This window comes from Hemitrygon akajei, chromosome 11 (genome assembly GCF_048418815.1).
Source record: "Hemitrygon akajei chromosome 11, sHemAka1.3, whole genome shotgun sequence".
NCBI classification, from domain to species: domain Eukaryota; kingdom Metazoa; phylum Chordata; class Chondrichthyes; order Myliobatiformes; family Dasyatidae; genus Hemitrygon; species Hemitrygon akajei.
This window is the reverse complement of record NC_133134.1, coordinates 133878436-133950524: the sequence shown is the minus strand read 5'-3', so window position 1 is coordinate 133950524 and position 72089 is coordinate 133878436.

Below are 72089 nucleotides of genomic sequence, written 5' to 3'. Positions count from 1 at the left end.
CTGGCAAGCAAGTGTCAACATCAATAAAAAGGAAATATTACTTGGAAATTATCCCCTGTCGTCAGCTCAAACCATGATGACACTCACAATAATGACATATATTTCAGAGTTAGAGCATAATGAATTTATAAGCTTTAATGTACATATATTGGTTTCTTAATGGCTCATTCAATCAATTGCTTCAATATGATAATCATTTATTTCACTTCTGGCTTTGTCTCGGCCTGAAACGTTGACTTGTTCCATTGTTGCTGCCTGTCCTGCTTTGAATTTCTAGCATTTGCAGATTTTCTCATGTTTATGTGTAGAACAGATCCTGAAATCGAAAAGCGGAGTGGTCCTGGTAGGATGCATGCTACATTAGAGAGTTAGTTATTGGCATATTCATGTTTCATGAAAGTATTTTCTATGCATAACTAATGATTGACAGCAGATTGAGAGAATGACAATTGGTTGGGATTCAGTTTGTCTTGCTTTATGTGGCCAGGTTATACTTAATGAAGTTTCTAGTTTGTCAGTAGATTTGTATAGTATCGTAACTGTACAATAGCAGCTAATTCATTTACAATATAAACCAGGAATGTTGTTGGGCTGATAGCCTTTGTTGTATATTGTATACACAACCATTTTTTAATGTTATGCAAAGAAAACTACCGTAAATGAGTTGAAGACTCAGTTAGGTGATCGTCAGGAAGATAGTTGAGGTAAACTACCCACTTGGAACTTCTGAATGAAGACCTGCCTTGCTTTTGGACTTATCTATTAGGATGAACTGATGTTGAGGATATGAATATTTCTGGAGGCTCCTCCTACTGATTATTATTGAATCGCACTTTATATGTCACAAACAGATGATGAATCACTTCACAGCCATGATCAATGCCATTGATAGGGCAATTGCTTAGTTCTATCCGAAACACACACTGCATCACTAGTTTATCATCGATGAAGTTCTGTGAATTATGGTATTGTAAAACTGCACACAATATGGAAAACAATGGTTCAGTAAGCAAACATGCTGGTGAAAATAATATTAATCATAGAAAAAATACATTTGATTAATTCTATACAAAGGAATTATGATGACTATCTTGGAACTAGCACTTAATGAATAATTTACTGTGATTAATAAATATAAGTGAGCAAGTCTTCTAAAGACATTCCAAGTCACCAGTATAATATTCACCAAATCATGATTCTTCCACCTCAGGGTAAACCATGGAAGAACGTAATTATTACATCTGTAGTAATTTTATTAGCATTCACCTAGGAGCCATAACAATGAGATTATAGGAGAACTGATATTATAATGTTCCCAATAATGCTTCAGATTAAAAATGATATAAGGACGTTTTCTTTATGGAAAAATGTCCCAAAATGCTTCGTAAGAGTGTTAGTAAAATATATTTGGTCAAATAGCTGTGTGACTGGCACAATACCAATACTGATTTGCAGATGTAATTGCTCATAGATTTTGCAGTAGTGCTTACTTAGAATTTAGCAATAAAATCAATTATAGAGACAGCTGGGAAGGAATAAGTATGTTTTCCATTTCTGATGGCAATGAGTTCTGTCTCTGAGTAGTTACTGCACTGGGATAATTGTTTCCATAGAGATAATACCAAAGATTACAGCTATGTGAATTGTATCATGTTGCATTTCTCTATCTAATAACCATCATAAATTAAACAGTGACTTCCTTTTTCCATTGCTATGTGAATTGGTATCCAACAAGTGGCACCTCGGGAATCTTCAGCAACACACACACACAAAACTCAATAGGCCAGGCAGCATCTATGGGAAAGAGTAAACAGTCAATGTTTTGGGCTGAAACTCTTCATCAGGACTGGAGAAAGAGATGGGAAGTCAGAGTCAGAAGGTGAAGGGAGGAGAGGAAGTACAAGGTGGTAGGTGATAGGCAAAACTGGGAGAGATGGAGGGTGGGGTTAAAGAGTTGAGAATTTGATTGGTGAAAGAGATACAGGGCTGGAAAAGGAGGAATCTGACCATGGAAGAGAGGGAAGGCAAAGGAGCACCAGAATGAAGTGATGGGTAGGTAAGGAGATAAGGATAGAGAAAGAAACAGGAATGGGGAATGGTGAAGGGGGGGGGGGGCAATAACAAGACTTTTGAGAAATCCATGTTCATGCCATCAGGTTGGAGTCAACCCAGACAGGATATAAGGTATTGCTCCGCCAACCTGAGTGTGAGTGTATGGCCTCATCACAGCAGTAGAGAAGGCCATGGAAATCCATACCTATTTTGATCCTTGGGTTGCATTAATAATGATAAGCAAGGTGCCATGGGCTTTCATAAACATAAACCTGCATATTTCAGGTCAACGTGAAGAGAACCTGCACCTCTTGAAACAACATGCAACTTGTTAATAAAAGCAGACCTATTCCTCAACACCTTCAGATGAATGCAAGTTTTGCAACGTCTCGCCGTTACTGTAATGTGAGAAATGGGGCAGTCGATTTTCATGTAGTGAAGCCACAATAAATTGTGAATTGTGTAGCTTGTTATATCAGAAAAAAGGTTTTGTGCATGTTCAACATCAAGATGACCATTTTTTTGTCAAACAGTGAGAACATATGAAAGTTATTTTACTGGCAAATGTCAAAATTGTGTTCTGAATGTAAATATAAATGATCTACATGATTCTCCAAAGGACATTTTCATTTTGATGTGGTATCCTCCAAAAAAAACCTTCTGCATCTAGCAGAACTTTTAAATATGCTCCAAAATACAAAGGCGGGATGGGAAATCATGGAAAATTTCCTGGTATGTACAGTGCAAAGTGCAAAATTGGAAGTAAATTTTATTATCAGAGTACATACAGAATATATCAGCATGAACAACCCTGAGATTTATTTCTCTGTGGGTATACTCTGTAAATGTCACAATGTGGAGGGGCTAGGGTGCTGGAGGAGGACCCAAATGCAGGACAGACATGTTTTGTAAGGTTAACTAAATAGAGTTTATTACTATTTACAAGGAGAACCCTGACGCAAGGATAGAACAGAGAGAAATCAAAGAGAGCAAAGAGGAAGTGGGAATAGGCTTAATGGACGAGGACTCAGGCCTGGAACTAGGCTGGGACTCAGTATCTGGGGGCTAGGACTTGGAGCTCAGGGATCAGAGCCAGGACTCAGAACACCAGAGCCAGGACTTGATACTTGGAACACCAGAGCCAGGATTTGAGCACAGGAACACATAACACAGAGCCAGGACCCCTCCTTGGGGCCAGGACATAGGGCCGGGACTCATACACGGAACACAAATGACAGTACACTCGAGTAGCAGCAAACGGCCTGCCTACCAAACTAGATACGAGACTACACAACAATGGACAGTACTTCAGGGAGCACGAAACGCAGAAACAAATATCATTGTGATGATTGTATGCTGTAGTATCAATTGTTTGGTGACAATAAAGTATAATGGTAATGGTAATGGTACTATAACTGGGCCCAAGTTTGCTCCAAGCAGCAGGAGCCCTTGACTCACCCTGGTGGGTTAAGCTTGCTGGACCCGCTCTGGCAGGGGAAGGTGGCTTGCTGACACTTGCTTCGGGAGGAGACTTGGCTTGCTCCGGCAAGAAACTTAGTTGGCTCCGGCTAGTTGACTTTGGCTCGCACTAGCTTCGGTGGCTACAGTGACTCCGTTAATGCTCCATAACGCTCTCACGCTGAACGGCTGAAGCCGGAGACTTATAATCTGCCGGTTCAGTCGAGAGTAAATTGCCTTTAATCACCAAGCCCGAGGGACACAGGAAAACAAGGAATTAATGGGAAGCAAGGAGTCAACAATCCGGATCGTAACACAAACTAGGTAAACTTAAAGGGAACCCAATCCGGACCATGACAGTAAGTCTATAGAATAGTACCTATAACAGGATCAATGAAAGATCAAGTAGAGTGTAGAAGACAACAGACTGTGCAAATGCAAACATAAATAATGAACAATAAATAATGAGAACATGAAATAAGAAGATAAGAGTCCTTAAAGTGAGAACATTTTTTGCGAGAACATCTCAATCGATGGGCAAGTGAGTGTAGTTATCCCCTTTTGTTCGAGATCCTGATGGTTGTAGGGTAGCAATTGTTCCTGAACCACGTGGTATGAGTCTTGAGGCTCTTGTACCTTCTACCTGTCACAGTCCGGTCCGTGGATTCCTCATTCCAGTTATTTCCTTTTCCCCGTGTTCCGATGGGCACCTTGATTAAGGCACCTGATCTTCATTTTGTACTGGCAACATAAAAGGGTCTGGGCTACAGCGGTGATTGCTGGACCGTCATCAGAAGTTTGTCAACGATAACCAGTCACCAGTAGCCAGTCATCTCACCACAGCCTCTGCATCTATGCTCATTCCGGGACCACAGAGAATCGTAGACTCTAGTTGCTTCGGTGCCTGTGGCTGCTTAGCGAATTCAGTCGTTTTCGTGTCCAGCTGAGTTGCCGGCAGTTTTTGCTGTTGCTCCGAGTAAGGTACAAATTCTGTCATTTTCGTGGCCGGCTTGAGACTTGCTGGCTGTTTGCTGCCACTCCGAGCAAAAATATGAATGGACTGTTGTTGTGTGGTTTTGTCTCCTCGTTGTCCAAGTCCTTCAGGCTGAGTGGGTCCGGCCGTTTGCCGCTACTCCGAGGTGGGTATTCTGTCTCCTCGTTGTCCAAGTCCTTCCAGCTGAGTAGGCCCGGCCGTTTGCCGCTACTCCGAGGTGGGTATTCTGTCTCCTCATTATCCAAGTCCTTCCAGCTGAGTAGGTCCAGCCGTTTGCCGCTACTCCGAGGTGGGTATTCTGTCTCCTCATTATCCAAGTCCTTCCAGCTGAGTGGGTCCGGCCGTTTGCCACTACTCCAAGTTGGGTATTCTGTCTCCTCGTTGTCCAAGTCCTTCCAGCTGAGTAGGCCCGGCCGTTTGCCGCTACTCCGAGGTGGGCATTCTGTCTCCTCATTATCCAAGTCCTTCCAGCTGAGTAGGCCCGGCCATTTGCCGCTACTCCGAGGTGGGCATTCTGTCTCCTCATTATCCAAGTCCTTCCAGCTGAGTAGGTCCGGCCGTTTGCCGCTACTCCAAGGTGGGTATTCTGTCTCCTCGTTGTCCAAGTCCTTCCAGCTGAGTGGGTCCGGCCATTTGCCGCTACTCTGAGGTGGGTATTCTGTCTCCTCATTATCCAAGTCCTTCCAGCTGAGTAGGCCCGGCCGTTTGCCACTACTCTGAGGTGGGTATTCTGTCTCCTCATTATCCAAGTCCTTCCAGCTGAGTAGGTCCGGCCGTTTGCCGCTACTCCGAGGTGGGTATTCTGTCTCTTCGTGGTCCAAGTCCTTCCAGCTGAGTAGGTCCGGTCTAAATCGAAGCAGAAGGCGGAGAGGGAAGAGGTAAAAAAAAGCTCAGAGAGAAGCTGTTTTTTTTAACTGATCGGGGCAAAGAGGCTAGACTGCGCAGGCGCGTGATGTAGCGCGCCAAAGGTTTAAAAGAAAGACCGCCATATACAGCGGCCATCAGCGTAGCGGCCATCGTCGGAGTGGACTGAGGCAGAGTGGGTCGGCTTTGGCTCAATCAGGCTTTGGCGAGAACAGGCAGAAGCGAGATTTGAACGGGGCATGACTGCGCAAGCACGTGAAAGTCGGCCTCTGAGATCAGCGGGGGAATTTTTAAAAGCGAGCAGAGGCTGAGTACGAGCTTCACTCCAGGTGAGGTAAGGCTGGGTAAGCTCCTTTAATTAATCTAATTAGCTTAGGAGTAGGTAATGGAGGCAGCAGTTAGGGCAGTTGAATGCTCCGTTTGCAGAATGTGGGAAGTCAGGGCGAGCACAGTTGTCCCTGATGACTACACCTGCAAAAGGTGCATCCAGCTGTAGCTCCAGACAAACTGTGTTAGGGAACTGGAGCTGGAGCTGGATGAACTTCGGATCATTCAGGAGGCAGAGGCAGAAATAGACGGGAGTTTCAGGGAGATAGTCACCCCTAAGAGTCAGGAGACAGGTAGTTGCGTGACTGTCAGGAGAGGGAAGGGGAATAGACAGGAAGAGCAGAGCACCCCTGTGGCCGTTCCCATCAATAATAAGTATACTGTTTTGGATACTGTTGGTGGGGACGACCAACCAGGGACAAGTTGCAGTGGTTGGATCTCTGGCACTGAGACTGGACCCTCAGCTCAGAAGGGAAGGAGGGAAAAGAGGAGAGCATTAGTGATAGGGGATTCGATAGTTAGGGGGACAGATAGGAGGTTCTGTGGACGAGATCGAGAATCCGGGATAGTCTGTTGCCTCCCTGGTGCCAGGGTCCGAGATATCTCAGATCAAGTTCTCAGTATTCTCAAGAGGGAGGGTGAGCAGCCAGATGTCGTGGTCCATGTAGGGACCAATGACGTGGGTAGGAAGAGTGAGGAGGTCCTGAAAGGTGAGTTTAGGGAGCTAGGTGCCAAGTTAAAGGGCAGGACCTCCAGGATAGCAATCTCAGGATTGCTACCAGTGCCACGTACAGGTGGGTTTAGAAATAGTAAGATAGTGCAGATCAACACGTGGCTGAAGACATGGTGCAGGAGGGAGGGCTTCAGATTTATAGATAATTGGGCAGTTTACCAGGGAAGGTGGGACCTGTTCCGGCAGGACAGTTTACATCTGAACTGGAGGGGGACAAATACTCTTGCAGGTAGGTTTGCTAGAGAGGCTCCAGTGGATTTAAACTGGATACGAGGGGGGAGGGGAACCAGAGTGTAGGAACAGATGTCTGGGAGAAGGAAGAAAAAGAAGACAGTAAAGTTCTTTGTACTGTTAGAGATAAACAGAGAGGAAGAGGTGGAGAATTTCTTAAATGCATTTATTTTAATGCAAGGAGCATTGTAAGAAAGGTGGATGAGCTTAGAGCATGGATTGATACCTGGAAATATAATGTTGTAGCTATTAGTGAAACATGGTTACAGGAGGGGTGTGATTGGCAAATAAATATTCCTGGATTTTGTTGCTTCAGGTGTGATAGAATCGGAGGGACAAGAGGGGGAGGTTTTGCATTGCTTGTCAGAGAAAATATTACAGCGGTGCTCTGGCAGGATAGATTAGAGGGCTCATCTAGGGAGACTATTTGGGTGGAATTGAGGAATGGGAAAGGTGTAGTAACACTTATAGGGGTGTATTATAGACCACCTAATGGGGAGCGAGAATTAGAGGAGCAAATTTGCAAGGAGATAGCAGATATTTGTAGTAAGCACAGGGTTGTGATTGTGGGAGATTTTAATTTTTCACACAGAGACTGGGAAGCTCATACTGTAAAAGGGATGGATGGTTTAGAGTTTGTAAAATGTGTGCAGGATAGTTTTTTGCAGCAATACATAGAGGTGCTGACTAGAGAAGGGTCAGTGTTGGACCTTCTGTTAGGGAATGAAATAGGTCAGGTGACGGAGGTATGTGTTGGGGAGCACTTTGGGTCCAGTGATCACAATGCCATTAGTTTCAATATAATTATGGAGAATGATAGAACTAGACCCAGGGTTGAGATTTTTGATTGGAGAAAGGCTAACTTTGAGGAGATGCAAAAGGATTTAGAAGGAGTGGATTGGGACAATTTGTTTTATGGGAAGGATGTAATGGAGAAATGGAGGTCATTTAAAGGTGAAATTTTGAGGGTACAGAATCTTTATGTTCCTGTTAGGTTGAAAGGAAAGGTTAAAAGTTTCAGAGAGCCATGGTTTTGAAGGGATATTGGAAACTTGGTTAGGAGAAACAGAGATATCTACAAAGTACAATAAATATAGGCAGCATGGAGTAAATGAGGTGCTCGAGGAATATAAAGAATGTAAGAAGGATCTTAAGAAAGAAATTAGAAAAGCTAAAAGAAGATACGAGGATGCTTTGGCAAGTAAAGTGAAAATAAATCCAAAGGGTTTCTACAGTTATATTAATAGCAAAAGGATAGTGAGGGATAAAATTGGTCCCTTAGAGAATCAAATTGTACAGCTACGTGTGGAGCCGAAAGAGATGGGGGAAAGTTTGAACAATTTCTTTTCTTCGGTATTCACGAAGGAGAAGGATATTGAATTGTGTAAGGTAAGGGAAACAAGTAGGGAAGTTATGGAAACTCTGACGATTAAAGAGGAAGAAGTACTGGTGCTTTTAAGTAATATAAAAGTGGATAAATCTCCGGATCCTGACAGGATATTCCCTAGGACCTTGAGGGAAGTTAGTGTAGAAATAGAAGGGGCTCTGACAGAAATATTTCAAATGTCATTAGAAACGGGATTGGTGCCGGAGGATTGGCGTATTGCTCATGTGGTTCCATTGTTTAAAAAGGGTTCTAAGAGTAAACCTAGCAATTATAGGCCTATCAGTTTGACATCAGTGGTGGGTAAATTAATGGAAAGTATTCTTAGAGATGGTATATATAATTATCTGGATAGACAGGGTCTGATTAGGAATGGTCAGCATGGATTTGTGCGTGGAAGGTCATGTTTGACAAATCTTATTGAATTTTTTGAAGAGGTTACGAGGAAAGTTGACAAGGATAAAGCAGTGGATGTTGTCTATATGGACTTCAGTAGGGCCTTTGACAAGGTTCCGAATGGAAGGTTAGTTAGGAAGCTTCAATCATTGGTTATTAATATTTAAGTAGTAAAATGGATTCAACAGTGGCTGGATGGGAGTTGCCAGAGAGTAGTGGTGGTTAACTGTTTGTCAGGTTAGAGGCCCGTGACTGGTGGTGTGCCTCAGGGATCTGTATTGGGTCCAATGTTGTTTGTCATATATATTAATGATCTGGATGATGGGGTGGTAAATTGGATTAGTAAGTATGCAGATGATACTAAGGTAGGTGGCATTGTGGATAATGAAGTAAGTTTTCAAAGCTTGCAGAGAGATTTAGGCCAGTTAGAAGAGTGGGCTGAACGATGGCAGATGGAGTTTAATGCTGATAAGTGTGAGGTGCTACATTTTGGTAGGAATAATCCAAATAGGACATATATGGTAAATGGTAGGGCATTGAAGAATGCAGTAGAACAGCGTGATCTAGGAATAATGGTGTATAGTTCCCTGAAGGTGGAATCTCATGTGGATAGGGTGGTGAAGAAAGCTTTTGGTATGCTGGCCTTTATAAATCAGGGCATTGAGTATAGGAGTTGGGATGTAATGTTAAAATTGTACAAGGCATTGGTAAGGCCGAATTTGGAGTATTGTGCACAGTTCTGGTCACCGAATTATAGGAAAGATATTAACAAAATATAGAGAGTACGGAGAAGATTTACTAGAATGCTACCTGGGTTTCAGCACCTAAGTTACAGGGAAAGGTTGAACGAGTTAGGCCTTTATTCCTTGGAGCGTGGAAGGTTGAGGGGGGACTTGATAGAGGTATTTAAAATTATGAGGGGGATAGATAGAGTTGATGTGGATAGGCTTTTTCCATTGAGAGTAGGGGAGATTCAAACAAGAGGACATGAGTTGAGAGTTAAGGGGCAAAAGTTTAGGGGTAACACAAGGGGGATTTTATTTACTCAGAGAGGGGTAGCTGTGTGGAATGAGCTTACAATAGAAGTGTTAGAGGTAGGTTCGATATTGTCATTTAAAAATAAATGGATTGGTATATGGACAGGAAAGGAATGGAGGGTTATGGGCTGAGTGCAGGTCGGTGGGATTAGGTGAGAGTAAGCGTTCGGCACAGACTAGAAGGGCCGAGATGGCCCGTTTCTGTACTGTAATTGTTATATGGTTATATTTGCCGCTACTCGGAGTTGGGTATTCTGTCTTTTCTCAGTCCAAGCTCGTGGTCCGAGTTCCGAGTCCAAGTCAAGATCCAAATTCCAAGTCCAAGTCAAGACATGGAATTAAAATGTGTGGCCACTGGGAGATCCTGCTTTTTCTGGCGGACCGAGCGTAGGTGTTTAATTTCACGTCCCATTCCCATTCTGATATGTCTATCCATGGCCTCCTCTATTGTCAAAATGAATCCAAACTCAGGTTGGAGGAACAACACCTTATATACCGGCTGGGTAGCCTCCAACCTGATGGCATGAACATTGACCTCTAACTTCCGTTAATGCCCCTCCTCCCCTTCTTACCCCGTCCCTGACATATTTAGTTGTTTGCCTGTTCTCTATCTCCCTCTGGCGCTCCCCCCCTTTCTTTCTCCTGAGGCCTCCCGTCCCATGATCCTTTCCCTTCTCCAGATCTGTATCACTTTTGCCAATCACCTTTCCAGCTCTTAGCTTCATCCCACCCCCTCCGGTCTTCTCCTATCATTTCACATTTCCCCCTCCCCCCACTACTTTCAAATCTCTTACTATCTTTTCTTTCGGTTAGTCCTGACGAAGGGTCTCGGCCCGAAACGTCAACAGCGCTTCTCCCTATTGATGCTGCCTGGTCTGCTGTGTTCCACCAGCATTTTGTATGTGCTGTTGTTTGAATTTCCAGCATCTGCAGATTTCCTCGTGTTAGGTCTATATGATGTTGGCTTTAAGAGATCTCTATCTTTTTTTGGCAATACTATTGAAATAGCTGTTGAAAAAGATTCTGGAAGTTTATGCGTTCTTTCCGCTTGGTGTATTAACTCCATAAAAGGAGGAATTAGTAAATCTTTAAACTTTTTATAAAATTCGGGCGGAAAACCATCTTCTCCTGGGGATTTATTACTCTGAAGTGATCCTAGAGCTTCTTCGACCTCTTTTAATGTAAAAGGCATATCTAATCCCTTCTGTTCTTCTGAATTCAATTTTGGAAGAGTTATTTGTGATAAAAACCTTTCTATCTCAACATGGATAATCCATATGGATCAAACAGGATTTATCAAAAATAGACAATCGGCTGATAATGTAACTCGGTTACTTAGCATAATTCATTTGGCACAAAAGAGGGAGGAAATAAGTGTGGCAGTTGCCTTAGATGCAGAAAAAGCATTTGATAGATTGGAATGGGATTTTTTTATTTAAGGTATTGGAAAAATATGGATTAGGAGTATCTTTTATAAAATGGAATAAAACCTTAAATACTAATCCCAAAGCTAAAGTAGTGACAAATGGTCAAATTTCAACATCATTTCAGTTAACAAGGTCAACTAGACAAGGCTGTCCATTATCACCTGCTTTATTTGTGTTGGCGATAGAACCATTAGCTGAATTAATTAGAACGGACCCAGATATTATGGGTTTCAGAGTTAACCAGGAGGAATATAAGATTAATTTATTTGCTGACGATGTTTTGCTTTATTTAACAAACCCATTGTATTCGCTACGTAAATTATCTTCTAGATTGGAAGAATATGGGAAAATATCAGGCAACAAAATAAATTGGGATAAAAGTGAAATTCTACCCCTTACTAAAGGAGATTATAGTCAATGTTGACTAATAACTCAATTTAGATGGCCGATAAATTGTATAAAATATTTAGGTATAAGAGTTGATAATGATATAAAGAATTTATATAAATTAAATTATTTACCATTATTGAAAAAAATTCAAGAAGATCTTGATAAATGGATTACATTACCAATAACATTAGTAGGCAGAGTAAATGCTGTAAAAATGAATATATTCCCTAGATTACAATTTTATTCCAAACACTACCAATACAATTACCGCAGAAGTTTTTTCAAGAGTTAAATAAATGTGTGAGGAAGTTCCTTTGGAAAGGCAAGAAGTCAAGAATATCGTTGGAAAAATTGACATGGAAATTTGAGCTAGGAGGGTTACAACTTCCAAACTTTAAGAATTATTATAAAGCAAATCAACTTAGATTTATTGCATCTTTTTTTGATGAAGATAAACCGGCATGGATTAGAATAGAATTAGATAAAATAGGAGAAAATATACCAGAAGATTTTATATATAAGTGGGAATCTAAATGGATACGGGAAAAGAAAGAATCTTCTATATTAAAACATTTGATTGATTTATGGGATAAGATAAATGTTGATGATGAGATAAAGAAATCTTTATTAGCAAAGAGACCTTTAATTCAAAATAAACTTATTCCTTTTACAATGGATAACCAACTTTTATACAATTGGTTTCAAAAAGGGATTAGATATATAGGAGATTGTTTTGAAGGAGGTATATTAATGTCATTTGATCAATTAAGAATAAATACAAAATATCAAACAACACTCTTTTTTGTTATTTCCAATTAAGGGCTTATTTAAAAGATAAATTGGGTCAAACAATGTTATTGCCAAAACCTAATGAAATAGAAACTTCAATTCAAAAAGGAAAAATAAAAAAAATTATTTCTTGTATGTATAGTTTGATTCAAAAACAGGCAATTAAACAAGGAATTCATAAGTCAAGACAAAAATGGGAAACTGATTTGAATATTAAAATTGAAGAAACAAGTTGGTCAAGACTATGTCTTGACAGTATGACAAATACAACAAATGTCCGGTTAAGATTAGTGCAATATAATTTTTTACATCAATTATATATTACACCACAAAAAATAAACAAATTAAACCCAAATTTATCTGATCAATGTTTCCGATATAATCAAGAAATTGGTACTTTTTTACACTCTACTTGATCTTGTTTTAAAATTCAACCTTTTTTGGACAAATTTAAGAGTTTTATTGGAACAAATTATTGGAACACAACTTCCACATAATCCAACATTATTTTTACTAGGCGATATTGAAGGGATAAAACCAAAATCCAAACTGAATAAATATCAGAAAGAATTCATAAAAATTGCATTGGCAGTAGCCAAAAAGGCTATTGCAGTTACTTGGAAATCGGATTCATACTTAAGTATAGATTGTTGGAAGAATTAAATTTTCAGCTGCATTCCACTTGAAAAAATTACTTACAATTTAAGAGGTAAATATGAAATATTTCTGAAAATTTGGCACACTTATTTACAAAAGATAGGATTAAATATATAGGTACTCCGAAGATAAAATTATTGGTTATTTGGGGAAAGAAATAAATATACATATTAAAGCTATTATGAACTCCATGGAGCATGTGGGGATCTTCTGATATCCAGGCATTCTTTCTTTCTTTCTTTCTTTTTTCTTCTCTTTTTTTTCTCTTTCTTCAGGGATATGTTAGGGGGAGGGGTTAAGGGGAGGGGGGAAGGGTTGATAATTTTTTTCCCCTCTGTAACCATTTGAAAATTCAATAAAAAAAATTTATTAAAAAAAGAGAATGTGTGAATTCGTCATGGTATACATCAGAAATTAATGTAATGCCCTTTATTGTGTTCTGTACTGGTTAAACTAAAATATATCAAAAATATACTTTTAAATGTCAAGCTTCAATTTGCATCTATTACAAAAATGTGTTAAATCTGACTAGACCCTGAACCATCATAAACCCATTTTGTTTTCTCAATAAAGACTTCATGCTACTAACTTCAGATTAATATTAGTCACATTTCTGTGTATCTTCAGTGCTTCTATCTGTACCTGTTTTCACATAAATAATTAAAAGCGTCCTACGAGACTACACAAATATACAAAAAAAAGATTAGGAGTAGAACATCGGACCATCCAAACCTACCCCACCATTTAATGTGATCATGGCTGATCTATGGTAGCTTCTTTGTACCGTTTCTACAAGCCCCTCTATTCCTCAATCTATCAAGTATTTATCCACTATCTTTTAAAAACATCTAATGATTCTGCAGAGAAATTGGGTAGAGAAATTGAGAAATACACCACCTTCTGCAAAGAGGAATTTCTACCTTGGTCTGTTTTCAATGACCAGCCATTTATCTTGTTAAATCCTTGTGTTCAACTGCATGCTTCCATGAATGCCTACATTCATCCAAGTTTCCCATACCAGCTATGAATATAAAAGATGTTTTTAACAAAAATAAGAACTTCCCAAGTTTGCCATATTTAGCAATACTTAAGATTTGCTTTGAAATCAGACGTGCTCACGTTGGTCTCAAAAAGCTGCCTGGATTAGAGAGCATCATATGAGGAAAGGTTGAGTGACCTAGGGCTTTCCACTTTGGAGTGAAGGAGGATGAGAGGTGACTTGATAGTGATTTATAAGATGATAAGAGGCATCAATAGAGTAGACAGCCAGCACCTTATTCTCAGGGAGGAAGTGGCTGGAGGGTATTATTGGGGCCTATCTGAAAACCTGTATGGGATGCCTTGGGGCATGGAGAAGTCTAAATCCATGCTTAGAATTGCTTCTGGGCAGATCACAAGCACTCATCATTTTAGCTATTAAGTGATTACTGGTATCATGTTTCTTTTAGGTTAATGTATTCAGTTTTTGTTCAGGACAATGCCTCTATTAGAAAACTAGAGGGCTATGCAGTAGGGAATTTCTAGGCAGCTTCTAGAGTAAGCGTTGAGGTTGGCACAACATTATGGGCTGAAGGGCCTGTAATATGCTGTAGATTTTCTATGTTCTAATACAATTTCCCATCTCTAATTCCCCTTGAGATGGTGACAATGAGCAGTCGTTTGAACCACTGCAGTCCTCTACAAGCGCATTTTTCTTTCCATCTGCATATACACACATCTCGGCATTTGGCAATAAACTCAACTTTGACTTTGGTTTTGAAGGTACTCCCACATAATTCTGCTAGGCAGTGACTTTCAGGACCCGATGATTGGGCCTTGTGTGATGGCTAAGATTTCAGCTACTACTACAGCTGAGGTGGAGGCCACCCAAGCTGAGATTTTTGCTTTCAAAGCTCTGATTACCACTGTTTGAAGAGGCTTCCAGCATGTCATGTTCTCCCAGCCTCATCCTCTGCTCAGCACATCACGGAATACAACATTGCAGAGCCCGCAGTCATTAAGCCTGGAGCAGCCAAGGGAGCTTCCGCCTCAGTGCAGGCACAGAGCAGAGTAAACGTAGCAGAACAGCAAGCAGTACTGACTCAACCCTTGCCTCCAGTCCTGCCCCTCTCTTTGCCGTCCTGAAGAGAATTCTTAGTCTTTTTTAAATCATCAAGTATTCACTAGTCCCTGACCTCCTAAACCCAAAGTATTCTTCCTTCTTTTTCTTGACCAGTACCTCAATATGTTTTGTCAGCCAGCGTTCACTGAACTTGCTAGGTTTACCTTGACCATAACAGGAACATGCTGCTCCTAGACTCTTGATATCATACAGTTAAAATTAAGCCTCCCATTTGCTGTACTTTCCTTTCTCCTTAAACAGCTCACCTAATTTACCAGTGTTGGATATTTTATAATTCCCCCAATATTAGCACTGCCCCAGTTCAATACCCTAATCTGTGGACCTGTCCTATCACAATCTTAAAACAATTAGATTTATGGTCAATAGAATCAAAGTGCTCCTTGACTACCACTTTAGTTACATGCCTGCCTTGTTCCCAGGTTCAGTATTGCACCCTCCTGAGTAGGACCCTCTATATATTGAGTTACTTGGTGTGTTTGATGTAAGTGGACCCGTATGACTCAACAGAAGTATGCTACATGAGGCATGTTCATATTTGCCCACAAATGGAGTTGCAAAGAGCATAGTTATATTACCCAGATGAATTCCTACTGAAATAACTACTATCAAGCACTTCTTGGCAGCCAGTAGAACCCAAATAGAGCTTGAAAGCAAGTTTTGTTGGAGCCATAAATTTATGGTAGATCTCTCTTTAAAAACTGATTTAAAAATCATTGTATCATAACAGGAATTTCCTTAGTATTCAAAAAAATACACACTTCACGATGAGTTCATCATAGGCTATATAAGCCTGGCTTCAATTTAACTTTTCTTTGCAAAGAATATTTCATGAGTTTCATAAGTCATGGTTTTCATAAGACATGATTTTCCTTAGCTGATCTGGAGTTATCCATCAGAAAGCTATCAAAATAAAAAGGCACAGAAATCTGATGGAAGCAAAACTATAATGTGCAGTCTCCTTCCAGAAAGAAAATCAGGAAGCATAAATCATCAACAGCATAGAGTCCTTTTAGGATATGGAGTTGGCTCTTCGTAACGGTGTTGTGGATACAAGATCTTTGGATGGCCAAAACAATATTGTCAGTTTTGCACATTGGAAAGGGATCTGCAGATAACTGCAACCTTATTTTAAAATTTCTGAAGGAGGAAGGGGTTTTGACTTATGTCTATACTCATTTAAAATATTCATTATTATATAATTTGCCAATAAGCATTATGCATACATATCAAAGATAGATCAATTTATTTTGATGTACTCAAGGAAAATGAAAGCAGTAAATCTAAAACAGTGCAAAGCAGAAAATGCTACAACAATAATGAGATTAAATCCAAAAAATGATGAGATTAAGCTTGCTCTGATTATGTAAAGATTAAAAAATGTGACAGCAACATGAAGGTTAAATCATTCTATAATGTGATCAAGATTTTTAAAAAATGTAACAGAATAATCCAGAGGACTCCTGAATTTGAAAACTGTGAATTTTATTTTTCAATGCTGATCAAATACAATAAGTAAACATAATCTAGAGGAACTATTTTTGTTTCTGTACATCAATTCACAATGTAAGTTTATTGACAACTACTGCAACACAATTACTGAATTACATAACTCATAGAGTCATATAAAACAGAAACATGCCCTTCATCCCAACTGGTTCATGCCAACAATGAACCAGGCAAACTCATCCCATTTGCCAGTGTTTGGCCCATAAACTAAACATATACAGCCCATGTCCCTATCTAACTATCTTTTAAAAGTTGTTGTTGTATCTGCATCAACTATTTACTCTGGTTGTTGATTCCACATAGACACCACACGTAAAAACAAAGTTGACCCTCAGATTCCTCTTAAATCTTTTCCCTCTTAAACTTATGTCCTATCATTCTTGACACTGCAAATATGGGAGAAAAGGCTGAGTTCCTTCACCCCTCCTATGACCCTCATGATTTTATACACTTCTATAAGATCACTTTTTATTCTTGTACTGTATGTTCTAAGGAATACTCCTAACCTGTTCAACATTTCCCAATAACTCTCACGGTATGTGCTGACATACAAATGAGGCCAGCTATGGATGAATGGCAGATTCCCATATTGAGACAGAAAAAAGAGCTTATTCATCGGAACTCCAGCTAAACTTTGGTGGCTTGACCGAGCGACACTATGAGACCAATCATTCTTGAAACACACACAGAAGGACCCCACGATATGCACTAATTTGGAGTCCACTTTAAACTGTCACAACCGATCAACAGATGACGCACTAGCCACAGCTTTACGTATCATCCTTTCACATCTGGAGAAAAAGGATGCTTATGTGAGAATGTTCTTCTTGGATTACAGTTCAGCACTCAACACCATAATTCCCTCCAGGCTCAACAAAAAGCTCAGAGACCTCAGCCTTCACCCTGCCTTATGTAGCTGGATCCTGGGCTTCCTGTCAGATCGCTGGCAGGTGGTAAGAGTGGGCTCCCTCGCCTCTGCCCTTCTGACTCTCAACACAGGTGCCCCTCAGGGCTGTGCCCTAAGCTCCCTCCTTTGCTCTCTGAATACCCATGACTGTGTTACTACCCACAGCTCCAAACTACTAATTAAATTTGCTGACGATAATACACTGATTGGCACAATCTCAAATAATAATGAGGCAGCTTACAGAGAAGAAGTTATCACCCTGACAGAGTGGTGTCAAGAACACAACCTCTCCCTCAATGTCGCAAAAACTAAGGAGTTAGTTGTGGACTACAGGAGGAATGGAGTCAGGTAAACCCCTATTGACATCAACAGATCTGGGTTTGAGAGGATGAACAGCATTAAGTTCCTCGGCATAAACATCACCAAGGATCTCACGTGGTCTGCACAACAGTGCCTCTTTCACCTCAGACGGTTGAAGAAGTTTGGCATGGGCATCCACATCATAAGAACTTTTTATAGGGGCAAGGCTGAGAGCATCCTGACTGGCTGCATCACTGCCTGGTATGGAAACTGTACTTCCCTCAATCTCAGGACTCTACAGAGAGTGGTGTGGACAGCCCATCACATCAATTTATACTAACAAATATATTAATTTATTGGCATTGATTACCTCTGTGCATTAAAAACCATTTTCAATTCAAATATGACTACTGGTCCTGAAATTTATTAACTTATACTACAACACTGTTGAGGAATTTGTTAAGTATATTCAGGAAAATTCCCTTGGACAATATACAGAGAACCTTGCTGGGGTAAAGACAAAGCTTGACCTACTCTTGAGTAATAGGGTGTGTCAAGTGACCAAAATGATAGTGGAGAGCACGTTGTGACCAGAGACTTATTTCTTTTAGTTTGAATGTAGTTATGGAAAGGGGAGAACTGGTTCACATAGTTAAGTTCTAAATCGAGACCAGGTGAATTTTGAAAGTATGAGACACATACTTCCAAAAATCAATTGGAGAAAGTTGTTTGCAAGCAATGGGGGCATAGGCAAATGGCAGGCTTGTGAAGGGAAGATAGTGCAAGCTCAGGGTCTGCATGTTCCAGTTAGAGTTGAAGGCACAGCTGGAAGGAGTAGGGAGCCCTCGGTAAGCAGGTAAGTTGAGGCCAGGAGAAAGAAGGAGGCATGGGTCAGGTACAGACAGCTGGGATCAAGTGAATCCCTGGAGCAGTAGAAGGGATATGGAAGTGTACTAACAAAGAAAATCAGTACAGGAAAAAGGTGTGCAGAAGATAACTTTGGCAGAGAATATTAAGAAAAATCCAAATATATTTTTATGTTATTTAGGGGAGAAGAATAATTAGAGAGAGAATAGTGTCCCTCAAATACCAAAGAACATACCTTTGTGTGGAACAGTAAGAGGTAAGCAACATAGTTACTCCTCTTCTAGTTTTACAATGAAGGAAGACATGAAGACTGTGGAACTAGCAAAGGTGATGTGATATTGGGGATAGCCCACATTGCAGTAGAAGACCTATGGAAGTCTTAAGAGGTATGAAGATAGAAAGAACTTCAGGGCCTGACTTCAGTAAAGCTTTTCATAAGATTCCATGTGATGGCTGCTCCAGAAGGTTAGATTGCATGGAATCCACAGAGAGCTGGATTGGATTGGATTGGATAGTGGACTACTTGACAGATAGACCTCAGTATGTGCGGTTGGGAGACTGTAGGTCTGACACAGTGGTCAGCAGCACAGGAGCGCCACAGGGAACCGTACTCTCTCCGGTCCTGTTCACCCTGTACACATCTGACTTCCAATATAACTCGGAGTCCTGCCATGTGCAGAAGTTCGCTGATGACACGGCCATAGTGGGGTGTGTCAGGAATGGACAGGAGGAGGAGTATAGGAAACTGATACAGGACTTTGTGATATGGTGCAACTCAAACTACCTGCGTCTCAATGTCACCAAGACCAAGGAGATGGTGGTGGACTTTAGGAGATCTAGGCCTCATATGGAGCCAGTGATCATTAATGGAGAATGTGTGGAGCAGGTTAAGACCTACAAGTATCTGGGAGTACAGTTGGACGAGAAGCTAGACTGGACTGCCAACACAGATGCCTTGTGCAGGAAGGCACAGAGTCGACTGTACTTCCTTAGAAGGTTGGCGTCATTCAATGTCTGCAGTGAGATGCTGATGATGTTCTATAGGTCAGTTGTTGAGAGCGCCCTCTTCTTTGTGGTGGCGTGTTGGGGAGGAAGCATTAAGAAGAAGGACACCTCACGTCTTAATAAGCTGATAAGGAAGGCGGGCTCTGTCGTGGGCAAAGTACTGGAGAGTTTATCATCGGTAGCTGAGCGAAGGGCGCTGAGTAGGCTACGGTCAATTATGGAAAACCCTGAACATCCTCTACATAGCACCATCCAGAGACAGAGAAGCAGTTTCAGCGACAGGTTACTGTCGATGCAATGCTCCTCAGACAGGATGAAGAGGTCAATACTCCCCAATGCCATTAGGCTTTACAATTCAACTGCCAGGACTTAAGAACTTTTTTTTAAAGCTATTATTAATGCTTTTTGAGTTAGTGATTTAGATGCATATCATATTATTACTGAGTTAAGTATTGTATGTAATGAGTTTTTGCTACAACAAGTGTATGGGACATTGGAAAAAATGTTGAATTTCCCCATGGGGATGAATAAAGTATCTATCTATCTATTTATCTATCTAATTGGATGCACAATTAGCTTGATACTAGAAAGCAAAGGGTGGGGGTAGAAGGTTGTTTCTGTGCCTCTGTGGTCAGTGCTGGGCCTATTGTTTGTCAACTATATCAACAATTATATGGGTAAGAATATAGTAAGTTAGAAAGTTTGCAGATAGTACAGAGAAGTGGAACCAATTGTTTGGAATCAAATGTCCTTTCCTGGTGTCTCAGGGCTGGGTACATCTGCACCCATTCTACCCCCTGCTCCTGGCACTCCTTCTCTACCACTGTCCCACATCCCCTCCCCCTACACTCCACCATAGCCATTCCCAACGTACCTCGCTCCTGCCAGATTTACAATCTCACCCTCTGCTCCATGTTGACAAATACAGTACTATGCAAAAGCCTTATATACGTGCCTATGACTTTTACACAGTTCTGTACATTTTGGAAAGTCATTCTGTGTTTTTCTGCCGAGCATTGTGGGCATGACGTATTGGCACTGGAAAGTGTGGCGACACCTGTGGGGTGCCCACAGCACATCCTTGGGTGTGTTGGCTATTAACACAAATGTTGCATTTCGCAGTATGTTTCAATGTGCATGTGACAGGTAAACTTGAATCTTATATCTTGATTCTTGAGTGTTGTGGAACTTGGTGTACAAATACATGGTTCTCGGAAAGTGAGTCACAGATAGACAGGGTGATGAAGAAAGTTTTTGGCACACACAACATCAAGATTCAGGGCTTGAGTATAAAAGTTGGGAGGTCAATGTGTGGTTGTACCAGTGCTAATAAAGCTGCACTTGGAATATTGTATTCAGTTTTGGTTACCCTGCTATAACTGCCCTGTTGTTAAACTGGAAGGAATTACAAAGATGCTTCTAGAACTTAAAGTCTGAGTTATGTCATGAGCCCTGCCAGCCTTGTATTTGTTAATTGTCGCCTTATCTAGAGTCTTTAAGCATTTGTGCTTTCTGTTTAATTTTGTCAAGTTTATTTTGACTGGCAGTGGCTTTCAGACTTCTGTAATTATTCAACTGAATTTGAATTGACTTTATTACTTACATCCTTCACATACTTGAGGAGTAAAAATCTTTCCGTTATGTCTCTGTCTAAATGTGCAATGTGCAATTTATAGTAATTTATAATAAATAGTGTGTACAACAGGATAGTCAATGTAACACAGAAATACAATTGTATCAGCATGAACTAATCAGTCTGATGATCTGAAGAAGCTGTCGGTGCCATTTTCCGGATGGTAGCAACTGGAACAATCTGTGGTTGGGATGACTCAGGTCCCCAGTGATCCTTCAGGCCCTTTTTACACACCTGTCTCTGTAAATGTCCTGAATAGTGGGAAGATCACATCTACAGATGCGCTGGGCTGTCCACACCACTCTCTGCAGAGTCCTGCAGTTGAGGAAAGTACAGTTCCCATACCAGGCAGTGATGCACCAGTCAGAATGCTCCCAGTTGTGCCCCTGTAGAAATTCCTTGGGATATGCAGGCCCACACTAAACTTCTTCAACCATCTGAGGTGAAAGAGGCACTGCTGTTCTTTTATCACCACACAGCTGGTATGTACAGACCACGCGAGATCCTCGGCAATGTGTATGCGGAGGAACTTAAGCTATTCACCATCTCAACCCTGGATCCATTGATATCGATAGGGGTTAGCCTGGTTCCATTTTCCCTTCCACAACCAACTCCTTAGTTTTTACGACATTGAGGGAGAGGTTGTTTCCTTGACACCACTGTGTCAGGGTGATGAGTTCTTCTCTGTAGGTTGCCTCATTATTATTTCAGATTAGGCCAATCAATGCAGTATCATCGGTAAATTTAATTAGCTGATTGGAGCTGTGGGTGGCAACACAGTCATGGGTATATAGAGAGTAAAGGAGGGAGCTTAGGACACAGTCCTGATGGGTACCTGTGTTGAAGGTCAGAGGGGCAGAGGCGAGGGAGCCCACTCTCACCACCTGCTATTAATCTGACAGAAGTCCAGGATCCAGCTGCACAAGGAAGGGTGAAGGCCGAGGTCTCTGAGCTTCTTGTTAAGCCTGGAGGGAATTATGGTATTGAATGCTGAACTGTAGTCCAAGAAGAGCATTCTCACATAAGCATCCTTCTTCTCCAGATGTGAAAGGATGATATGTAGAACTATGGCTATTGCGTCAACTGTCAATCAGTTTTGCCAGTGGGCGAATTGTAGGGCTATGACTATGTGATTACATGTGCCGTGGTGCTTAGGGGCATGAGGTGAACTTTGACTTAATACAACAGCATAAGAAGAACAATAGACTAACTTTGTCGGTCATGATTTTTTCGCTTCCAAGTGGATGATCAACACTGGAGACCGTGCTAGAAAGTTTGAAATGATTTAATTAAATACTGTCAAAGGATAGAAATAAAGAAAGAGCGGGAACATACAGTAGAATACATTCATAACCTGAGGCTGTTAAAGAGTACTGGGATGTTCTGCAGCTGAAAGAACAGAAATGAAACACCAATGATTGAGAAAGAGTAAGCACCAATTGTTTTATAGGAAAACAATTTGCAATTATATAGTGCCTTTTGTACCTTCTGGATGCTTCATAAACAATAAACAAATTCTAAAGTCTAATCATTAAACTTTCATAAATTAATTCTTTAAATTCTAATAAGAAACAACCATGCCGAAGAATTGAAAAGCCCAATAAGTAGTGGATTCAGCCTAGTCCAACCCAGGGAAAGCCCTCCCTATCATTAAGCATACAGTATCTACAATGTGCACTGACACGTGAGAACAGCATCCATCATCAAGGACTACCACTATCCATGCCATGCTCTCTTCTCACTACTGGCAGCAGGAAGAAGGTACAGGAGCCTTAGGTCTCACACAACCAGGTTCAGGAACAGTTATTTCCCTTCAACTATCCAGCTCCTGAATCGATGTAGGTAACTTCACTTGACATTGAACTGATTTCACCAAACAGGGTTCACTTTCAAGGACTCTACAACCCATGCTTTCAGCATTATTTATTTATTTATTCGTGTCGGGTTTTAATTGATTCTGTTGTATGTGTTCTGTAAGTGACTGCAAGAAAATGAATCTCAAAGTAGTAAGTGGTGACATGCATGCAATTTGAACATAAATTTACTTTTCTTAACCTTGGAGGTAATGCAAGCAAACAGACTAGTCAATTCCTTCAGAATCTTGTGGCAAAGATAGAACTTTATCAGAAAATCAATGACTAAAATTAAACAGGTGCTCATTGTGTCATTTATAAAGCTCACAAAAATGTTTCTGGATATTTTATGCCTAGTGCATGCTAACACATAGAGTCATCTAGATGGTAGAAATAGGCTTTAATGAGATTTAATGATAGTTTCAATGATACTTAAAGGCACCTTGCCAGAGCAGGTCCAAGATCTGGGGTCAACAATTAGTTTCCATCATTCACAATCAACCTGAATTTCCCCAATTTTGTTGCAATGGTAGAAGAAAGACCTTTGAATTATATAAGTGTGAAAAACCTGAAAAATTGCACAGTTGTCTTGGTCTTCTTGCTAAATGTGCATTGGCTTGCTGCACATTGGTGGTTAAATACGATTTTCTCAAATCGGAAGAATTTCTGCACCTATGTTTGAATGTGGTCACTTTCATTGTTGTGTTGGCCAGAGGAGCTATAGTCTACAAATTAGTGAATTTGAATGAATCAAGGATAGTGGAAGTAGGCAGGCCAATTTTCTTTGTTCTTGCCAGGTGCTCGAAGGTCATGAAGGCTGCCATTTTGTGAAGCTACTCTGCATCTTCCTTTTTGTGAACTGAAGTTGCTTGGCTTGATCAGTGTTTTAAAGTAGACACAATGGTGCTCCAGGTAATCTGCTGAACTAAAAATGATTTCCAATTCAGAAGTTATTTGTGAGGTTCTCTTTGATATCATATAACATGCAGGCTTGTGAATGGTGTGGTCAATGGCTGTCCTGTGTGATTCAAGCTGGTTTGACTGCTTTGAACCAGTCAGAATCGAAGAGAACAAGGGCCATAAATTATCAGTTGTCATTTGTGGAAGAAGGGCAATACAAGAGTGCTGGCCTGGACCAGTGCCAAGAAGAAGGTGTTAAAGTTCATTCAGGTGACCCATAGCCAATAACACTGCAATGCAACTTTTTAACTGGTAAGGAATAAATATAAAAGCAGATGCTTCAGGTACGCTGGCAGTGATGACTCTCTGGAGATCCAGCATTGCAGAAATGGAGTATCCCATGGACATGTGGAGATTCACTGCACTGTTATAGAGTAGGAGAGTGGAAGATGCTATCAAATGGGCCTTAGAGATATGGAGACATTAGTTAATGGGAAACACAGAGCCCTACCTATCTGAAATGACCACCAGAACCTTGTATCCATACATCAGACCTGCCAAGTCCAACTATGTCAGGCTTGCAGGACTCTCTTCTTCAAGCAATTCAAGTTCACCACCTCCTACCAGCCCAGCTCCACAAAGACCAAGGTAGATACCCTGTCAAGACAATTTGACCCAGCTGAAATAGAGACCGATCTTCAGCCCATCATTCCATCCTCCCAGATCCTTACCCGGATCACCTGCAACCTTGAGAATCAGATCTATCAGGCTTATAGCAGGAGCCTGCTCTGGCCATCATACCTGACAATAGCTTGTACAGGCTAGCAGCCATGCACTCTGAGGCACTCCAGAAGGCCCACTCCTCACTCCTCTCTGGCCTTCCCCAGATGCTCATTGGACTCTGGATTTTCTAGGACACCAGTTCTGTTGGCCCAACATGATCGCAGATGTTCCTCAGTCTGTTACTGCCTGCCCTTAATGTGGCCAGTCTAATTCCTTCATCTAGATGCCCTCTCGGCTCCCATGGCCCCAATCAATCCATTGACAATCATGGACTTCATCATGGTTTTGCCACCTTCTGATGTGGCCACAGTGATCATGACAGTGGAGGACCAGGTCTCCAAACTGGCCCACTTCATTGCCCTTCTTCCCAAACTTCTGTCAGTTCTGAGATGGAAGAATAGGTTCTCCCACATGCAGTTTGCCTCCATGATTTCCTTCAGGACAATGTGTCGGACTGGGGCCCACAATTCCTCTCACACTTCTGGCGAGCCTTCTGCTCCTGCTTCTGCACCTTTGAGTTTGTCATCTGGCGATCAACCACACACCAACGGTCAGTCAGAGAGAGCTAACCAACAAGTGGATGAACTCATGCAATGTTTCACTGGCTCTGACCCTTCCACATGGAACAAATATCTGCACTGGGCTGAGCTGCCCTGCAATTTTCACACCTCCTCTGCCACAGGTCACCATTTGAAGAGCTTCATGGCTACCAACCCCTATTGTTCCCCGCCAAGAGGCCAATGGTGGAGGCCTCATTCACCAGGGTCCTGGTTAGTTGATGCTGAAATGCTTGGTAGAGGGCACATAGGGCTTTCCTAGCTGTCAACTGCATCTACTGCCCTCAAGCTAACACTCATTCGTAACCAGCCAGACTACTGCCATCCGGGTTCATTCTCAATCTATGCCTCATTGAGGAGTTCCACCAGACCCATCCGGATTGTCCTGAGCCATCGGGTGCTGGCTGTTGGAAGGGGGTTATGTCCTGTCAGACCTGCACAGCTAGGAACCTCCCAGTCTCCAGCCAGCTAACAGGAATCACCCGACACTCATTTGTTACTCAATACCCCCAGCCTATTTAAAACCAAACACGAGGAAATCTGCAGATGTGGAAATTCAAGTAACACACACAAAATGCTGGTGGAACACAGCAGGCCAGGCAGCATTTATAGGAAGAAGTACAGTCGACGTTTCGACTGAGACCCTTCGTCACCCTGCAACCTGATGGCATGAACATTGATTTCTCTAACTTCCGTTAATGTTCCCCTCCCCTTCTTACCCCATCCCTTATTTATTTACTTACTTACTTATTTATTTATTCATTTGTTTGTTTGTTTATTCCCTTTTTTCTCTTTTCTCTGTCTCTTTTTCCTCTCTGTCCCTCTCACAATCACTCCTTGCTTGCTCACCATCTTCCTCTGGTGCTCCACTCCCCCTTTCTTTCTCCCTAGGCCTCCTGTCTTCTCCTATCATTTTAGATCTCCCCTCCCCCTCCCACTTTCAAATCTCTTACTATCTCTTCTTTCAGTTAGTCCTGACGAAGGGTCTCAGCCTGAAACATCAACTGTACTTTTTCCTGTAGATGCTGCCTGGCCTGCTGCGTTCCACCAGCATTTTGTGTGTTGCTTGCTATTTAAAACCAGTTCTTAAACACAGTTCTTTGTTAACTCGTTGATCCAGCCGGCCTCACCAGTTGCTTCTTGTTGCCTTATTGTGTTAAATATCTTTTTCTCTCTTGTTTTGTGGCCCCCTGTGGCTTGTTATTATGCAGTTTGTCTGTAAAATATTGCTTAATGCAAAATTGTCTCTATTGTTTTGCTTTTGGGTAAAATCTCCTCTGCACTCCCCCCCCCCCCCCCCACCACACACACCTTTGCATATCCCATCTTTTCCATGTTCGATGTATCACACAGAGACTCTGAAAGGAAGGGCTTGGTGCATATCTGCCTTTTCACTCAGGAGAACTCTGTACATTGTCATTCAAGATACAATATTGTTCATTGTCATTCTTCAGTATACAAGCAGAACAAAAGTGATTGATCTGATGCAGCAAAGAAAAAAACAATAAGCATAAAGAACACAACAAGACACAAGATTAACTTATGTACATAGACTGATAATATGAAGTGACGCTAGGTACAGCAGTATCTGCACATTAGGAAATGCTAAAGTTTTGGTGGGGTGGGTAAATAGGTGAAGATGTTGACTAGCCTGATGGCTTGAGGGAAGTAACTGTTTTTGAGCCTGGTAGTTCTGACATGGATGCTGCATAGCCTTGACCCTGATGGGAGTGGGACAAAGTCCATGAGCAGAGTGGGTGGGATCCTTCATGATATTACTGGTCATCTCCTGGTACCTTTCTGTGCATATGTCCTTGATGGTGGTTAGGCTGGCGTGTTGGGTAGTTTTAGCATCCTGATATAGAGCCCTCCACTCTGTTGCCACTTTTTAGATCTTTTAATTCATGGCCTGTTTTCAAATGTTAGTTGAAATTCCCTTTGTTCCACATACTTAAATATGAAGTGTAGTCAATTTTTATGTGATAAGGCCACAACAATGCATTTGCAGTACAGGTGTCTGATTCCTTTTAATGTTGGTTTAGTTCAATGCATTTACCTGTAGGTGTATTTAATGACTGCAACAAGCACAGTAATTTTAAATGGAAATGATCACATCAATTGAGATAACACCTGCAAACAACACTCGTTCAGTCAACATCTTCTGGATAGATCATGAAATCATATATTCCACTTCTTTTATATCTTTTACATTTGTTTTACTTTTGAATGTGATTCTGGAACTCTTGGAGCCTGTGATTTGCAGCTTGGAAATCACTTGGGTGTTTCCGTGCTCTGCAGTCTCTGAGGAGATTCAAGGAGCCAGAGGCAGCACGTGGGAATCTTGTGGCAAGCAGGCTGTGGGATGGGGTGCAAGCTGATGTTCAACTCCATTTCGCCAATTAAAGCTTCCATTCTTTGCTGATTAAACCGATGAAGGAGATTGAAATGCTGGCTGCCTGCATTTTTATTGCTGGGGGATCACCCTGCTGCCGGAGAGGGGAGACAGTCTTTTTAATTGCTGGTGAGATCACTCCGCTGCAGAGAGGGAGAACGTAGCCCAGGTTTTGGATGTGGACTTGGACTGTGGACTTTTTTCAGTCTTATGTTTTTTTTGTATTCTGTGTTTTTCACCCAATCGTTCTCATTTTCTTTGTATGCAGGGGAGGGGGGATTTGGGAGTTGATGTGCCTGTTCTGTTTGTTTTTTTTTGTGCAAGGAGGAGGGATTTGGGGGTTGATGATTGTGCTGCCATTCTTTTCTTTCTTGGTTTTGTGGCTATCTGTAAAAGAAGAATTTCAGACTTATATACTTTGATAATAAGTGAACCCTAGAAATGTAACAAGACTGTACGCTAAAACACAGTGAAGTATCCAGAGAATATGAGCAAAAGCATGTCAATAGCAAATATTCATTGTTGTATTTTGTGATTTACTCTGCAATGTTCTTCTAGCATGTGATGTACTTCAGCAATATAGCCTTTGATTTTTCTGAAAATAACAAAAGAATATTCTGCACACTGCTCTGTTGTGCTGCTTCTAATTAGTGAGATGAGCTTGGAAGGAATACTTCACCAGCAGCGGAAAAAATACAAAGTACAAAAACATTAATTATTGCACAGTTACAACTAAAATCATTGTTTGTATTGTATTGCATATGGTTGTTTGTATTGACTTACCCATGTTTATGAGATTTAGCCAATATTTCACACTATTATTGGAGCTTTTCAATCAGATGAAGTGTGCTGCAACAGTTATGCTGTTTTACAAGAGCTAATGGTTCAGGGAGAATTTAAGCTTCCAAAAATTCATTATGGGGAAAATAAAAAAATCTAATTAAATAAAGCAATGTTCTTTAGATGCCAGCAGTCCAAGTTTGAAACAAACAATAAAAATGCAATGGAAGATTTGTGCCTGTCTGATTTTCTGAGCCATTTCTCATGCCTCATTCAATGACTTTCCATCAATCATGAAGCTATATGCATAAGGAAATAATACAGGTTGGACTAGGACATCATATATAGCAGTTAATTAATGAGTATTTGTCACAAGGAATGTGCATGAAGCAACACTAAACATAGTTCAAAAGTCCAAAACTTACATCTAATGACAAATAGTCAAGTATTGTCAAAACGCTGCATTACAGAGTTGAGCAGATTGGGAACTGTAAGGGAAGAGGACAGTCAGTTTTTGGTTATTAAGGAATAGAAAAATGTAGCTGAGAAAAATGTCCCATAAACAAGCATGTTAGATTGCTTTGTGCAATCAGCTTGTGCCCACGGCTTTTGACCAAGCAGAATGCCAGCTTTGCAATGCCTGCTAATTCCTGTAATTACTGTGTGCTGCCAGCATTAGCTTTGCGGATGAATGATTACATCCAAGATTTGAAGGGACTATCATGCAAACTAGCACAATAGAAAGTTATCCTGCGTTACTTAAAACTAGACAGTACCTCTTCCAGAGGAGATGCACTGTGACTGCAGTCCTAACTCCATTTGATCTGGGAGTCATTGATGAAAAACACCGCACAAAACATTGAACATGATTTTTTAAAGTTATTCTGTTGTCTTGGGGCAGAAGGTGGACTGCAACACACGATCCTTCTCTAGAGTAGTAGGAGGGAAAAAGTTGCAGCTGTGAATATTGGGATATGGGACTCAGGTATTTAGGTGTAATTTTATAAGAAAGTAACTGAGTAAATGTATCAAAAGATGCAATAATCCATTGCACAACTAACTTCACACAATGTCTAGCCAATGGAAATGTAATTGAAACAGAACCCCATATCTATATATTACTAAAACTCTCATGCTCTGTTTGTGACCTCCAATTAGCGCAAATTGTGCATTACAGCGGCACTATATTTGGCTAAATCAACTTAAAATGCTCTAACTTACAGAATGCAGGCAAAGTTCAGGGTTATATATTCGTATAAAATTGCTCACTCGCCAAAATCAACAGCCCCGCTTTTACCCGACAGCCGATGTCAGCTATGATGGAAGCCGCATTGTGACACCACGACGCATGCGCACGGCCAGCCTCAGAAGCAACTCACAATGCTCACAGCAGTGACACCAACCGGAGCACAAGGGCAGGGCAGCTCTATTTCGAGCGGTCACATTCTGCTAATCACCATCAGCATGTGCAGGATTGGGACAGATCTAACTGCCACCCATCAATAAGAGATAATTAAATCTTATGGTAATGACATACTTCAAGACACCCATCAAACCCTTTGCTGCAGTCAAAGGACAGCGGTGACTATATCACGTCCATTTAGGATAGCGCCAACCACATCATCAAGAATAATCAGCAACCTGGAGGCTTTGGTGTTACTGCTTCATATCTTCTATCCAGCATTAGGGTAAAAAAAATATGGACAGCCTAATTATGCCACATGGCAAGAGAAGGGGGACAGTATGGTCAAGAGATGACGTCAAACGTCATCCGGAAGCGGCAAGGAGAGTGAGAGAACAAGAATCGGATGAGGTCAGGGCCGCACAACTCCAGGATCAAAGAGTCAGGACAAAAAAGATGAGAGAAGAGGAGACAGAGGAGGGGAGGCATGCACGTCTCCAGAATGACAAAAACAGGCATAGGAGGAGGAGAGAGGAAGAGACAAAAGAGCTGAGAAATGCACGTCTCCAGGATTAGAGACAAACAACAAACAGCAGAAGAGATGAAGTGACGGGGATGAAAGGGCTGCACGTCTCCAGAATGACAATGAGAGGCACACCCTTGTGATGTCATCAAAAGTGTCCTTTGTTAAATGAGGAGGAGCTATATTTGCCTTGCTATGCATTGTTCTTCTTTAATAAACTGAGGTTTTCTTCTTCAATTTCCAAAGCAATGCAATACCAGTAGCATTCAGGAAAATGTAATGTTCATTCTGGTCACATCAGACTGAACTACCCTTCTCTCAAAGCGTGCCCCAATGGGTCACCCCGTTGTCTAGTTACACTTAAACTGGACTTGGATGAACACCTGAGGAGATGTGACATGCAGGGCCACAGGCCTGAAGCTGGGAAGATGGTTCTCAGTTCAGTTTTTGGCACCATCCACAAAGAATGGTGCCAAAAACAAAAGAAAATCCAGCCAGTGGCTGTTCTGTGAGCAAAAACATCTTGTTAAATCCACTCGCTGGATTTTATTTGTTTTTGGCACCATTCTTTTTAAACTTCAGAGTCTGTTGTGCATAAAAACCCAGGAGATCAGCAGTTTTTGAGATACTCAAATCACCCTGGGCGGCACCTAATTAATTAACTTGTTTATTTCAGCTTTTTTCTTAAAGAGGTGCCAGACGTGCTCCGGCTAGCACTGCACCACTGCCTATCCGCCACCTTTTCCTTCTCAGTCCTGATGAAGGGTTTTGGTCCAAAACATTGACTGCTTGTTCATTTCCATAGGCACTGCCTGACTTGCAAGGTTCTCCAGAATTTTGTGTGTGTTGCAATTAATTATTACACCCTGATTCATGTCATGGTCTGCCTAATCTGTGTATCTGTGGTGAAAATGAAGAGATGTATTTATACCCTCACAATATGTTGTTTGTCATGATTTGTGTGCTTTTATGTGTGGGATCTAATTTTGTAACTGGAAAATGAAAAACAGCATCCTGTTTATTAACATTTTTTAACGTAGTTACTTTCAAGTGCAACTGACAAGCTGAGAGCATGATCAAGCTATGACACTAAACAATGATTTCAGTTTAAATAATGCCTCATTACAATGGCAAATCAGATTCAGAGTGCTTCATATGAATTGGACTACAATTAAAATATATTGATTATGATGTGATTTCACATGGGAGACATTCTGTGGCAGTTAGTTTGATTAATTGACTGTAATATGATATGTGAGGACATAATCTGAACAGTTGTTGGTGTTAGTTGAAAGGATAAAGTAAGTTAGAGTCAAAAAAAATGTTTGTGTCTTCATATGCCTGTACAATTTGACCACCAGGACCTCAGTTCAGTATCTCATCCCAGGGACTGAGTGTCCAAATGCATGGCATGCAGCCTATATTGCACCTGGGCGTTAAAGCTCAGTATGGTTCAATATATATTTACTTAAACCTAAGTTTGCTAATGATAAAACCAACAAAACTCCCACAAATGAACTATTTGCAAGCATTCCACCTTATTGACTTTGGGAGTCCACAGTAATAGGTGTATAGATCATAAAACTATAAGACATAGGAGCAGAATTATCCCATTCAATGTTTTGAGTCTGTTTTCCATTCCCCCATGGCTGATTTATTATTCTCAACCCCATTCTTCTGCCTTCTCCCTGTAACTTTTAGTAACATCCTATCAACCTCTGCTTTAAATATGCCCAATGATTTGGCCTCCATAGCTGTCTGTGGCAATGAATTCCACAGAATTACCATTCTCTGGCTAAAGAAATTCCTCCTCATCTCTGTTCCAACGGGACATCTCTCTATTCTGAGGCTGTGCCCTTTGGTCCTAGACTCACCCCCTATAGGAAACACTCTCTCCATATCTCCATATCCACTCTATCTGGGCCTTACAATATTTGATCAGTTTCAATGAAATCCACACCCCACCCCCACCCCATTCTTCTAAACTTCAGCAAGTACAGGCTCAGAGCCATCAAACGCATCTCATACATTAACTCTTTCATTCCTGGAACCATTCTCATGAACCTCCTCTGGACTGCCTCTAAAGCCAGCACATCTTTTATTTAATAGGGGCCCAAAGCTGCTCACAATACTCCAAAAGTGGTCTGACAAATGCCTTTTAAAGTATTACATCCTTGCTTTTATAGAAAACACAGATATACTATCCTTAAATATATGTTTATACATAAAGAAGTCAACAATAGCTAATTATAAGATAGGGATCATGTAGATGCTGCATTACTGTTACATGAACTTACTCTATGGATGAAACATGAAATGAAGTCCAGTCAGGCTTTATGATGAGCTTCACATATTCTTTTGAATTAAGTGAAGAAAAACAGATTATCTGGTGATTAATCTTACTGCTAGTTGTGGACCCTAGCTGTGCAGAAATTAACTGTTGTCTTTGCCTGCAGAACATTAATGATTCTAGTTCAATGGAATTAACTGGTTGTATAACAGTGAAACTTGGGGATTTAGCATTTGCTTTCTCAACACGATGTGTCTCGATTTTCCTCTAAATTCATTTGAAAATCGTAAAGCAGGTTGGACGGTTATGCTTGGTTTTGTAGGATGGCATGTGAAAGTCAAAAGCATGCAGGGTAGGAAGTCCAATCACAAACAAGAGAAAATCTGCAGATGTTGGAAATCCAGGCAACACACAAAATGCTGGAGGAACTCAGCAGGCCAGGCAGTCGATGTTTCGGACCAAGACCCTCTTACCGGCATGTTGCCAGGGTAGGTAGTGTTGATTCTGTCTTGGGCACCATTACTTTGAGGCCAGAACTATCTAGGTGGTCCAGGCAATATGTCATAGAGTCATAGATAGAATCATAGAGTCATACAGCACAGAAATAGACCCATCAACTCACCATGTCTATGCTGTTCATTGTACTTATCTGCACTCATCCCACTTAACTACATTAGGTCTGTAGTCCTCTCTAGCTTGGAAATTCAAGTACTTGACAAAGCACTTCTTAAATATTGTAAGAGTATCTGTCTCCATCACCTCTTTAGGGAGTTCTTTCCAGACTCGGGCAACAAACTGTCTGAAAAATTTCCTTCCCAAATCCCATCAAAACCTCCTTCCTCTTTCCTTAGACCGAGGTCCGCTTAATATCTGTTCTACCCATCCCCTTCAGAATTTTATATACTGTGGCTCTATCTGGTCCCCCCTTGAGTACTCCAGAGTAAACAGCCCCAGCTTATCCAGTCTCTCTTATAAATGAGATGTTTCAATCCATTCTGCTATTGCTCCCTGGTACTTCAGGGAACGTGCACAATCACATATTTCCTATAATGTGGTGACCAGAATTGCCCACAATGTTTCATAAAGCTCTAATGTTATGTCCAAGATTTTATATTTCTGTCATGTCTGATGAAGGCAGACAACCCTTGTACCTTCTTTGCCACATTATACACTGTTCTGCCACCTTCAGGGATCTATGGAGTTGGAATCAAATGTCATTCTGTGCATTTACTGTTACATCATACTCTTGTATTCCTTCCCAAAATTCATCATCTCACATTTACCGGGATTAAATTCCATCAGCAAACGTTCTGCCCAACTTTCCAGCTGATCCATGCCATGCTGTAGCTTTCAAAAACCTTCCTCACTATTTATGACACAGGCAATCATTTGCAGACTTACTAATCATATCTCCTTTGTTCACTTTCGAGTTGTGAGTGTATGTCAGAAACATCAAAGGTATCAGCACCAATCCTTGTGTTTGACTACTGATCACAGACCTCGTATCAGAAAAGCACCCTCTGCTATTATCAAGTCAGTTTTGCCAGCCTGCATAGGATCTTATGGTTTCTAATCAACTAGACTAAGTTACTAAGTGGGACTTTGTTAAAGGCCTCACTAAAACCAACATTTATGACATTCCCTTCATAAATATGCTTAGTAACCTGTTACACATAAAAAAACAGTCAATTCTGTCAGACAGGATTTTCCAAGAACAAAAACTATGCTGCCTATGTATAATCAGTGGATAAGAGTACAGTCAGCATTTCATATCGAGACCCTTTAGCAGGAGAAAAAAAGCTGAGGAGTTGAATTAAAAGGTGGTGGGAGGGGAGAGAGAAACACAAGGTGATAAGTCAAACCTGAAGGGGGAAGAAGTAAAGAGCTGGCAAGTTGATTGGTGGAAGAGATATAGGGCTGGAGAAGGGAGAGTCTGAAAGAAGAAGACAGAAGGCCATGGAAGGGAAAAAAGTGGGGAGGAACACCAGTGGGAGGTGATGGGCAGGCAAGGAGATAAGGCAAGAGAGGGAAAAGGGGATGGGGAATGATGAAGGGGGGCAGCATTACTGGAAGTTCGAGAAGTTGATGTTCATATCATCAGGTTGGAGGCTACCCAAATGGAATATAAGGTGCTGTTTTCTCCAACCTGAGTGTGGCCTCATCACGGCAGTGGAGGAGGCCATGGATAGACATATTGGAATGGGAATGGGAAGTGGAATTAAAATGGGTGGCCACTGGGAGATCCTGCTTTTTCTGGCAGAAGGAGCGTAGGTGTTCAGTGAAGCATCCTCCTAATCTATGTCGGTTCTCACTGATACACAGGAGGCCACTCCAGGAACACTGGACACAGTATACAACCCCAGCAGACTCACAGCCCTGTATCTCTTTCACCCATCAACTTCCCAGCTCTTTACTTCATCCCTTCCCCTTCAGGTTTCACCTATCACCGTGTGTTTCTCCCTCCCCTCCTCCCCACCTTTAAATCTACTCTTCAGCTTTTCTTCCCAAAATGTCAACTGTATTCTTTTCCCATCGATGCTGCCTGACCTGCTGAGTTCCTCCAGCACTTTGTGTGTGTTGCTTGGATTTTCACTTGTTTATCCATAATCAATCCTGGCTTCCCAAGTTAAGATAAATCCTGTCCCTTAGAATGTTTTTCAAATCGTTTCACTGCCACTGATATAAGACTCAATGGCTCATAGTTATCTAACTTATCCCTGCTGGCCTCCTGGAATAAAGAAAAAAATATTTCTTTTCATCCAGTCATCTGTTACAAATAAAGATGTAACAAATCTTGCTCATGCTTCCTGTTAAACATTTCCAGAAAATGCATTTAGCATCATAACAAAACATCCTACTCAAACTATTTAATGGGATGCTCAGTGACTGGTGGGTTTGCTGGTGATTGGGAACAGAAATTCTTGATAAGAAGCACACTGAGGATATTTTTGGAGATGGTATACATATCCAAGAAGCTGGCGAATGCTGTTTCTGAGACTCGAGGGAACACTTCTTGAAGAGCTGCGTATTTTGGTAACTATCTTACTCAATCGATGACTGCAGATTTATGTCAAATTAAGTCCAGATTTGTTATGATGGATCATGTTTAATAAAAGCCTCATTGTGCATGACCAAAATAATTTCACAGCTAGTATAAACACAAGAGATTCTGCAGATTCTGTAAACCACACAAAAAGCTGGGGGAACTCAGCAAGTCAAGCATATCATTCTCCATCACCTATGGCATCTCCAACTAGATCCTACCACTAAGTCGTAGTTCCATCCACTCACCCCCTCTGTTTTCCATGTGACTCCCACTTGTCCTTCCCAACTGATCTCCCTCCTGGTTCCTCCAGCAGCAGTGATGAGTCTGCACACAGAGAGAAGGTAGTGTGGCTTGTGGACTGGTGTGAGCACAACAACTTGAGTCTCAATGTGGACAAGACTAAAGAGATGATTGTGGACCTCTGGAAGATGCAGGCTGACTACGCCCTATTGCATATCAAAGGCTGCTCCGTGGAGAGAGTCAGGAGCACTAAGTTTCTTGGAGTGTACATCATGGATGATCTCAGCTGGTACCTCACCAACACCTCTTTAGTCAAGGAAGAAGAAGCAGTGCTTCCACATCCCAAGGAGGTTGAGGCAAGTGAGGCTTCCCACCACCAATCTAACCATATTCTAACTGAGCAACATCGTGAGTGTCCTAACCAAGTGTGTTCTCCTCTGTTATTGGAAATTGTAAGGCACCTGATCACAAGACTTTGGAATGGATTGTGAAGGCTGCTGAGAGAGTCATTGGAATCTCTCTGCCCCTCCCTCACAGTGGGACATTTCTCGGACGTGCTGCATCCACAGAGCCCTAAGCATTGTCAAGGTACCCTCCCACCTGTCCCACAATCTTCTCTTTGACCTTGTACATCAGGCGGAAGGTACCGCAGTATAAGAACATGGACTGTAAGGCTGGGTAACAGTTTCTTCCTCCTGGCTGTGAGACTTCTGAACCCTGCTACCACAAAGCACACATTATTTAGCACAGTGCCAGTAACAGTAATGTTGCTGTATATTTAACAATAGGTCATATATGTACTGCTGTAGGGGGAAGAATAGTGAGGTCTACTAACTAGGAAACAGAGACGTGGAGTGTGCTAATGTGGTAAAAGGGAACCACAGACAAAGTAGGAACATGGAATGCAGCAGTGATGAAGTCCAAGGTTCAGGAGTGTTGTTAATTATGTGTAACCATTGTTGTAATAGAAAACTTCATTTATTGTTAGACCTGTGGACAATCACTTTACTCTGTAATCAGGACCGAGTCAATATTTACTTCTTAAGTCTTTCTGTAGCCACTATTCTGTTATCAAAATATCGTTTTACTGGTAATCTCATCAACTGAGAATGGAAAAGCGGTACCAAGTTCATGATCAGGTAAATCAGCTTTGATTGCTCTCCTGGTGAGCACCAGTTTTTAATAAGTCACCTGTTATTTTGATAGATAGATAGATAGATACTTTATTCATCCCCATGGGGAAATTCAACATTTTTTTCCAATGTCCCATACACTTATTGTAGCAAAACTAATTACATACAATACTTAACTCAGTAAAAATATGATATGCATCTAAAATCACCCTCTCAAAAAGCATTAATAATAGCTTTTAAAAAGTTCTTAAGTAGTTTACTTAAATACATTGAGTCCTAACCCCGACACTTTAACATATCTTACTCCTGGCGGTTGAATTGTAAAGCCGAATGGCATTGGGGAGTATTGATCTCTTCATCCTGTCTGAGGAGCATTGCATCGATAGCAACCTGTCGCTGAAACTGCTTCTCTAATCTTTCAGTTTACACCTACAAACAATTTATGTCAAATTGTGTATCTGAAGAATACCTTTGATTTGGCATTGTTATTTTATGTATGTGATGTATGTACTGTATTTTACACCTTGGTCCCTGAGGAACATTGTTTTGTTTTGGTGTATGTAGGTGAATGGTTGAATAATAATAAACGTGAACTTGAACCTATCCCTGCAAGCATGACACGTGCTGTGCCTACCTCCACACCTCCTCCTCCACCACCATTTAGGGCCCCAGGTGAGGCAACACTTAACCAGCAAGTCTGTTGAGTCTTCTATTGTATCCAGTGCTCCCAATACTGTACATCAGTGAGGCCTGATGCAGATTAGAGGACAACTTCATCAAGTACCTGTGCTCTGCCCATTACAAATGCAGTATCTCTTGGAGGCTACACATTTCCCTTTGAACTTCCACTCTCATTCTGACATGTCAGTCTATGGCCTCCTCTACTGTAGTGATGAGGATAAATTCAGGATGAAGGAGCAACAAGTTTTATTCACTCTGGGTAGCCACTACCTTGATGGCAAGAACATTGATTTTTCTAACTTGATTAATTCCTCCCCCTCTCTTTTCCATTCCCTATTCTGGTTACCCTCTCACTCCTCTTCTCCTCACAGATCTGTCACCTCCCTTTTGTTCCCATTTTCCTCTCTTTCTTCCAGGGTCACTGCCCTCTCCTATGAGATTCTGTTTTCTTCAGCCCTTTACCTTTTGCACCTATCATTTTCCAGCTTCTTGCTTCATCCCCTCTTCCACATCCATCCACTTTACTCCTCACCTGGCCTCACCTTACACCTTCCAGCTTCTACTCCTTCCGTCGCTCCCCACTTCCCCCTCCCCTCCCTGTCACCTTCTTATTCCAGCTTCTTCTCCCTTCTTTTCCAGTCCTGATGAAAAGTCTCAGCATAAAGCGTCTACTGCTTATTCCCCTGCATAAATGCTACCTGTACTTACTGAGTTCCTCCAGCATTTGTATGTGTTGCTCACAGCTAGCAGCCACTTGAAGCATCCATCAGACCAGGGTGATTTAAAACTTTGTCTTAAAGATCAATATCTGAGCTATCTGTTTTCCACCCTTAACTAACTGAAAATATAAAGTGCACTGTCTTCTTTAATCAGATTTTAAATTTTGATCAAAAGTTATACAGGATGCAATTGCAAAGTATGAACAAATTAGTGCTGTGCTAACAGAGGCATCTTGAAACTTCAAACTGTGATGCTTTTATCTTATAAACTTGCCTTAATGAAGCATCCTTCATCTTCTTAATAAAGAGTACTTATTCTGTGTTTCCACTTACAGCAGGATATCGAACCTGCTACACTTACAGCAGGGAATCGAGCCTGCTACAGTGCATATTGGGCAATTAGGAACAAATAGCATTCACAGTCTGTCTCCTTCTTTTATTTTGAAATTGATTATTATTTGAGATATATGTCAGTGGTGTGCCAGATGATTTGGCATGAACGAAGATGAGAACATTGCATTTAGGACATTAATCACCTTTACCACCAATCTACCTCAAACTACTGATATAGCAAATTGTATCTAATAATCTACTATATGTAACAAAATAACAGTACCCTCTTCATACAGTATATTTAAAATGAATACTTAGTTACAAAATCACATAATCCATTAAATCCTTCTTTCTAGTTTTTCTTAAGTTTTTTAATTTAATGCCAAACAATATTACTTTTATGGGGTTGGTATCTGCACACAGGATTGGATAAATTATTTTAAATCAAGATTGAGTAGCTTGGAACTATCTGGATTCAGTCGCATAAAGCAAATTTTGTGTTTCTATTTGTGCATAATGATAACTGAGTGAAATGTTTACTTTATCTAAGTTTAAAAATTATATAATTTGGTATATTTTATAGTTATGGAAAGAAGGATTAGAAAAGTAGAATAAAGAAAAAAATTGAAGAAAATGACCCTGACATTCCATTAGTCAGAATCCATTTGATAAGTGAATCTTTCATACTATTCAAAAGAACTAGATGTAGTTTCAACCAGAACTCACAATAATAATAACCAGTAATTTATGTAACACACCTTGGAAATAATGTGCAATTTTTGTACATCCATCTCTTGCAAAGTCCTGCTCAATCTCAGTTGTCATAGATTTAATTCAAGGAAGGTATAAATGACACTACCAACAAGATCTTGCTGTGCTTTGCTGATACACTAGCGTGGGAGAGGTACAAAAAACGACCAGCTGGCAGAGAGGCAAACAGGGCAGTAATTTTCATCAAGAAGTGAACCAGATCAGTCATATCAAAGAGGCCTAAATCCAATCTGCTGCAAATTGCCAAATCATGGGAGATGAGGGTCAATGTGTGGAGCAAGCAACAGTTCTTGGAGGTGGTGCAAACCACACTTTGACCAGACATCATACTGTGGTCCACCAAAGGCAAGAAATTCATCCTGGTGGAGGTTCACAGTACCATGGGAGGAAGGATGAGAGGAGGCTCCTGAAAGGAAGGCCCTGAAGTACCAGTCTTTAGTCCAGAAGTGCAGGGACAAAGGATGGCAGATGTGGCTATTCCCTGTGGAGATCGGCTATAGAGGGTTCCCAGCAAGGTCCGCATGGAGGTTGCTGTCTGTGCAGGACCTTGATGAAAAGAGCAAAAACCAAACAGCTCATAGGATAGGGGAGTAAGAGGAAAGAGCCTCTTGCTGCATGTGGAACAGGTGAGAGGAGTTGAGCTGAAAGTCAGGAACAGATGGACAGTGACTTGGCCACCACTGATGACCCACCAACTGGAAAGTGTAGTGGTTAAGAGTTGGTACATTCTATGAAGGTTGGGCACCACCTGGCGACATCTGCTCTTGGCCAAAGTCTATGGTTACCTCATCAAGTAACTGATGAGAGCACGCCAATGTGTGATGCAAGCAAAAGCACGTGACAGGGCAAGGAATGTAAACAGTATTTACACATATACTTATCTAAATAATCTATCCCATCTAAATCTTGAAAGTCATGAACTGATACCCTAATTATATGTTTAATCTAGACTTTTAGACATGTACATCTTTCCAGCAGTGCTGGATGACACATTAAGAGTGTCAGTATTCACATTACCCAAGGGCTCCCATATTTTAAATTATATCTCATTAAATTTCCTGGAAATCGATCAGAAGATGTAGGGGTCAAGCTGAGAATCCGGACAGGATAGCTTTAGCCTCTTAGATGGAGCAACTTATGATGTAATCATCTTTTTACTCTGACTACGTGGATGAAAGCTGTGGAAGTTGCACTGTAAACTAAAGGGAAGGATTCCACTCCCTATACTGTCCATCCCATCACTGGTTCTGTTGTGTTGGTCTGGGTCCTTGGCACCCATCCATTGACAGGTCTGGAAAGCTCTTATTCAGGAACAACATGTGGAGTCTGGAGCCTACTGAAGGTTAACCATCAAGATCATCATGGACATCACTGTAACCCATCCAGGGCCCAGGGTTTGGTGACCAATCTGGGAGAGAACCAGAAACCACTTGGACGTAAGCAGCAAAGATCAGCCTGGAGCTTGGGATCAGAGACCAGATTGGATCTAGGAACCAGACTGGACCAGGGCAGATTTCTCTCTAGCAGTAGCTGCAACTTCAAAGACTTATTGCAAAAGTCTTATTGTAAAGAATTATTGCAGGAATAATGGACCATAAATTTCTAGATATTAATATCCTTGCCATTGTCCAACCTTGAGCAATACCTGCTTAGAAGCCCCAACCACAACTCCCACATGTGGCCTTCTCCTTCTTTGTGGAATAGCCCTTCTCTGGACAGTTTAAATGTTTTCTGACAGAACACTCCTACTAGAGGTAGGCATGAGCTCGAGGAACTCCCAGATCCTGCAAAGGGCAAAAGTTGTTGAGGCTGGATGGGGATAAAATGAACCCTGCAGACTGGACAATTGGTAATTTTGTAAATTGATTTATTATTTTCACATGTGCTGAGGTACAATGAAAAACTGGTTTTGCAAATGATCTATATGGATACCTTTGCCATCAATATCGATCATTTCATCACATCAGTGTTTTGAGATAGTACAAGGGAAAACAATAACAGAATGCAGAATTACATGTTATAGTTACAGAGGAAGCTGGTAGCTAATAAAATGTAAGGTCATAAAGAGGTTAAGAGTCCATCTTACTTTGCTAAGGTATTGTTCAATAGTCTTACAACAGCAGGATAGAAGCTGTCCTTGTAGTGAGTGTTTCAGGCTTTTAGACCTGGGGTGGGTGGGGTCTTTGATTATGTTGGCTGCTTTACCAAGTCAGGAAGAGTGTATTCAGAGTCTCTGGAGGAGAGGCTGTTTCTTTTCGTGAAGTACTGAATGTGCCCACAAATCTGCCCTCTTAGATTAACACATGCGCAACTAATATTTGAAATAATCATCACTTTCATTTATGATTAGCATTCAAAGATCATGTTTCAGGCAAGAGTAAACAGGAACTCTTACATCTATTTTTCCTTTTACATGTTTAATATAATTCTGTACAATGCCAACAGTAGAGGAGACTAATCACCTCACTAAGTCATGATTTTCTGTAATACAACGGGGCGTGTCACTGTCCTACTTTCCACAAACCCTGTCCAGAAGCCCCACCCTCAAGTCACACATGCAGCCTTCTATTTGGAATAGACCTGCTATGGACAGTTTGATTGTTTTCTGATGAAGCATTCCTTTAGAGATGTATTACCACAGAAATTCTTAAAGTGAGACAGGCCGAGGTGGCATTGGTTTCATCGGTAAGAACATCAGAAATTAGGCATTGCCTTGTTCTCTAATTTAGGAGTTAATGCAGAAATAGCTATTTTACTTTATTCAATACCCGGTAAGAAAACAAAAGATTAGCTCGTGTTTGGTAGAATGATTACAAAAGTTAGAAATTACTTACTATACTGTTTTTTACTATGCTAGGGATATAGTAGAGAGTGGGTGTTTTACATTGATTTTGTATTATATAAATCATTAACTTTGACTTTTAGAATAATACTGTGTGACATTTCAATGCATTGTTGTTGCAGATACTTGATTGAATGACTGAAACGTCCTTCATACAACTGAGTGGGTTTATTGTCGAGCACATTAATGTATAAATTGAGACAAAAATATGTTATCTGTCAACTTTCACAGGCAAATTAGACCTTGTCAAAGGCTTTTTCTTTTACAATGGAACTTGAACATTTTCCAGAATATGCATGTCAAGAGGCACATTTGTTAATTCTAAGGTCAAAAGCCTTTAGATTCATCAGTGTTACATCTGTGAGGCTGAGATGTGAAAACCTTTGGGCCATATATTTTTCTTTTCATTTTAATCTGAATAGTATTTTGTGCCCTAATTAATCAGTTATGAAAATAATCATAGGCCAAATATTATATGATGTGCAGGTAGTATTTTGGCTTAATTTTGCATTATGTGCCATTGGTTTTAAATTATAGAATAGAATATTGAATATTAAATGAAATTTTGTTAATTGCCATTTTGTAAGCACAACAATTACTCAACCTCTGTCAATGAACTTGGCCTTCAGAAAATAGGTGCTGGTTTTCATCAAGACATTTTGTAAACTGCCACTATTCATCTCAATAGAGCAGTATTATAGGAAGATGCAAGTAGTTTTTAAATCACAGATGATGCCTTGTAAAGTTTCAACTAAAGGGTAGATTGATGAATAAAATAATCCAAACTTTATTAGAACTGAAAAAGCCGTTTGATATCTTTCCATAAGAAAATGATGAAAGCATATCAAATTGATGGATACTTTGTTAATTAATAAACAATAAAGAAGAAAATCAAAAATCTGCAATTACTGAAGGTCTGAAATAAAGACAAGAAGAACTGGAAATACACAGCAGGTGAGGTGGCACTTATGAAGAGAGAGTCAGAGTTAACATTTCAGTTCATTGGCCCTCCTTATTCCATAATCTCTTGCCTGCTGTGTATTTCCAATTTTTCTGTTTTCATAACAGCATGTGGCAGATGGTAATATGGAAAGGCCTTGGCTAAAAGAAATTAAGAGGCCAGAAGATCCATTTTATTGAATTGGAAAGAGATTAAGCCTCCTACTACATTCCAATGGTTTTCCCAAACTATGTCTTGTTTAAATTTAGGAAAAATCAGAAGTGTCATTTTTGACCCTTCAGTTAAATTCGAAGAAACTTGGAGACCATTTATTCAACATTTTCATATGATGTAACTTGACCTTTTCTGAATCCTTTTTATTATACTTAAATATTTGGAAAGAAGAGCGGAGTTAACGACATTATTGATTATATCTGATTTAATATAATAGCCCAGCTTTGTTTGGTTTAGTTTTGTTTAGTTTAGTTCAGTTTTTTTTTTATTTCTAATTTGGGTTTTTTTTTAATACTTTTTTTTCATCATGTTAATTACATTAAGAGTTTGGGAGGCTTAGTACATTTGTGTTATCTGTAGTTTATACTCGTATATACTGCTTACCAACAATGTAATCCCAATCTCTCTGTACCACTATTGATATTATGTCTATGTATTTGAAAATTAATAAAAAGAGAAAGAAAGAAAGAAAGAAAGAAAGAAAAAGAAATTAGGAATGGAACTCTGATGGACCACATCCACTGCTGCTCCTACATAAGATAGTATTTGATTGGGGCATGTTGTTTGTAACAATCCAGGCCTGTACTAGAAAATCAGGTATGATTTGCAGAGGGCTATTTCAAGGGCGAAGAGACAATTTCGAATGAGGTTGGAGGCGACATCGGATGCATGGCAACTCTGGCAGGGCTTGCAAGACATTACATCCTACAAAGTGAAACCCAATAGTATGAATGGCAGCGATACTTCACTACCAGATGAACTCAATGCCTTCTATGAACACTTTGAAAAGGAGAACACAACTACAGCTGTGAAAATCCCTGCTGCACCTGATGACTCTGTGATCTCTGTCTCAGAAGCTGTTGTTAGACTGTATATGGAGAGTTTGAACCTTTGCAAGGCAGATGGTCCCAATGGAGTATCTGGTAAGGCTCTGAAAACCTGTACCAACCAACTAGTGGGAGTATTCAAGGATATTTTCAACCTCTCACTGCTATGGGCAGAAATTCCCACTTGCTTCAAAAAGGCAACAATACCATTGCCTAAGAAGAATAATGTGGGCTGCCTTAATGACTATCACCTGGTAGCACTCATATCGACAGTGATGAAATGCTTTGAGAGGTTGGTTGACTAGACTGAACTCCTGCCTCAGCAAGGACCTGGACCCATTGCAATTTGCCTATCACCACAATAGGTCAATGGCAAATGCAATCTGAATGGCTCTCCACATGGCTTTAGACCACCTGGACACCTACAGCAGGATGCTTTTCATTGACTAATACCATCATTCCCACAATCCTGATTGAGGAGTTGCAGAACTTGGGCCTCTGAACCTCCCTCTGTAATTGGATTCTTGACTTGCATTAAGGATCACAATATGTGAGCTTGTAAGATTGGTGATAACATATCCTCCTCACTGACGATCAACACTGGATAAGCAAGTATAGGGTACTAGGATGGCCAAAGAAGAAAGGATAAAGTGTAGAATAGGGTGTGTGTGTGAGTGTGAGAGAGAGAGAGAGAGAGAGAGAGAGAGAGAGAGAGAGAGAGAGAGAGAGAGAGAGAGAGAGAGAGAGAGAGAGAGAGACAGAGAGACAGAGAGACAGAGAGGGAGAGAGGGAGAGAGGGAGAGAGAATGGGTGAAGGGATTTAGAATGTAAGTCTATCGTCTGATCCACAATCCAGAGCAGAAGGTCGTGGTAATTCACCATTAAGCTGGGTGCCAACTGCCGTAAAACAGGAAGGGGAAGAAGAAGATGATCAACACTGGCACACCTCAGGGGTGTGTGTTTAGCCCTTCTGCTCTACTCTCTGTATACACATGTCTGTCTGGCTAGGCATAGCTCAAATACCATCTATAAATTTGCTGACGATACAACCATTGTTGGTAGAATCTCCGGTGGTGACAAGAGGGTGTACAGGAGTGAGATTTGCCAACTAGTGGAATGGTGCTGCAGTAACGACCTAGCACTCAAGGTCAGTAAGACGAAAGAACTGATTGTGGACTTCAAGAAGGGTAAGATGAAGGAACACATACCAATCCTCATAGAGGGATCAAAAATGGAGAGAGTGAGCAGCTTCAAGTTCCTCAGTGTCAAGATCTCTGAGGATCTAACCTGGTCCCAACATATCGATATAGTCATAAAGAATGCAAGGCAGTGGCTATACACTACTTTATTAGGAGTTTGAAAAGATTTGGCATGTCAACAAATACACTCAAAAACTTGTATAGTTGTACTGTGGAAAACATTCTGACAGGCTGCATCACTGTCTGGTATGGAGGGGCTACTGCACAGGACCTAAAGAAGCTGCAGAGGGTTGTAAATCTAGTCAGCTCCATCTTGGGCACTAGCCTACAAAGTACCCAGGACATCTTTAGGGAGCAGTGTCTCAGAAAGGCATTGTCCTCTATTAAGGACCTCCAGCACCCAGGGCATGCCCTTTTCTCACTGTTACCATCAGGCAGGAGATACAGAAGCCGAAAGGTACACACTCAGTGATTCAGGAACAGCTTCTTCCCCTCTTCCATCTGATTCCTAAATGGACATTGAATCTTTGGACACTACCTTACTTTTTTTAATATACAGTATTTCTGTTTTTGCACATTAAAAAAAATCTATTCAATATATGTAATTGATTTACTTGTTTATTTATTATTGTTTATTTTATTTATTATTATTATCATTATTATTTCCCCCTTGCTCGATTATGTATTGCATTAAACTGCTGCTGCTAAGGTAACAAATTTCACGTCACATGCCAGTGATAATAAACCTGATTCTGAATCTGATTCTGACATTATATTAGACACCCTGAACTGAGAACAAGATGTCTGTTCTCTCATATTGAATCTCCCACTAACATTGACTCATTTACACACATTTCTGAGGGTTTGAATTCCTTTGCCACATTACTGGTTGTGCCATACTCCACCAGATCTGTCTTGACCACATCAACTCTCTTGTTAAGTCTCTCTTTCTTTACCCAAGCAATCCATTACTATGAGATAGGAATCACTCAGAGCACAAAGCTATACTTGCTTCTTTTCTCCATTCTCAAACAACTCTTTGTTCTTTGACTTTATTTGAGCCTCCAAAGGGAAAGAAGTTCATGAACTTGTAACTCAGAATGGAACAACAATTAGGTTGATTTTATTGCGTCCTCTATCTCAGACATTTATTCAGACTTACTTGGACCCAGCCTTGATTCTATTTCCTTCCTATTTCCCATGATCTCTTAGTAGTCATTTTGCCTATTAAATGCATCACTTGTTCATTTGATCCCATTCTCACAAAAATGTTGAGCATCCAGCTTCCCTGTCTTGTCTCTAAGATAGCTGCACATGTTCTGTTAATATCAATTACAGATAACAATAGCCTCACACAAACTAGAGTTATGAGGTCAATTTATCCCCACAGTGTCTTATTAGGAAGAATGCTGTGATGAGTTTTGGACTTAAAGGCTGCTTGGTCAGATAGTTTGAGTGTAACATATGTATTATGCTATATATTCATATTTTTGTAAAAATTTTGTATGTTTTACCATTGTGCTGATTGTACTCCAAAGCAAAGAAGGTTCCCTTTGATGGGAATAATTGGACTATTTCTTAGATCAACATGCACCAAAGCTGCAATATTCTTACAGGAACAGTTGGTGTTGGTGGCATTACTCAGCTAATTAGTGTTCAAATGCTAAAAACACAGCTGTGACAAAACTATAAAGTGATTTCATTACTTAGAAAATGCCTTACTACATCATGAAGTCACTAATGAATTTAAATGAATGCCTTTCTTTTCACCATTATTTAAAATTTAATGCAACAATAGATTTGATGTTTACGAGATATCATTTGCCTCTAGTGTTGAGTGCATATATGCATTCAATATCATTGTTTATTAAAAAAAATAGCTTGTAGAAACATCACTGACTTATGTAAAAGTGCATGGGACAATTTGAGTGGCTTATAAATCAAAGAATATCTAACTGAATCTTTTTAGCAGACCATGTCAAATTGCAATAAAATGAAAACAAAGAAACAGTAATAGAACTCTACAGGAGGCGTAAAGATAAAGGCAGAGAAAAATAATAAAGAGCACTCACTTGACAGCTTTTCCATGATTATGTTTCCCAATGACTATGCACCTTAAAATGTCCTTCTTTGTTTGCTACTCTGCAATCATGTTTTAAAGGAGCTGGAAACTATTCGAACCATAGTCATACAATATCATTTCTATCTGCTGTTGAAAAATTAAATTAATTCTCTGTTGAAGTCTCACTCGCAAAACCAATATCACTGTTTTGAATCTTTATTAAGCATACAGCCACTTCTGACCTCTTCAGTGTATTCTGAAACTTGCCATTAGGTTGACGTCCTTCTTCAGCCTGAAACATTCATTGTTCTGCGCTCAAGTTTCAGTAAATTGGTGAGAATCAGACAGGAGTCAGCTGTAGGGTTTGTTTCCTTACTAGCTACTATGGTTCTGAAAGCATATTAGCTCCTCCAAATGTTCCAAATTCTCTTTTCATTTGCTTGTGATGGTAACAAGACTAACAAATACTGTAAACTTAATCCATAACTAACTCATGTAAATGTTATCTCTTTCTTTCAGAACTGATTACTGTTAGAGATATTTTAGACCTTATAATACTTTTGTTTCTCCTTACCTTTTTTCTTTTGTCTCCCTTATTTTATTTCACTTTATGTAAGTAATCTTACAAATAATCAAATATTTTACTTTTTATGCCCCAAGCTCTATTAATCTCTAAGAAGAGTGGTTGAAGAGCACGTGCCTCGAAACTGTACAACAGTGAAGTTACGCTTGCATCTATGCTTATTCCGAGTATTTTGCATGCTTAGCTATGCAATAGCCAATCAATTGATGAATTTGAATCGGTAACCATATTTACGAATGTAGTACCCTGCTTTTGGGTATAAGTATGACCTTTGTAAACCGACAAATTGGGAGTTGGCTACCTTACGCCCGAAGTGTGTGGGGCTGCGAACTCCTCTCTGAATAAAAACTGTTTCAGAGGTAATTTCGTGTCTCTGGTATTTTTCCTCAACTGAGCAGGTTAATAATTTCAGGTTGACAATGGAATGGTATGGACGCAAGCAAAACACTCGAAATAGGTATATAGCTCAAAATACTTTGCCGAACACATTGTCTTGTGGTCGCAAGGTTCCTCTTCATTGTGGTTGCCACATGCTGTCTGGCATCTTATTTTAGCTACCTCTTCCCTGTCCTCCTACACTTCCCTAATGATGTATCCTCTCCCTGGTCCTGTCTACATACTTTGCTACACTTACCCCTCGCCCACCCCTTCTACACGTACCCCTTACCCTCTTCACATTCTCACAACAATGAGTAAAGCATGTTAGAAATGTGGTGCCCTGCAGCTACCCAACTGAAAGATTATTGGTAAACAAGGCCCAAACTCATGGATGTTGCAGAGGAGATCTTACATACTCACTTTGGATTGATTCATGGTGTAGATTACGAAAGCAAGCGTATAAGTCATAGGTCTGGGCATGTGAAGAGGTGATGGTGGGGGGAATCAAAGTGAAAACATGCCTAATGGATGATTGGATAGAACTGGAGATATTGGGATGTTTGAAGTCACTTGAAAGCAATGAGGCCCACAGGTTCAGGTCGTCAGCAACCAGTCAGTTACGAGGGTTAGGCTGCATACAGATGACAAGAGTCCCCTCGAAGGTCAGTGATAAAAGGTCAGTGTGAAGAATAAGGTCAGTTAGGTGGCTGATGGGCTTGAGATTGGTAGCAGTCACTGGGCTGTAAAAAGGTCAGTTGGAGTGACAAAGATCTTAGACAAAATCTATCAGCTTTTTAGCCTGTGGACTATTTTCTCAGGAGCCACGTTGATCATCTTGAAAAATTCCTTCTCTATATTCTCTATATACGAGGCTGTGGTGGCTAGTGCTATCATGTTTGCTGTTGTGTGCTGGGGCAGCAGACTGAGGGTAGCAGACACCAACAGAATCAACAAACTTATTTGTAAAGCCAGTGATGTTGTGGGGGTGAAACTGGACTCTCTGACGGCCGCGTCTGAAAAGAGGATGCTGTCCAAGTTGCATGCCATCTTGGACAATGACTCCCATCCACTCCACAATGTACTGGTTAGGCACAGGAGTACATTCGGCCAGAGACTCATTCCACCAAGATGCAACACTGAGCATCATAGGAAGTCATTCCTACCTGTGGCCATCAAACTTCACAACTCCTCCCTCGGAGTGTCAGACACCCTGTGCCAATAGGCTGGTCCTGGACTTATTTCCACTTGGCACGATTAACTTATTATTTAATTATTTATGATTTTATATTGCTATATTTCTTCACTATTCTTGGTTGGTGAGGCTGTAATGAAACCCAATTTCCCTCGGATCAATAAAGTATATCTGTCTGTCTGTCAAAATGGATTCCTTCCTGCAACTTGTCAATAATCAAATTAAAGTAAGATGTATCTGCATTACAATGGAGTAAAGGGAATTACAGAGGCATGAGAGAAGAGTTGGCCAGAATATATTGCAAAGGAACATAGGCAGGGATGACGGCAGAGCAGCAATGGCTGGGACTTCTGGAAGCAATTCAGAAGGCACAGAATATATACATCCCAAAGAGGAAGAAGTATTCTAAAGGAAAGATGACACAACCGTAACTAACAAGAGAAGCCAAAGACAACATAAAAGCCGAAGAGAGGACATATAATAGAGCAAAACTCAGTGAGAAGTTAAAGGATTGGGAAGCTTTTAAAAACCAACAGAAGACAACTAAAAAAAGTCATTATGAAGGTAAAGAAAGAATATGAAAGTAAGCTCACCAATAATATTAGAGAGGATACAAGAAGTTTCTTTAGATACATCAAGTGTAAAAGAGAGGTGAGAGTGGTGATCAGACAGCTGGTAAACAATGCTGGAGAGGTAGTAATGGGGGCAAGGAAATAACAGATGAACTGAATAAATATTTTGCATCTATCTTCACTATGCAGTATGGTGGAAGTGCCAGGTGTCAGGGGTGTGTGAAGTTACCATAATTAGAGAGAAGGTTCTTGGGAAAATGAGAAGTCTGAAGGTAAATAAGTCACTGGGACCAGATGATGTATACCCAGGGTTCTGAAAGAGGAGGATGAAGAGATCATGGAGGCATTATAATGATCTTTCAAGAATCACTGGATTCTGGAATTGTGCTGGAAGACTGGAAAATTGCAAATGGCACTCCAAGAAGGAAGGAAGGCAGAAGAAAGGAAATATAGGCCTATTAGTCAGACCTCAGTGGTTTGGAAGATGTTGAAGTCGATAATTATGGACAAGTTGTTAGTGGAATTGGGGGCACATGATAAAATAGGCCGTAGTCAACGTGGTTTCCTAAAGAGAACATCTTGCCTGAGAAATCTGTTGGAACTCTTTGAAGCGACAACAGCAGCATTGACAAAGGAGAATGGGTTAATGTTGCTTAGTTGGATTTTCAGAAGGCTTTTGACAAGGTGCTGCACATGAAGCTGTTGAACAAACTAGGAGTCCATGGTATTATCAGAACGATTCTAGCATGGATAAAGCAGTGGCTGATTGGCAGAAGGCAAAGAGTGGGAATAAAGGGAGCCTTTTGTAGCTGGCTGCTGGTTACTAGTGGTGTTCCAAAGGGGCCTTTGTTGGGATCGATTCTTTTTATGTAATATGTCAATGAATTGAATGATGGAATTGATAGCTTAGAAATGGAAGGGTCTGACCAATACCTTATAAAGCCTCACTATTATATCCTTCTTTTATATTCTAGTCCTCATGCAATGAATGTATTTGCCTTCCTTACCACTGAATCAACCTTCAGTTTAACTCTTAGGGCATCCTGCATAAGGACTCCCAAGTCCCTTTGGGCTCCTCCGATTTCTAAATTTTCTCCTCGTTTAGAAAATAGTCTGCATCTTTATTCTTCCTTCTAAAGTACACGACCATACACTTCACTACACTATATTCCATCTGCCACTTCTTTGCCCATTCTCCTAATCTGTTTAAGTCCTTCTGCAGAGTCCCCACTCCCTCAACCCTACCTGCCCCTCCACACATCTTCACATTGTCTGCAAACTTGGCCACAAAGCCATCAATTCCATCACCCAAATCATTGATGTGTAAGTGGCCACAATACTGCCCCTTGCGGAACACCACTAGTCACCAGCAATTTTTCAGTCCTTTGCAACCATTGCAGAATCTAGTGATTCTTGAAAGATCACTGCTAATGGCTATCCATAAAATCTCTTAAGCTACTGCTTTCAAAACCCTGGGTGTAGTCTGTGCGGTCCAGATGACTCTTTTTTTACCTTCATACCTTTCAATTTCCCAAGCACCTTCTCCTTAGTAATACCAAATATGTTCATTTCTGTCCCTGGCACTCTTGAAATTCTGACGTACTGCTAGTGTCTTCCACAGTGAAGACCGATGCAAAATATTTACTCAAAGGTTCAATTTAATGTCAGAGAAATGTATACAATATACATCCTGAAATGCTTTTTCTTTGCAAAGCATCCATGAAAACAGAGAAGTGCCCCAAAGAATGAACGAAAGTTAAACATGAGAACCCTAAAGTCCACTCCAGCTCCCCCCTCCTGGGTGTAAGCGGCAGCAGGGCAACAGTACCCCCCACCCCCACCAGCATAAAAAAGCACTCGTGCTACCGAGCACAGGCATGAGCTAAGCGAGAGTAAAGACACAGACCTTGCAGTTACCCCAAAGACCATTGCATTTCAACCGGCATTCAGCAACCCACAGATTCTCTCCCTCCCTGGCAAGGGAGAGGGAGGTGTCCCCCATTTTCACAATGAGCAGGAGGCATAACAACAACCCGCTGGTTTACGATGTTAAAGAGTCCATTTTGTCGCTTTTTCGATCTCTGTGCCCAAAGATCGCAAAGATCTCGGGTCTTCAGGCCCACAGCGAAAGATTTTCCAGTATCCCCGACAACACACAAGTCTCCTGCTGTGACACCAACCCTTGATCCGCCCGTCTCCGGAGCCCCGAGGTCTTAGGGTTCCAAACACAAGGCCGCCTCTCAGGCCGAACTCTTGGTGTGACAAACATCGACCGGTCCTGAAACCCCGAGAACGGGTCCCATTCCCGCAAAGAACCAAAGTCAGCATGTAACTCCAGGTCAGGGTCTTCAAAAGAACCCTGAAAGGGAAAAATAAAGATACTTAAAATGGAAATAGAGCTGTTTCCAAAGATGCAAGCAAAGGAGTTACCGTTTAGCGTCATTTTAACTCTGCCTCCGCTATTTCCTTGCCCCCATTATTACCTCTCTAGAGTTATTTTCCAGTGGTCCGATATCCACTCTTACCTCTCTTTTTCACTCCTTATATCTCTGAAAGAACTGTTAACATTCTCTTTTAAATTGTTAGCTAGCTTACATTCATTTTTCATCTTTTCTCTCATATTGCTTTTTTAGTTTATTCTGTTGGTTTTGTAAAAGCTTCTCAATCCTCCAGCATCCCATTAATTTTGGCTATGTTATATGCCCTCCATTTTGCTTTTATGCTTTTTCTTTAGCTTCCCTTGCAAGACACTGTTGCCTCATCAGTGAGAAGATCAGCAGATGCTGGAAGTCCAAGCAACACACACAAAGTGCTGGGGAACTCAGCAGGCCAGGTAGCATCTATGGAAAAGAGTCCAGTCAATGTTTTGGGCTGAGACCCTTCCTCAGGACTTCCTCATATTTGCTTTAGGATGCTTCTTCATCCTTGGGAAGTACTGCCTAACCTGCTGCATTCCACCAGCATTTTGTGTGTGCAGGCTTATTATCACCGGCATGTGTCGTGAAATTAGATAGATAGATAGATAGATAGATAGATAGATAGATAGATAGATACTTTATTCATCCCCATGGGGAAATTCAACATTTTTTCCAATGTCCCATACACTTGTTGTAGCAAAAACTCATTACATACAATACTTAACTCAGTAATAATATGATATGCATCTAAATCACTAACTCAAAAAGCATTAATAATAGCTTTGTTACCTTAGCAGCAGCAGTTCAATTCAATATATAATATAGAAAAAAATCAATAAATAAATTGCAGTGTTTGGATAGTGACTAGATTAAAAATCATGCAAAAACAGAAATAATATGTATTAAAAAAGCGAGGTAGTGCTCACGGGTTTAATATCCATTTTGGAATCAGATGGCAGAGGGGAAGAGGCTGTTCCTGAACTGCTGAGTGTGTGCCTTTAGGCTTCTGTACCTCCTATTTGATGGTAACAGTGAGAAAAGGGCATGGCCTGGATGTTGGGTGTCCTTAATAATGGATGCTGCCTTTTCGAGACACCGCTCCTTGAAAACATCCTGGGTACTTTGTAGCTGGTACCCAAGATGGAGCTGACTAAATTTACGACGTGCTGCAGCTTCTTTCGGTCCTGTGCAGTAGCCGCCCCCCCCCCCCCCCATACCAGACAGTGATGCAGCCTGTCAGAATGCTCTCCACGGTACATCTATAGAAGTTTTTGAGTGTATTTGTTGACATACCAAATCTCTTTAAACTCCTAATAAAGTATAGTTGCTGTCTTGTCTTCTTTATAACTATCAATCTGTTGGGACCTAGTTAGGTCCTCAGAGATCTGGACAACCAGGAACTTGAAATTGCTCACTCTCTCCACTTCTGATCCCTCTATGATGATTGGTATGTGCTCCGTCGTCTTACCCTCCTGAAATCCACAATCAGCTCTTTCGTCTTACTGATGTTGAGTGCAAGGTTGTTGCTGTGACTCCACTCCTCCAGTTGGTATATCTCACTCCTGTACACGTCTCGTCACCGCCAGAGATTCTACCAACAATGGTTATATCATCAGCAAATTTATAGATAGTACTTAAGCTCTGCCGAGCCACACAGTCATAGGTATAGAGAGAGTAGAGCAGTGGGCTAAGCACAGACCCTGAGGTGCGCCAGTGTTGATCATCAGTGAGGAGGAGATATTGTCACCAATCTGCACGGATTGTGGTCTTCCGGTTAGGAAGTCGAGTATCAAATTGCAGAGGGAGGTACAGAGTCTGGGAATCTGTACCTTCTCAATCAGGATTGTGGGAATGATGGTGTTAAGTGCTGAGCTATAGTTGATGAACAGCATCTTGACATAGGTGTTTGTATTGTCCAGGTGGTCTAAAGCTGTGTGGAGAGCCATTCAGATTGCATCTGCCATTGACCTATTGTGGTGAAAGGCAAATTGCAGTGGATCCAGGTCCTTGCTGAGGCAAGAGTTCAATCTAGTGATGACCAGTCTCTCAAAGCATTTCATCACTGTAGACGTGAGTGTTACTGAGCGATAGTCATCAAGGCAGTTCACATTATTCTATTTAGTCATTGGTATAATTATTGCCTTTTCGAAGCAAGTGGGAACTTCTACCCATAACAGTGGGAGGTTGAAAATGTTCTAGAGTACTTACGCTTGTTGGCACAAGTTTTCAGGGCCTTACCAGGTACTCCGCCCATTGCTGTTCTGCCATCATCCCTGCTAGTGACCCTTTCCACTCAACTTCAGCTAACTTCTTTCTGATGCCTCTGTAGTTACCTTTACTTCACTGTAATATTGAAACATCTGACTTTACATTCTCCCTCCAAAAATGATTCTCCCTCATATGATCACTGCTACATAAAATTCATTTAACTTAATCTCCCTATAAAATCTGGTTACAAAACATCCAGTCCAGAATTGCACTTTTCCTAGTAGACTCAACTATAAGCTTCAATGAAAAGCCTTCTTATAGGCATCCTATAAATTCCTTCTCCTGGGATCCAACACCATCCTGATTTTCCCAATCTATGTACATATTGTAACATTGCTCTTCTTACATGCTGTTTCTATCTCTTGTTGTAATTTGTACCCCACACCCTACCTATTGTTCAGAAGCCTCTAAATAATACCCACCAGGGTCTTTTTAGCCCTGCAGTTTCTTAACTCTACCTGTAAGGATTCTACATTTTCTGATCCTATGTTATCTCTTTCTGAGGATTTGAGTTCATTTTTTTAAGCAACAGAGCTGCCCATACCCTCTGCCAACCTGCCTGTCCTTTCAGCCACAGGATTACTCTGCACTGTTGACCTATTCCCTTTCCTTCTACTGACAGTCACCCAGTTACCTGCCCTCTGCAACTTCGGGATGGGGACCACCATATATAGTAGCACCTATCTATCACTGCTTCATTCTCCAGTACAAACTCAAGTTCATCCAGTTCCCTAACTTGATTTTTAAGAAATTTCAGCTGGATGCACCTCAGATATTTGGATTGTCTCCAATGCAATGTGGAAAAACAATACAATGATTGGTTTGGTGATTGCCTTGTTTTCTTTTCCAATGCATTCAGTGCCAAGCGCATTTCTCTATCCATTTGCAAATGCCACTTGCCTTATTTTGCACAAAGCTCAAGACAAGCACCCTGTAATTATCAACAGATTTTACTTTCTAGACCTCTCTCTTCTTCAATTTAAGAAATGCTTTCATAATCACTTTGGAATGATGACTTTATCACATTAACAGTTCACATTATTTACTTCATTACCCACCAGATTTTCAGAGTCATAAAGTCACAGACAGCATGGAAACAGGCATTGCGGCTGAGGCAACCATTGAACACCTATTTACATTAATGCTGCGCAACGCTTTAAGATATAGCATGAAGCTAGAATACTCAGAGAAAATCCACATTGTCTCAAGGAGAACATGCAAAATCTACACAGACACACTGGAGTCAGGATTCTCCTGGATCACTAGCTATGAGGTAGCAGCTCTGCTACCTGTTCCACTGGTCAACCCTTTCTGATCTGTATGCACTTAGATTATAACTTTCTGTAGATGATTTCCTATAACATCATGATGTCTACTGATAGCAGTATCAGCTAAATAATGTCAATCTTCTGTGGAGCTCTTTATAACAGGTTTTGTTTTTACAACTTACTCACAATAGTATAGTTCCTTCTAAGGGTTATGTTAAGAAACTAATACTTAATAAAAGGATTTCTACATGAAGAGGAAAATAAACCTGAACACTTTCTTAGACATGAGATTCCACAGATGCTGGAAATCTTGAGTGACAAACACAAAATGCTAGAGCAGGGGTAAATAACATTTTTTATGCCATGGACCAATGCCATTAAGCAAGAGTCTGTGGACCCTAGTTTGGGAATCTCTATGAGGCATTCAGCAGATCAGGCAGCATCAATGGAGGGAACTGAACAGATGACATCTCAGGCCAGTACTATTCATCAGGAACATCCAGCTTTTAGTGTGCGTTTCTCTGGATGTTTCTTTATCCTTTGAGAAACTGTTTAAGACTGGAAATTTCTAAGTTGAAGTTTTATCAGGACATTTAAAGGCATCTTTGAACATTTTAAATTCTAACAATGAGTAAGAAAAGAAATTCATCTTCAGAGGAATTCAATTCCAAGTTTTCTTTGATGTTATCCAAAATTAGAGTCAATAAATCATAGTGTTTAGCCCATAACCCTCAAAGCCCTTTCCCTGCATGTATCAATATAAATGTTGTAATTGTACCCACCTCAACCACTTCCTCTGGTACCCAGTTCAAGGTACTCACTACCCTTTGTGTAAAGAAGCTACCAAACAAGTCTCTATTAAATCTCTTTCCTCTTATCTGGTGCCCTATCAATGATCAGCTCCAACATGAAAGAACCTAACCACAAATCCGTGACATTTAGTGGCATTAATATGAATATGAATTAGCACCATGGAAAACAACATTGATTAGCCTCATAAATACTGAGGTTACCAGAGTGAGCCAAATGTTAGGCTCCTACAGTGAATGACTCTTGTTCTGACACCTCAAAATCTTTCCAAGGCATGTCAGGAATGAGATGCAATATTCTCAATTTTCGAGGAAAAGGAATCAAGAAGTTTACATCACCTTGAACAAAGTAGGTCCATCTATTGCTCATCACTGATGCATGATGGTTGTATTGTTTATCATCTGCAAAAATCAGTTTCTAGCTCATACTATTTTGACATCTCCTCCCAAATCCCCATCTCAACCTCAAGGACAAAAGCTTCAGATTTATGCAAATGACACTACCTATAGGTCACCCTCCAAATCACATGCCATTTGGCAATGTATCACCACTCTGTTATCATTGCCGAATCTTGTCATAGAACTCTCTCCCCAGCAGTACAGCAGCAGTTCAAGGAAATAGCTCACCACCACCTTCTCACAAGCAATAATGATGTCAATGATGCCCACATCCTGAATGATGAATTAAAAAAATACCGTGAAATATTAGAAATGTTAACAGCTGTAATCTGGGAGTAGCCTTTGGCAAAGGCATATTGGACCACTGGTTCTTTGGCTTCAAGTGTTTTTAGGCTCTGAGGCTACAGTTATGCCTATAGTTTTTTGACCAGGGATGTGAATGCATACATTTTTCCTGAATTCAATTAACACTAATGTTTTCTTTAACTAAGGTGTTACTTCTAAAAATTAATGCAAGCGAATGGTGTGAATTCCCTCTTCAATGTAAATCTAAAACAGGATCCACCCCTTGGTGTCAGTTGCCTTTCCAATTCTTCAACTGTTGATTAATCGTTTTTCAATTCAACTCTAATAATCAATTGTAAGACAGATTCAGCGAATATTCAGCATACAAACCCGAACCAATTTCATATACAGTGGATTCCAGTTCATTGGGATGCATCGTGATTTGTACATTTTGGCCCAATTAAGCGGCTGTCCCAATTAGTCAGTTTTGTGGAAATAGTTAAAAAGGTATAAAAAAAGACAAACTATTGTTTAACTGAGTAACAAATTATACATTTAAATGACATACAGAACAAATTAGAACACTATCAATACTTCTATAGTACTATAAAACAGTGTATTCACTCCTAATAGTTCATCCAGTGTACACAGCCATCTTCTTTTGATTAACTGTAAATGAACAAAATCAATGCACATGTGCACACCTTGTGTAGAAAATAGACTGCCTTCATTCAATGCTATCAATGATTACATCCTCCAAATTTTCATTTTTATTGTTTACATTCAAGATGGTTGTCAATACCTTCAAATTCTTTGTAGCTCCTAACTTGTTGAAGTAGTAAAATTGTTTCATTTTTAATCCTGGCATCTGCAAGCCTGAATATTTGAAACCACAGTGAGCAAAACAGTTCTGAATTGCCTTACTGCTTATTTCTTGCCACCTATCAATGATACAAATCTTTGCTTTTTGAACACAAGCACATGCATCTGAAGCTAATTAAAAACTGCTCACTCTAAACGCTATGTCTGATTGCCACACATATGCAGGTGCCTGACACTCATTTGAAACTGTTTAGCAAGTCTCCTGCCCCAAGTAAATGGCACAGTATTCAAAATAAATGAAGGGAATCCCATCGATTTTATTGATTAGCTTGCGTTCTTTAAAGTTGTCCCAAATAAGCAGCTGCCCTGATTTACAAATGGTCCAATTGACCAGAATCCACTGTATAAACCAGAATAAATAGGTTTCAGTTTCACACTCAGTGGGACTTTTGGTTTGTTCAATGACAGCTTGGAAAAGGTTTAGTATGTTTCTGAGATCAGCTCATTAGTTTTGCTTTGTACCATCAATGAAAAGATGTTGGTAATTATAAAGGAAGTTTTAAAATGCAGTGGAATACTGCTGTTTTGAGAAAAATACAGTTCATGAAGTTGTAATCCAGCAGTGTAATTTATAATTTGAAACAGGAAGAACAATTAAACTTAATATTTACAGGATTAAAGTAGATAAGTCTTAAAAATAATAATCTAAGCAGTAATAGAAGCATTTGATTTAAAATCTATTTTCTGACAGTATAATAGAATAATCAAATGCATTCCATAATATGTATTTACTTGCATGTTCTTATCTTCTGGATTTTATGTTAGTAAATGGCTGGTTGCAATGAGCTGCCAACATCTTTTCTATTTTCATGCATTTTAGTCCTATGGTTATCACAAAAATTCTTCTGTGTTATAATGAGATTATGAGGATAAGCTCCATAAACTTGGTTTGTGTTCACAGTTCAGGCTGTGATCAAATCAAAATGTTTAAAATACAAAAGGATTCAATGGGAAAAAAACACGTGTTTGTGAGATTCATGGATGTTGACCAATTGAAAGTTTCAGGACTGAGACTGATTTTCATTAAGGAGGATAGAAAGAGATATGGAGCAAAGAGTTTGAGACAGGGATCCTGAATTTGCCCAATTGTTCTTCAACCAAGAGCTGTGTAGCCTGCACTTGGAAGCTTGCTGCAGCATTTTCATTACTTCTCCTGAGTAACTCATGTGCTATGCATGATCCAGAACTATGCAAGTCACCAAGTGTTTTGTAAGTCACCAAGTGACTCTGTCAAGGTTAGAGACCTTGGCGCGTGGCCAAGTGGTTGAGGCTTTGGGCTGGCGATCTAAAGGTCGTTAGTTCGAGCCTCAGCCAAGGCAGCATGTGTGTCCTTGAGCAAGGCACTTAACCACACACTGTTCCTGCCCGTTTATGGCCCAGTGGCGGTGGTTGGTGCAGTATGGACAGGACAAGAATATAAAGATAATGAGGTTGAGAATGTGCTAACAATTGTGTACAATTTATTGTGTACAGTTCTGGTCACCGAATTATAGGAAAGATATCAATAAATTAGAGAGAGTGCAGAGACGATTTACTAGGATGTTACCTGGGTTTCAGCACTTAAGTTACAGAGAAAGGTTGAACAAGTTAGGTCTCTATTCATTGGAGCATAGAAGGTTGAGGGGGGATTTGATCGAGGTATTTAAAATGTTGAGAGGGATAGATAGAGTTGACGTGAATAGGCTGTTTCCATTGAGAGTAGGGGAGATTCAAATGAGAGGACATGATTTGAGAGTTAGGGGGCAAAAGTTTAAGGGAAACACGAGGAGGTATTTCTTTACTCAGAGAGTGATAGCTGTGTGGAATGAGCTTCCTGTAGAAGTAGTAGAGGCCAGTTCAGTTGTGTCATTTAAGGTAAAATTGGATAGGTATATGGACAGGAAAGGAGTGGAGGGTTATGGGCTGAGTGCGGGTAGGTGGCACTAGGTGAGATTAAGAGTTCGACACGGACTAGGAGGGCCGGAATGGCCTGTTTCCGTGCTGTGATTGTTATATGGTTATATGGTTATATGGTTATATGGATGGAAACTAGGTTAGGCTTTCTTCAAAATACTGTGGAGAAAAAAGAACTGAGAAAAGCATAGAGATTCTACCTCTACAGTTTTGTCTTTAATGTTCTACTAATCTATATTAATTTTTTCCGCGTCAACCTTTTTTGAGTTTTCCTCCCTTCAGACCAATACATACACATGGGTTTTCTTGTAATATATCATTCACAGGAATGACTTGCATGAATTCTCCCATCTACCTGGAACAAAATAAATCAGTCATCCTTATAGACCTAGCTGCTTTACTTGACAGCTAATGGAAATTTAGTGGAGAAAATTATTCAACATTGCAAAGATCAATAATCATATCACTAAAATGTTCTAGATGAAAGACTCTAAACAGATCATTTAATTCATGCAACAAACACAAAATGCTGGAGGAACTCAGCAGGCCAAGCAGCATCTATGGAAAAAAGTACAGTTGACGTTTTGGGCCAAAACCCTTTGGTAGAACTGGAGAAATAAAACTGAGGAGTAGAGAAAAATACCAGATGACAGGTGAAACTTGGAGGGGGAGGGATGAAGCAAAGAGCTAGGAAGTTGATTTTTGAAAGAGACAGAAGGCCATGGAAGAAAGATGAGGTGGGGAAGGAGAACCAGAGGGAGGTGATGGGTGGGCAAGGAGATAACATGAGAGAGGGATAAGGGGATGGGAAATGGTGAAAGGGGGGAGTTGGAAGCATTACTGGAAGTTTGAGAAATTGATGTTCATGTCATCAGGTTGGAGGCCACCCAAACGGAATATAAGGTGTTGTTCCTCCAGCCTAAGTGTGGCCTTATCCTGACAGTAGAGGAGGCCATGGTTGGACATATTGGGATGGGAATGGGAAATGGAATTAAAATGGATGGCTTCTGGGAGATCCCGCTTGTTCTGGCGGACGGAGCGTAGATGCTCGGTGAAGCGGTCTCCAATCTACATTGGGTCTCACTGATATACAAGAGGCCACATGCAGCTACATCCTTAAGATGCATATTGGATTTCTTTAGCTGAAAAAAAATTGGATAGTTACAAAGTTTATAGTGGTCAAAGGACATGTGACTTCAACTTACTGTCACATGTTACTTAACTACTGTGCAAGTTTCGTATAGATTGGGTGCTGCGATGCTGGTCCATAGGTTCATAGAGGATTCTTTACCTAATGCAACAAAATATGAAGCAAATAAAGTTCAAAATTCAAATTCAAGTTTATTGTCATTCAACCTCACTGATGTACAGTATACAGCTAAACAAAACAAAGGTCCTCAGGGTCCAAAGTGCAAAACACAGTACATATATCACATACAGTACATAAAATAATATTAACACAAAAATATTAACCAATCAAGGAAGTATTCTGTAGAACACGTTCAAAGTAAAACAATATAGCACCAATGCTTTCTTAGACTAGGCAGCATACAGAATATCAAAAATCAGGCCATTTAACTAGCGCAGATGTGCAAATGTTATTTATCGATGTTGCACAATTAAATACTCATTACTCAGAATTTTATTGCTATTCAAAGACCATTGAGGTGATGAACTAAGATTTCAAAGTTTAAAAATAGTTACACTCTAGAGAAAAAAATCATTAATCTATATGGACAAATTAAAATGCAAATAATGACATAATTCTAGTCAAATTACTCAAGCAGTAGAATAAATAGTGATAATACTTAATGCCAAGTGCATGATGTTAGATCATCGTGACTGTAATCCCTTGGGCACTATTTATTGAACGGAGTGGCAATTACTCAGCACAAGAATCCCTCCCCCTCTCCGAAGGATATGAAACCGTACAACATGCCAGGAATACAAGCAGATTCAGCTTGCTATAATTTTCTAACTCAGTGGTGTTTTAGTTCACCAAATCTTCAACCAAATGCATGGTGCTCAATAGGCACAAACAAGTACTGAGAGTAAAGTACAATGCTCGATGCTCTTACACAATCAATACTTTGTAAATATGAAGAGTTTGCGATAAGAATAGAGGCGGGAGGTCAGAATGAGGACTGAATATGAACTTGCCATCATTTCCAATAATCTCACGCTCTGAAGTCTGTTGCATAATCTGTCAGCACACAGATATTGATCAAAAATTAAAAACAGAAGATGGAAGAAACATTCAGCAGTTCAGGAAAAAAAACAGTTAATGCTTTAGGTTATGCAAACAAGAGGAAATCTGCAGATGCTGGAAATTTAAGCAACACACACAAAATGTTGGTGGAACGCAGCAGGCCAGGCTGCACCTATAGGAAGAAGTACAGTCGACGTTTCAGGCCGAGACCCTAAGGTCTTGGCCCGAAACGTCGACTGGACTTCTCCCTATAGATGCTGCCTGGCCTGCTGCGTTCCACCAGCATTTTGTGTGCAATGCTTTAGGTTAAAGACCTTTCATCAGAACTGGGAAAGATTTAAAAAAAATAATTTTTAGCATGGACATGGGAGAGAGATTGATGGGACAAGGGAAATATCTGTGATTTGATGTGACCAGGGTTGTCACAGGATATCAGCATGAGGTTTGGAAAACCGATGGGATGCATAGGAGTTTGGAAGAAATACCATTATTAAGCAGGAATTGTGATTGGATCATGCCACTGTTTGGTGAGTGATTAAATGACTTGTACTGCTGTTTTTGATTGTCATTTTCCTACTGACCAGATGGATGTGTATATTTTCCACGCTGACCTCTTTTTGTTGTTAATGCTAATTGTATGCAACCTTCCCCTGCAATTGTATTGTGTCAAGGTCATGTACCTTCTATGATACAGTAGCTGGGGGTGTTTTTAAACAGTAGATGTGAAGCTTAGAAAACTGGTAGCTGTGTCACAGTTTGGGACATATATTATTAGGTAGGAGTTGTGATTAGGTAGTCTAAGTGTTTGGAGAATGATGGAGTATAAAGCACAGAGAAGTAGGCATGATTAATGTTGCACTTATTGAGGGATGGGACTTAATAATGTCAATAAAGTTCTTAACCATACTGTCAAGATAATATTTTTTTACTTCACTTTTCTGATGATATCATATGCAGCCTCGTTCAATTACTGCTTCAGGGTGTTTCTAACTAGCTTTGAATACCCTATATTTGGAGAACCTCTCTCCCCCTTGCCAACCAAAGCAATCAGAACCACGTCTGAAGTTCTGGGAAGGCATTATTTTCTATATCCCATCAGCTTCCAGAGAGCTTCTCAAACTTTTAAGTCATCATCAGTTGTTGAAGGTAATGGTAACTTTTTCAGGCATGGTTTCAGATAATAGGAGCAAACCTCTATTACAGCTAGGCACTTCCAAAACTGCACCCTGTAGAAATACATCCATGCAATTAACATCAGTTTTCTCTGACCAGACACAACACTTAAGAGAATGAAATGAGAGAAATAAATTTGTCAAATGAGCTACTACAGAGAGGGTGTAGAGGAGATTTACAAGGATGTTGCCTGGATTGGAGGGCATACCTTATGCGAATAGGTTGAGTGAACTTGGCCTTTTCTTCGTGGAGCAACGGAGGATGAGAGGTGACCTGAATGAGGTATATAAGATGATGAGGGGCATTGATCATGTGGATAGCCAGAGGCTTTTTCCCAGGGCTGAAGTGGCTAACACAAGGGGGCATATTTTTTTAACATTCAGTTATGTTTATTGTAGTAAGTGATAATATGGAAGTCCGTGTGATTTTTTAAAAAAAATCTTTTTTGCTCAGCATAACGAAACTTTCAATTTCCAGATACACTTATATTTACATTTCTTCCCCTCATAGATATCAGGTATCAGAACACTTCCATCAAAATAAAGACATCGCCACAACATCCTATACAAAAGCCCTTATTAGTATAGCAGACAGGTTTACATCTATATACTGCAGAAAAGGTTGCCATGTTTTATGAAATCTATTTGTTTTTGGGAGTACCATTCATGTCAAAAAGTCCAAAGAAAAGTATTCCATGATTAATTTACGCCAACCAAAAAGTCCAGGGGCCTATCGGATATCCAACAAAGTAAAATGTTCTTCCTCCCACAAAAAGTCAGGGTGTTAAAAAGTTTTTTTCTGATGCGCATTAATAATACAACTGCTGGGTAAGCCTAAGTGAAAAGACGTCGGGACCATTTCAAGCTCCATCTTCAGAATCTTTTCCATTTCACCCAAAATATCACTCCAGTATGCCTGAAGTTTGGGACAAGTCCAAAAACAGTGGGTGAAAGTTCCAGTATTTACCTTACATTTAGAACACATTGGAGAAACCCCCATCTTAAATTTCGAGAGACGATCTGGAGGCAGATGGACTCTATGCAGAATTTTGAGTTGCAATGCTTTAGTTCTATTACAAACTGAAATCTTCTTTGCATTATCACAGATGTCTTCCCATGTTTCAGCTGTAATTTTTATTCACAGCTCTCCCTCCCAGACCCTTCCCAGATGCTCAGCCTCTCCACAAGAACATTCCCTCAGGATGCTGTAAAAAGTACAAATGGAGACTTCACCCTTAGAACAAAACACCCTCTTTTCTATGTCAGAACTATAGAAATCAATTAACAATGATGTTTTTTCTGTATATAATCTCTTATCTGAAAGAAAAGAAAAAGATCCTTGTTGGGTATGTTAAATTTCTGTACTATTTGAGTAAAAGACATCATCGTTCCTTCATCAAACAAATCTCCTAGATGAAAAATACACTTAGAAATCCAAAGTTTAAATCCAGAATCCATTATGCCAGGCTGAAAATCTGGACTGCCGGTTATTGGAGTGAAGGGTGATATTTTCACTGTGTTGCCCTCAATTTGTCACACCGCCCTCCAAACCCTGACTGTATTAATTGTTATTGGATTGCGCCCACATTCCTTAACCCATTTTACCTTATTGAGGAATAGCAAATTAATAAGGAGACATTTTGCTTGTGAAGCTTCAATGTCTAGCCAAATTGAGGAGGGGTCCCTGCAAACCCAGTCAACCACATAAGGTAAAAAGGAACTTAATTGATATTTTTTGATGCTGGAAAATCCAGACCCCTGAGACTACTGGGAAGCTGTAACTCAGACATTTTAATACAGGGTCTTCTTTTGTTCCAGATGAATGAAACAAACCTGCCATTTATTTTTTTAAGTATTTGTTGGGTAAAAATGACTGGAATCATTCATATTGGGTAGAGCAGACGAGGAAGAATGTTCATTTTGAGCAAGGATATTCGGCCAAGCCAAGAAATGGGAAGAGTGCTCCATCGCTCAAGATCCTGTTTGATTTTGTCAAATAACTGTGTAAAGTTAGCTTTGAACAATTGATCAAATGTAGGTGTGATAAATATGGTGAAGTAAATAAAACCTGTCTGTGACCATTTAAAGGGGAAAACACACTGAGTGTCAGGTACCTGCTGCAGATTCTACAGAGGCATGATTTAGTAAAGTTGATTTTATAACGTGAAAAGGCACTAAATGAATTGATGCATTGTATAAGGTGGTGCACAGATACAGCAGGGTTTGATAAGAAAATTGGAACATCATCCGCATACAATGTAATTTTATGTGACTTTAGTCCTATGTCTCGAGCAGATATTTTGGGGTCTCGCCGAATAGCCTCAGCCAATGGCTCGATCACTAGTGTGAAATATAGTGGTGATAAAGGGCAGCCCTGCCGGCTGCCCCTCAGAATACTAAAATTATCCGACCTAATACCATTAGTGAGAATCGCAACCAAAGGGTCATTATAAAGAACCTTCACCCACTTAATAAAATTATTGCCCAAACCAAATCGTTCTAAACTGAAAAAAAGATGTGGCCATTCAACACAATCAAAGGCCTTTTCTGCATTTAAGGAAACCACCGAGCCGTCTACTGCCTGTTGCTGACGTGTCTGAATCACATTAAGTAATCTTCTGATATTGTTAGATGATCTACGACCTTTTACAAAACCTGTTTGATCCTCTTTTATGATAAAAGGTAACACAGTTTCTAATCACAATGCTAAGGTTTTAGATAAGATTTTAAAGTCAACATCTAACAATGAAATAGGCCTGTGGCAGGCAAAATCTTCATGGCTCTTTCCTTGCTTAAGAGGGGGGCATAGTTTTAAGGTGCTTGGAAATAGGTACCAAGGGGATGTCAAGGTTAAGTTTTGCACACGGAGAGTGGTGAGTGCATGGAATGCACTGCTACCGGCAGTGGTGGAAGCAGATACAATAGGGTCTTTTAAGAGCCCCTTATATAGGTACATGGAGCTTAGAAAAATAGAGAGCTATGTGCTAGGGAAATTCTAGGCAGCCTCCAGAGTAGGTTACATGGTCGGTACAACATTGTGGGCCGAAGGGCCTGTAATGTGCTGTAGATTTCTATGTACTTGCACATTGTAAAATTAGTGCATATTCTCCAGTCCTATCCAGCGTATACATCCTCAGCCTACACTAGACACTGCCTAGAATTTCCCTCGCACATAGCCCACTATTTTTCTAAGCTCCATGTACCTATCTAAGAGGCTCTTAAAAGACCCTATTGTATCAGCAAATCATTTGTGATCATGTTCTGCACCATAATACTTATTTTTACCAACTTGGCCATGCATTTCTCAAGAAAATCTTCATTGTACCCTTTCCTGTATCACCATCTTTGACATTGTCACTTCTAAGAAGAAAGTACAAACTTTGTATATTCCACTGCAGAATGAACTTTCACAGGCATGACAACAACACTATACACAAATTTTCCATATCGATGTCGTTCCCAACTCATACAGATACAATATTTCCATTTATCCTCAGTCAAGGATATGGGGAATACATGTAAGACTGTCCATGACTTTACTAAACAGAATTGCACATTTTTGGAACTGTATGAACTACCCTTACCTTTACTTCATACATGCAAAACTTTTGCTATGTTCTTCAACTACACTTGTGACAATGGAAGGACAATTTTTGCTCCACCTTGGCAAAAACAAAACCAACTCGCACCAGCAGCTGATGCCCATCAATTCCTGGTAATGTGTGGACAACCCAGGCTATGAAAAACTGTCCAATTTCACATCCTACTGGCATATTTTAATTTGATTGACTCAACTTCCTGGTGCTAGCTTCCAGTGTAAGACTATCCTGTTCTATTCCCACACCACCTGCCCACTTTCACTTAACAAAAAAAGACACTAACTGAAGGCTGAAATTTGAGAGCTTTAATTTTGCAATGTTTTAAGCGATTCATTGGAACCAGCATTATTTATTATTTAAGTCAATAGTGCATTGCCTGTGAATAACATTATTCTTTTGTAATTGAAAACTATAAAACAATATTTACATGTATCTGTGTAGCTCAACAGCACTCATTGACATTCTGCCATTTAATTATAAAAATAAAGTAATTCTTAAATACAACCATTTTAAAACAATGACAAATGCAGGTTTGCATCACATTAGATCTTCTACTTTTGTGTTAACTCAATTCACACATACCTGCTAATCTTCATTTTATCTCTATTCCTACCTCAAACATATCTCCTTTATTATGAGTTATATTTAAATGTTTCTATTGATACAAACCTTAGCTAATGTAGTCTTTGCTCCATGATTATGGCATTGTGACATGCAAAGGCTAACAATAGTGCAGGTTATGGAGTCAAATTATACCGGACCTTAACACCAGCATCCAGGTGACCTTAGTCTGCAAATCCTTAGTGAGCCACTAAACACAAGCTTTATTTTCATCCTATTAAATAATCGATAGCACCAGAGAAAGAAGGGCAGAATATTCACAGTCCACATCAATATCAAGAAAAGCAAACTCAGTTAACTTAATCATTAGACAAAAATCCTAAATTAGCTCAATGATTGGAACCAAAGTTCTTTTGAATAAAATCAATGGGAATTTGACCCTGTTCAATCAGCACTGAATCAGAAGGGAAAATGCCTCTGTTCAAATTCTGTTGGTCCAGTGTGGGAGTACAGTGGGGGATAAAAGAAGTCTGATAAACAAATTTTGAGTTTATAAGAACTAACTTTGTACTTCCATCAAGATAGTTCAAACAATGGATTCACATTTTGGTAATGCAGGCAATTAAGACAAATGAAAAAGGATCTAGTGCTTTTCTGGCATATATGACAAATAAATTCATCTTGGGCTTCAAGCCAGGCACAGGTATTGATTATACCCATTGTTTCGATAACAAAATCTGCCATCTTCATCAGTGATGATGCCTGGGCATGTCTAATCTGGTAGTATTTATACCTCTGTAGTCTTCTCTTTTTGATTGGTTAATCTTCATCCAATCATGTTTCCCCTCTCCCATATTGTTTACAATTTAATTCCAGTTCTTACTTAGAGCGAGACCTTTGATTTTGTTAAATTTCTTTTCCTCTAGTTTGAATTAAGACAATTTTTTGTAGTCTGAGAGTAGTTGCTAAATTGTATGTGGTTATAGGCTCAAAACTAAGTCTAGATCAGAATCAGAATCATGCCTAATGTCATTGGCATATGTCATGAAATTTGTTGTTTTGCGGCAGCTGTACATTGTAATACATAATAACAGAAAATGATAAATTACAATGAGAAATATAGAAAAATATTAAATTAAATATCAAGTGCAAAAAGAGAGCAAAAATAAAAGAAAGAAATGGTGAGCCAGTATACATGAGCTCATTGTCCATTCAGAAAGCTGATTCCTGTACTCCATCTGAACTTAATGACTGCAGACTAATTGCCCTCACATCTCATGTGATGAAGGTACTGGAGAGGCTGGTCCTGACTTACCTTGGGCTGCATTGGACCCTGTAGAGTTTTCCTACCAACCTCATGCAGGAGTGGATGATGAGTACCTGTTGCGGAGAGCTCACTCTCACCTGGATGATGCTGGTGGCAATGTGAGATTCACAATTTTTTTTATTTCTCCAGTGCCTACTATATAATCCAGCCACTTCTTCTGAGTAAGAAGCTGTAGAGGATGGGTGTAGACAAATCTATTACCTCCTGGAATACTGACTACCTGACTGATAGCCCCAGTTTGTACGGCTGGTGAGTTCTGTTTGAGGTGGTGGTGAGTGGTACCGGACCACCACAAGGGACTGTCTTATCTCTGTTTCTGTTCACACTGTACACCTCAGACTTTCAGTACAAATCTGTATCATGTCACTTGCAGAAGTTCTTTGATGACTGCAGTGGTTGGGTGCATCAGAGATAGACAGGAATCAGAGTACAGAGGACTGGTGGACAAGTTTGTGGAGTGGTGCAGGAGGAATTGTCCGCTCCTGAATGTGGCCAAAATCAGGGAGATGGTAATCGATTTCAGGAGGAAGAGGACTGTGACAAGTCCGGTATACATTTTTGGAGAAGTTGTGCTGGTGGAGGAGTACAAACACTTGGGTGTTTTCCTCAATAACAGACTTGAACGGAAAACCACACCAAGGTTATTTACAAGAAGGAGATGAGCAGACTCTATTTTCTAAGGAAGCTGAGATCCTTCAATGTGTGCAATAGGATGTTGGAGATTCTTTAACAGTCTGTTGTAGAGAGTGCAGTATTCTTTTCAATTTCTGTTGGGGGGGGACAGCATTGGTGCTGGAAAAAGACTAAATGAACTCACCAGAAAGGCTGAATCGGTCTTTGGCTACATCCCGGACTCTTTTGAGTTAGTGGTGGAGAAGAGGTAATTAAACAAACTATTATCTATTATGGACAATGTGGCCCATCCTCTCCATGACCCACTGAATAAGCTGCGGAGCACCCTTTTGAACAGACTCACTCAGCTCCGCTGTCACAAGGATCGTTACAGAAAATCTTTCCTACCAAATGCAATAAGCATTTACGACAGTTCATCATTGTGTGACAGAAGAACACACATCATAGCACAATAGTCTCTTTTTTATTATTTCATGCATTTTTATTTTACGTTATTACAAGCTACTGCACATTGGAACATTATTATTCTGTATTTTATTATTAGTTAAGTCTGCACACTGCTAAGTGTGTTTTTAAATGTTGTTGCTGTAACGAAAGAATTTCCCACTCAGGATCAATAAAATATTTATTATTATTATTATTATTATTATTATTATTATTATTATTATTATTATTATTATTATTATTATTATTATTTCACTGTTTGTTCAGAAAGCTGATGGCAGCTGAGAAAAAAACTATTCTTGAAACATTGAGTGCCTGTCTTCAGGCTCCTGTAACCTCCTCGGTGATGGTAGCAATGAGAAGAGGGCATGTCTGGGGTAAAGGGGGCCATTAATGATGGGTTCCCCCTTTTGAGACTTCGCCTCTTGAAGGTGTCCTTGATGCTCGGAAGAATAGTGCCCATGTTGGAGCTGGCTGAGTTCACAACTTTCTGTAGCTTTTTCCAGTCCCAGGTAGTGACACTTCCTTACCAGACGACGATGCAACCAGTCACAATGCTCTCCACAGTACAGCTGCAGACAGTTGCAAGAGTCTTTGGTGACATACCAAGTCTCTTCAAACTTCTAATGAAATATAGCTGTTGCCATGCCTTCTTTGTAATTCCATTAATATGTTCGGCACAAGATAGATCTCTAGAAATGTTGACACCCAGGAACATAAAAATGCTCACCCTTTCCACTGCTATTCCCTCGATGAGGATCTGTGTGTGTTCTCTTGACTTCCCCTTCCTGAAGTCCACAATCAATTCCTTAGCCTTACTGACTTTGAGTGCTAGGTTGTTGTTGCAATACGACTTAACCAGCTGACCTATCTCAGTCTTGTACGCCTCCTCATCACCATCTGGAATTCTGCTAGCAATGTGTCATTTGCAAATTTACAGATGCTGTTTGAGCTGATGGGAACCTCCATCTGCAGCAGTGAGAGATTGAAGATGTCCTTGAACACTCCCATCTGCAGAATGGCACAGGTTTTCAGTGCTTATCCAGCCTGATAGCTTGTGAAGGTTCACCCTCCTGAAAGGTGCTATAACATCAGCCTCCAAGATAGAGACAGCACAGTTAACAGGGATTCACACAGGTGTAGTTCTATTCTCCCTTTCAAAGCCTGCATAAAAGGCATTGAGTTCATCTGGGAGGGAAACATCACAGCCGGTCATGATGTTAGGTTCCGCCTTGTAGTAGTATGGCCTGCAAATGGCGCCAGAGCTGATGTGCACCCGATTCTGTCTCTAACTTCAATCAGAAATGTTTGTCATTTAAAATAACCTTCCATAGGTCATACCTGGACTTCTTGTACAGTTCTGAGTCACCAGTCTTGAATGCCACATCTAGTCCTCAGCAGACTCTGAGTCTCCTGGTCCATCCATGGCTTTTAGGTTGGGTATGTCTGGAATGTTCTTGAAGTCATCCGCACAGGACTTGATGAAGGCAGTGAGAACTGTGGTGTATTCATTCTTGATGGTGTCATGATTCCGGTTGGCTGTTCCCCTTTAACGTTTCTTTCTCCTTGACTATGTCCTAATTTCAGTCATTAGATCTCCATTTGCTGCTAG